General features: G+C 39.1%; 2 protein-coding genes and 2 pseudogenes across 2 annotated transcripts; all 4 read right to left on the bottom strand.

Moving 5' to 3' along the window:
* Window positions 1-11,979: 11,979 nt before the first annotated feature.
* LOC149266574 (ran-binding protein 1 homolog b-like) lies at window positions 11,980-15,759 on the bottom strand. The gene is made up of 3 exons (XM_089397001.1): window positions 15,332-15,759; window positions 15,048-15,173; window positions 11,980-12,125 (listed from the first exon to the last, which is right to left on the bottom strand). The coding sequence occupies exons 1-3, from the start codon at window positions 15,372-15,374 to the stop codon at window positions 12,067-12,069; spliced, it is 228 nt and encodes a 75-aa protein (XP_089253127.1). The 5' UTR covers window positions 15,375-15,759; the 3' UTR covers window positions 11,980-12,066.
* A 957-nt stretch (window positions 15,760-16,716) lies between these two features.
* On the bottom strand, window positions 16,717-42,608 carry LOC149266573 (leucine-rich repeat receptor-like protein kinase TDR pseudogene; annotated as a pseudogene).
* Window positions 42,609-48,484: 5,876 nt separating this feature from the next.
* On the bottom strand, window positions 48,485-50,987 carry LOC149266572 (heat shock 70 kDa protein 18-like). The gene is made up of 2 exons (XM_089408679.1): window positions 50,766-50,987; window positions 48,485-50,658 (listed from the first exon to the last, which is right to left on the bottom strand). Exon 2 carries the CDS (start codon window positions 50,558-50,560, stop codon window positions 48,485-48,487), a length of 2,076 nt encoding a protein of 691 aa, XP_089264805.1. The 5' UTR covers window positions 50,561-50,658; window positions 50,766-50,987.
* A 20,841-nt stretch (window positions 50,988-71,828) lies between these two features.
* Window positions 71,829-72,089, bottom strand: part of LOC149266571 (heat shock 70 kDa protein 1-like) — a 1,434-nt pseudogene continuing 1,173 nt past the window's right edge.

Here is a 72,089-nt window from a genome sequence, read left to right as displayed (position 1 = left end):
ATCCAATTATACCAAATTAGTTATTCAACTTCTAAAACACATACGCAAAATATATTCAAATCAAGATTGTTTTCTTTTCAGTGCGCTGTGTAGAAAACCCATAAACTATAACCGCTATTGTGGGTTCATTAATAATCCTCATCATATTAACATCCAAAATGACAACAACATCTTTAGTGGCCTTCCTCTGAGAAACGCTAAAATAAGCAGGCACTATGACCACAACATTTTTGACAACAGATTTGAGATATGCTTCAGCTATCATCTTCATCTTCGCTAACACCATAGAAGATATCTCCTTTGTTGCGAACTCCTTCCTCTGGACATTGTAGTCAACTTGGATGAGTGGCTTACCATTGTCCCTAGAGACTAGAACGAAGGGCCATAGTTTCATGTCACTTTGTACATTGAGATCATTGAATCTCTTTCTAATGAGTCTTTTGACATCGAACACCATGTTGTGGGGAGTGGTTGTGACCTAATATTTTGCACCATCGCCAACAAGCCTCTCAGAAGGAGTGAAAACAACAATGGAAGGAGTGACTTTGTTCTCCTGATCATTACCAATAATTTCAATTCTATCATGTTGGCACACTGCGACGCAGATGTAAGTTATTCCCAAATCAATGTCAATAACCCTCTCTTTACCGATGACATCCTCCCAACAGGACCTATGAAATTGCCAATTATTATGAAATAATATAACTCCAAGCATTGTAAGATGCAGTTTAAAGACAAAAGCGCCAGATGCAAGAAAATTAAAAGCTCACTTCCTAGATAAAATAATCTGACATTGACCCTGACCCCGACCCCGAACCTTAAGTTAGGTGAGATAGCGAGGTGGGTTTCACCGCGATGACAATGGACGGTGCGTTCATCGTTGGAAAGTGAACTGATATAGAATCTCTATTAATGGGATGTCTTTCCTTTTTTTTTTTAATTTCAGTGCATTGAACCAAAATTTTTAAGGTTTATTTCAGTCTCTCGAAAAGGAATATTTTTTCCCTAGTTGCACCATTATAATGTATTATTTTTTAAACAAGAGCCACATGGTGGGATGATTTTTTATTTTTTATTTTTTATTTTATTCCATTGAACCAAACTTTTGGACAGTTTATTTCGGTTTTTGGGAAAGGAATATTTTTTCCCAAGTTGCACCATTATAATGTATTATTTTTAAAAAAAAAGCCACATGGTGGAATAATTTTCTTTTTTTTCTACTTTTAATCACTTGAACCAAACTTTTGTACGGTTTATTTTGGTCTTTGGAAAAGGAATATTTTTTCCCAAGTTGCACCATTATAATGTATTATTTTTGAAACAAGAGTTACATGGTGGGATGCCTTTCCTTTTTTTAATTTTAATCCATTGAACCAAACTTTTGTACGGTTTATTTCAGTCTTTGGGAAAGCAATATTTTTTCCCAAATTGCACCATTATAATGTATTATTTTTGAAACAAGAGTTACATGGTGAGATGCCTTTCCTTTTTTAATTTTAATTAATTGAACCAAATTTTTACTGTTTGGGAAAGCAATATTTTTTCCCAAATTGCACCATTATAATATATTATTTTTGAAACAAGAGTCACATGGTGGGATGCCTTTCCTTTTTTTAATTTTAATTCATTGAACCAAACTTTTGTACGGTTTATTTCAGTGTTTGGGAAAGGAATATTTTTTCCCAAAGTTGCACCGTTATAATGTATTATTTTTGAAACAAGAGGTACATGGTGGCAATGCCACTGCTCTTGTTGTATTTTTGCACATGACCACTACGTGGCTTTTGTTTATTATATAATAATGATATGGACTTAGGTGTGAAAATGATATTTTTAAGAAAATAAAAAAAATAGTATTTTTTAAAAGAATGAATAATATCTTTAGCTTTTTAATATAAAATTGATATATGATATGTATATATTAAAGATAAATATAAATTTATATTAATAAATTTTGTATTTATTATAAATATTTAAAGATTAATTTTTTTTAAAAAAATTTGTATTTAAAAAATAGGTTTTTTATAAGTTAAAATAAATATACATTATTGTTAATAATAATAATAATCTCAATTTAAGAAAAACAATTGATATATCCTCACATACGGAAGTAACTAAAAATGTTGAACAAACATTTTCCAGGAAACGATTATTGTAAATAACAAGAGTTTGTGAATGCAAATCCCTTGAACTTTCATTTGTGCCATTTATTGTGAAGTTATCACACGCTGTGAAAAAAAGGGAGAAATGATGTGTTGGATAAAAAAAATTGTAAACAGTTGTGAGTGTCATATTTCAAAATACATCCACTCAGAAAATTGCCTCTAGAAGTACTATCAGAGAATCCACCGATCTGCTTTCTAGCGTATGAAACGCATGCCCAACAAGCAGTGGCATTGAGGTCTCCCCTACAATAAGAAACATCGTATATTTTATCTCCATTCTCTCGAGGCCATGAAATATTAGAATGGAGTTGTCTATAATGTGATTTTTTGGAGATTCCGGTGACGGAATCCGGCGGAAGAAATTGAGGTTAAATCTTGATTTGTTGCAGTTAAAATGGTTTTTTAACTGCATATTTGGATTCAGCACCCTCGAAAACCTATGGGACGCTTTCATTGTGCAAAAACTAGCTATCAAACTTGCGATTCCAATAAATTCCTGCCGAATTTCGACAAAAACCCGCCAGAAAGACTTTCAAAAAGTCGCGTTATAGACAACTGCTATTAGAATTTGTGAAGCCAACTCAGAACCAATGAATTTGAACTACCAGATGCATTAAATAATCAGATTTTATTGTTGGTGATGGTACAAAGGACGATTGGCAGGACTTAGAATTAGATTTGGGAATACTAAAAATCTTTGATTGTGTACCAATATGATTTTTCATCTGTATTCTTCATATTTCAACCACTCAATAACTCCATGTTCCAGGTCCCATGGCCGAAGAAACATCCAAGAAAAAAGTCATAAAGCAGGCGCGATTGTTGTGCAGTGGAAATAATGATAGTTAGGTATCATATTGAATCTTAAAATAAATAAAACTTTTTAGATGGCAGTGTTGAAACGACAAAAACACAAAGAATATGTCGCTTTGGCATATCACAATGACACATCAATATTGAACTAGATTTTTTTTTCTGTGGAAAATTACAGCAGAAACGTACAATTGCTTGACGCGTAATCTAAATGTACATGTTTAGCAGGAATGTACATGTACCAGAATATTAAAATGTATAGTAGAAATGTACATACACTCGAATATTAAAATGACAGTGGTTTTTTCTTCTAAATTTAAATAAGGATGCCTTAGGTGCCTCATAAAAATATGATATCAACATTTCAAATAGGAAAATTGACAATGATAACTTCGTGGTGTTGAGTTGTTTCAGTGGACATGATCATTGATATTTATTATAGAGAATTGATTGTTTATGGTTGTCTAAAGTGTTTATCACTGAAAAAATAATGAAAGTTCCCTGCGAACTTATCGCGCTCATGTGCGACAGGGTACGGTGGGAGACATCTTCGGTTATGCACAACGAGTCAATTTTGCGACGACGCACGAGTTCGGTTAAAGATGACACGACGAACGGGAGTGTTCAGTTAAGCGTGCCCCCGACGAGTTGTGCGATGGTGCAACGAGCTACTTGGAGAGTTGAAAAGCTGAGATTGGGAGAATCGGCTAAGTATGGGTGCATGCATGACGAGTTTATATGAAAAGTCAAAAAACCGACGAGTTGGGTTGACATGTGGAGTTGGACACCTTGGGCGGGCTGATGTATGGAAGCGGATCCAAGTTGGTTGGTCGTCGAGTTATTGGATATTTCCATGTGCGATTTGTATGGTTGACCTGGGTAGGCCGATCCACCTTAACACCTGGAAGACACATAAATATATGGATGGCAACTTGGTGGAAGAAGGCATGCAACTCAAGCGTACAAGCATTGGCAAGACACTTGAGCGAACAAGGGTGAAGGCAAATAGGAGCAAAGGCAAGGTGCAAGTGGACCAAGGGTCGTACTATTTAAACGAGGAAGAAGAGACGAGCTGCGGTGAACCGACAAATCGGTGGACAACCGAACCAGCGGACAGTTCTGCGGTTGGGCGGGTCTGCACGAAGGACAAACTAACAAGCTGAACGATGGGCGTGGGTAGTCCTGAATGCGGCGAGTTGAACGGTGGGCGTGAGCGGCTCTGAACGTGACAAGCTGCGGTGTGTACGCAGGAGGGCGTCGAGCTGCGGACAAGCTGCGTATAAGCTACGACAAGTCTGCACAGTGTGACGAGCTGCAAAGGGTGACCCAACCCAACGGGGTGGGTGCCTCTACCTGGTGCGACGAGTTGTGACGGTGCAGCGGGCAAGTCTGCACGCGAAGGGCGACCTGTCACGCCCCTACCCTAGCGGTACTCTTCCAACCGCACGATGGGGGGTGCGGCACCACCACTCACTTTCTTTTTAACAATACTTGTAAGTGTGGACTACGCCTACTTTCTATACTTAGTTTATTTTTCAACTTTCCTAAGTATAACATTCACATACATAGCAGAAACATTCAATTGATCATCTTCATCGTTATTACCATTTACACATATGCACAATGGATATTTTAATGGGAGGGGCAACTCCCTGAAATGTGAGTTTGCCCGATAATAACAATATTTCACAAAATATACAATTTTACAGTCTTTGCAGGAAACCCCAAGTTTCCTTGGTACAATTTCTGTCACAACCATGCAACCCGACCTGCACCGTTCAGACTACCCGAACCACCATTCGGAGTGCCCACCGGTTCTACCATCTGTCGCAACTCATTCACCATTGCACTGTTCAGCATGTCGTTCACCCTCAGCTCGTTCAGCCGAACGCCCTCAACTCGTTCAGGCGGACGCCCTCGCCCGTTCACTCGTTCAGGTCGATGCCCTAGCCTGTTTCGTCGTTTAGACCGACCTTGCCCATTCAGCCGTTCAGGCCAACACCCTCGCACGCCCTCACCCATTCAGTCATTTAGACTGACCTTGCCTGTTCAGTCATTCAGACTGACATCACCCGTTCAGGCTAGCGCCCTCGAACACCCTCGCCCGAACGCCTTCACAAGACTTCGCCCAAACGCCTTCGCCCGACTTCACCCAAATGCCTTCAAACGACCTCACCCGTTCATTCGTTCAGACAAACACCCTCGGACGCCCTCGCCTGTTTGGTCATCAGGCCAATGCCCTTGCACGCCCTCGCCCGAATGCCTTTGCACGACCTGTGGTTCCGTTTTCTACATTTGCTGCTGCTCTGTGCTTCGGCCCAAGAGTTTGCCTGCACTTCGCCAAATTTCAGTCTTCCCAAGTAGCTCGCCCTCCTAGCTTGCATGAACACTTGGAAACTTCGCTTGATGTTTTTTTCCACCATTCTAATGCTCTACTTATATGGCGGTTGGCCCATCAGTTGGGGCGTCGACTCACCAAGCCGACCCACCGTTTTGTCCAACTCGCCCCTCCGTCGCGTCCGCCCATGGTGTGGGCGCCCATGTGCGGGACCGCCCCCACATATAAACTCGCCAATACTCCCAACACTTAGTCATTTTTCAAGATGACTTTTGCGTCGCACGTTGGCTCATCTCCTCTATTCGGCCAGCTCGTCGCACCGTGTGGGTGCGCCCCAACTCTAAATGGTTGTCGCCCTCACTACAACAAAACCAGCGATTTGCGCCAGATTTAGCGCCAGATTTTAGTGCATTTTTTTTGTAATTGTGATGAGCAACCTGGCGCTAAATCTGGCTCTATTGTACAATTTTTAAAGCGTCCTTTTTTGCACCTGATTTTGCATCTTTTTTCACGCTAGATTTTGCATCATTTTTACACCAAACTATGCATCATTTTTTGCGTCAAATTTTGAACCAAGATTTGCATCTTATTTTATGACAGGTTTTGCTTCTAGTTTTGTGTCATTTTTTGCATCTATTTTTCATTCTCTTTTGCTTCCTATTTTGTGTCATTCTTTGCTTCCATTTTTGCACCATCATTTGCATCAAGTTTACACTGTATTTTGAATCCAATTTAACGTCTTTTTATGCATCCATTTTGTGTCAGTTTTTGCATCTAGTCTTACGCCAGGTTTTGTATCTAGTCTTACACTAGTTTTTGCTTCTATTTTTGCACCAGCTTTGGTGCCTATCTTTGCACCATGTGTTGAATTTGATTTAGCACCAAATTTTGCATCCATTTTTGTGTCCATTTTTGCATCTTTTTTTGGACCATTTTTTACATCCACATTTATGTTTGATTTGTCTCCATTTTTCCCATCTCATTTTGCACCATATTTTTCGTCATTTGTTTCATCCAATTTTGCATCATTTTTAACACTATTTCTTGCATCTAATGTTACATCATTTTGAGCATCCAAATTTGCATTTATATTTGCATCTTATGTTGAGTCATGTGTTGTGTCCACCTTTGCATCTTATTTTGTGTCTAATGGTACATTCAATTTAGAGCCATTTTTTACGTCTACTTTTGTATTTATTTTTGCACCAAGTTTTGCATCCAATTTTAAGCTATTTTATGCCCCTTTTTGCACCATTTTTTTGTGTCTACTTGTGTCCAATGTTGCACCATTATTTACACCGACTTTTTCATCCAATTTTACATTTTTTTGGTGTCTAGTTTTACATTGTTTTCACCATCCAAATTTGCATCTTTTTTTGCCTCATTTTGTGTTCACATTTGCATATAATTTTGTGTCTGAGTTCGAGCCTAAATTTGCATGTGATTAGGAATCATTTTTTACATCCAATATGGCATCCTTGGTTTCACCTTTTTTCAGCCCCATTTTGCATCTTGTTTTATGTCTTTTCTTACATCTTTTTTTTTCCTTTTTTACACCCAAGTTTGCATCCCAAATTTACACCATTATTTGCATCATCATTAGGCATATTAATTTGTAACGTTTTTTGCTTCTTTTTAACGCTCAACTTTGCAACTTATTTTACATCTAGTTGTTGTTTTTTTTTGCATCTAATTTGGTGCCCATTTATGTGTCCTTGTTTTTGCCCAATTTGATATCCTTTTGTATGCCATGTTTTGTTCCCTTCTTTGTATCAACTATTGCACAATTTTTCACTTCTAATTTAAAACACTTTGTATGTCAATTGTTTGCATTTTGTATTAATTCCTAGTTTAACATCCAATTTTACTTTCAATTTTGCATCCATGGTTACATCCGCATTTGACTTCTTATATAGAGTATATTTTTCTTTACATATATGACCCCCTTTATAGATTCATAGTGAAATATATGATAGTTTCTAAATATCATTAAAGCAGATATCACAATTCAAAATCATTTGTAAAGAAATTTAAGAGAAACTGACAACATCCATCCAAAAAAATAACAATGTGTCATTAACAATTTTCAAAACATGTATAAAATAGCAACATAATACTAATAAAATCAGTATTATTTTTAATCAAAACAAGTAAAATTCAAATATGATTAACAAATCAAAATATTTCATGAATATCGTTATTCTACGATAAATTAACAACATACATAAATCAAACTCATCGTATGATTACAAAATCAAAATGTCTCATTGATATAGGGTAAATTCACAACACCCATCTAAACATAACAATGTCATTCTACACAATAATTTCTTCATAAAAAACAATGCATGTGCATGCCTAGCTACCACCACCAAGATCATCCTCATGATCATCTTGACCATCCTCATTACTCTGATCCACGTCATCACCAACACCGCAACTATCATCATCATCTCCTCCTTCACCACCATCATCCTCATCCTCATCCTCATCATCTCCTGATATATGTTGAACATAATTTGGATCATCGTCTTGGCAATCATTACCTATAGCATTCTGACAAAAAAAATCAATATTACATTTTAGTATTAATTACATAACACAACGCATGTTTTTGTTATACAATGTTAACCATAAAATGAAAAAACCTTGTTACATAATCATCATCTCCTGAAATATGTGTGCACTAATGAAAAAACATTGAGTTTCATTTTTCATAATCACAAACAATGAAAAAAGAATCACACGTAACTAGCATCATTTTGGAAATTTTATATTTATTAAAAATCTTTAACATGTTTTCCTCCCATATCTCATAAAAAGGTGTGAAACTTTTTATATACTCTCCAATAAGCACTACAACAAAACCAGCGATCTGGAGGTTTTACACTAAGTTTTTCAACATCGAGCTTACTAGGGCTTGCACCACCGGGGTTATTAGTAAGAGTCTCATGAGGTTTGCATAGCCATGATTATTAGAATCAAAATAGTAGGATTTGCACTAAAAAACAGTTCATAGAGCTTTCCTGCTGGGGAGAAAATCACAAGTTCAACTTCTGCAATGCAGAGCACTGAGAGCTCGTAAGCTTTCTTCAGCAATCCACCTACGTTTGGAAAATGTAGCCTGCCTGCTGGCGATGTTCTCAATCCTCTTCCTCTGCATCTTTCCCCTCACTATTCTTGTATGTCCTCTTTCGTTTTTCCCTCCAAACAAACCCTCTCAAATTGAGAAAGCAGAACAACTCACTCGATGAGAATCCGAATCCAATTATCGCTTCTAATAATAACCCAATACAATACCAGAAGTGATTACACAAAACCTCATTGACTCTTCATTTGTTTGGAAAAGAGCCAAGCATATACTTCTGACGAGGGTTTCCGTCTCAAGTCTGGCTCGCAGGACGTCGCTTAGTCAATTGCGAGAAAAGTTTTCCACCTGCCTGTCACATACGGTTTGTCACACTATATATTAAAATAAGGTTGATCATACTAACAATAAGGTTGTATAGTTTAAAAGGAGGGCTCTCCTGACTGCATTTGGTTGGTTTATAGAAAAGATTGCTGGAATGTGTAATGTGAATACTCTGCTAACTGTTTTTTAAGCATTTGGAAGTATTAAAACCCCCTAGGATAATTAATGTAAGACCTGTTAATTAATGTGTAAAGATGGCTATTGTCCTTGGGCTACCTTAGCTGTTCGTGTTTAGTGATCTGTGGTATTATGACTCCTCAAGTCACTATTAAACCATGAGAAGCATGCCCAGGCAGACTAGTGTGACATTGTGGATGAGAACCAAAACTAGACTCCTATAACCTCCTTTTTCATCCTTTAAATTGCAGAATTAACTGACTGTTCTAGTAATCGTTCTTGAGCACCTGAAGATGTGCACCCTAAATAATAAGAATAATACCCTGTAACATATGAATAGTCCATCCTGTGCATGTAGGATATGCACATGAGGTCCAATAAAATCACTAACCAGAATACCAGGTGTTATTAAAGCCTCTACAGGTTGATATATATGAATGTTACAGTGTGCAGGAGTATGATTCAATTCCATACGAAAATACAAAACATCTGATAGGATTTCCTTATACCTCATAGGCAAACAACCATTGTCCCTTCTATAGATGAGCAGAATAAGTGCTTGGTTCTCTACACTAAATAAAGACAAAGTATAGTACTTATTGCTGACAAAATAGGATTTAAATCGCGGTTCAATTGCTTGACATTCAGCTGGTCACAGAATTGTAGAGTGCATAATCATAAGTGATGTTGCGAGCCTCATTGCTCAAAGTCTAAGGGTCTTGCGAGCCATAATCACAGCCATGTATGGCATATCTTGTGATTATGGCATTTTATGAGGTCAATTCTTGTGAAGACATTTCAGTTTATAATAAATTTTGAACCTCAACAGAGTTTTGGCAAGACCTGGCTGAGCTAGGACATCAACAACACAGCTGATATGAATGACATAATCTAGCCTCAAGAGGGAGCCTCTTTTGTTTCATCACTCTAATAATCTATGAAGTGGTGGAAAGCATAACAACTTCCCCTTGAATATGACACCTAAACTGAGTACAAATCCTAAATGATGCAGCCCTTGGTGCATGTCTCTCAAAGTATCGATATTTCAAATGTTGAAAGCTCTTGTGCCCATTTGATATGCATTCGACTGCAGTTCCCCTGAAGAAAGAATCTTATAAAGGTGAGGCCATGGCCAATATGTTAGCCATATCCATTGGAGTTGCCATTGCTTGACAACTTTAGTGTGATCAGTCCCACCATGATTCACATGGGCTTCTACTCAACACTGGCTGTTGCTATTGTAAGAGTCTTCAAGCTCGTTGAACCCATAGTATTGATAAGTGTATTCTTTGGGTCTCTGGTTTTCAAATTCTACCTATGTTTTCCTCTCAGTATCATTATTTCAAATGCTGAAAGCTCTAATTCCCATTGCTGTGTATTTGATTGTGGTTTCCCTAAAGAAAGAAGCTTATAAAGGTGAGCCCGAGGCCAATATGTTGGCCATATCCATTGGAGTTACTATTTCAGCTTATGGGGAGGCCAAGATGAATGCATGGGAGGTGATTCTCCAGTTAAGTGCAGTTGCATGTGAGACTACCCAATTGGTTCTCATACAAATTCCACGAACATCAAAAGGGATTAAGTTGAATCCCATCACATCTTTGTTGCTCCTTGTTGCCTTGTTTTTCTTAGCACCCCCTGGGCCTTAGTAGAATACCCATTTCTGATAATCAGGGTCTCTTCCTTTGATTTGGATTACATGACATTTCTGCTTGTGCCTTGGCTCTTAATCTTGCAGTGTTTCTTCTGATAGGAAAGACTTCAGCCTTGACTATGAATGTTGTTGGTCTTGTCAAGGACTAGCTGCTCATAACATAATCTTTGTCTGTAATAAATGAAAAGGTTACAGTCATAAACTTGAGTGGGTGTGGACTGGCTTTTCTGGCTGTCTGTTACTATAATCATTTGAAACTTCAAGCTCTCAAGTCCAATGACAACCAACCAAAGTACCTCAGCAGTGCAGCTGATGCCAATGATGAAGGAGAAGGTTTGATAATGACGAGTGGGAGATTCTCAATCAGAGATTCAGAACCAGTAGAGAAAAATCAAACTCAAGCTTCAGGATTAGGTATTTAGATCATTAATATTGTCTTGTGCTAGAGATTACTGTTCTTGGATTGGCTCCTCTATGCCCAGATCTATTTGCAGGGAACAGGCCAGTCATTCACAGTGAAGAAGATAATGACAAGATTAGTGTATAATGATGGACAGGATGGTGCCATGGTGCCAACCTAAATCTCAAGTAAGGAGGCATCTGTTCATCAATTTGTCAAGAAGCATGGCCTACAATTCAATTGCTCTAAGCCTATCACTTCTTCCACCTGTCAAATAAATTGTTTCCTGTTTGTCTAGTTGACTATGGTTCTAATAAATATACTATTGTTTGATGTAAAAAGACAAAACAAAACAAAAAATATGGAAAGTTGTGACCCCATTTTCTAACTACAAATTGAAATCGGATTACCATAGTGACCACCTCTGCTTATTGGAATCAAAAAGGGGGTGGGTTATGCACAATCCTCCGTATCATTTGCTATTACCAGAGATAATTAAAGCCACCCTAAACTCAAGTCTTAACTATGCTGATAGGGTGTTTGGGGAGGGGGATCCCTTACCAACCCACTATAATCTGCACAAAATCATCCTAAGAACATATGCAAAATCAACCCTTCAATGAAATGATCCAAGAATATAGGTACTCAAACATTGATTTTATCAAAGAAAAATACAAGACAGAAAGAAAAGATCATAACAAGGATTAGAAGAGTCTAAGAACAGTGCTCACTGTCTACAGAGCCAAGACGAATGCAGAAGAGTTCTTCCTTCAGTTCCCCATCTGAGAAATCAGTTGCATGCCAGACCCAAGTTTTATCACTACCTGCATGCTCCTGAAGTGACATTCGGGAATGAACTGCAAGGCAAGAAAAAAAAAACAATATAATCCAGATAATAAGGATCAACACAAATTCTCGGCACAGAAAGCCTCTTAAAACTTGGACGTAAGATAAGCTATTACAATCTCAGGGGGGAAATTACAAAAAAAAAAACAAACAAACAAATTTGCATACTTAAATGGTTTGCACATATTTTCAATGTCTTGGATTGCCTCATGACCAGCCGAACCTTTGTAGTATCCTTGTGCTTAAGAAACTTTACTGTTCCTACACCACGCTCCTTCCATTGATTCCCATCCTTGTCAAACCTGTACAGCTTCGCCTTCCTGCAGGGTCAAGCATATAAAAAAGAATGGGAATATTAATAAACAATGAAACTGCATTAGGATCATTTTAAGAGCCCATGGCATCTAAGAACAGGATCCTCTACTGCCCGTGTAAGAACAGGATCCTCCTGAGTTCCAGCCATCCCAATACCAGATAGTGCACATATAATATCTTTTTTGTAAAGACCCACTTTATTTTTAATTAATGTGTAAAGATGGCTATTGTCCTTGGGCTACCTTAGCTGTTCGTGTTTAGTGATCTGTGGTATTATGACTCCTCAAGTCACTATTAAACCATGAGAAGCATGCCCAGGCAGACTAGTGTGACATTGTGGATGAGAACCAAAACTAGACTCCTATAACCTCCTTTTTCATCCTTTAAATTGCAGAATTAACTGACTGTTCTAGTAATCGTTCTTGAGCACCTGAAGATGTGCACCCTAAATAATAAGAATAATACCCTGTAACATATGAATAGTCCATCCTGTGCATGTAGGATATGCACATGAGGTCCAATAAAATCACTAACCAGAATACCAGGTGTTATTAAAGCCTCTACAGGTTGATATATATGAATGTTACAGTGTGCAGGAGTATGATTCAATTCCATACGAAAATACAAAACATCTGATAGGATTTCCTTATACCTCATAGGCAAACAACCATTGTACCTTCTATAGATGAGCAGAATAAGTGCTTGGTTCTCTACACTAAATAAAGACAAAGTATAGTACTTATTGCTGACAAAATAGGATTTAAATCGCGGTTCAATTGCTTGACATTCAGCTGGTCACAGAATTGTAGAGTGCATAATCATAAGTGATGTTGCGAGCCTCATTGCTCAAATTCTAAGGGTCTTGAGAGCCATAATCACAGCCATGTATGGCATATCTTGTGATTATGGCATTTTATGAGGTCAATTCTTGTGAAGACATTTCAGTTTATAATAAATTTTGATCCTCAACAGAGTTTTGGCAAGACCTGGCTGAGCTAGGACATCAACAACACAGCTGATATGAATGACATAATCTAGCCTCAAGAGGGAGCCTCTTTTGTTTCATCACTCTAACAATCTATGAAGTGGTGGAAAGCATAACAACTTCCCCTTGAATATGACACCTAAACTGAGTACAAATCCTAAATGATGCAGCCCTTGGTGCATGTCTCTCAAAGTATCGATATTTCAAATGTTGAAAGCTCTTGTGCCCATTTGATATGCATTCAATTGCAGTTCCCCTGAAGAAAGAATCTTATAAAGGTGAGGCCATGGCCAATATGTTAGCCATATCCATTGGAGTTGCCATTGCTTGACAACTTTAGTGTGATCAGTCCCACCATGATTCACATGGGCTTCTACTCAACACTGGCTGTTGCTATTGTAAGAGTCTTCAAGCTCGTTGAACCCATAGTATTGATAAGTGTATTCTTTGGGTCTCTGGTTTTCAAATTCTGCCTATGTTTTCCTCTCAGTATCATTATTTCAAATGCTGAAAGCTCTAATTCCCATTGCTGTGTATTTGATTGTGGTTTCCCTAAAGAAAGAAGCTTATAAAGGTGAGCCCGAGGCCAATATGTTGGCCATATCCATTGGAGTTACTATTTCAGCTTATGGGGAGGCCAAGATGAATGCATGGGAGGTGATTCTCCAGTTAAGTGCAGTTGCATGTGAGACTACCCAATTGGTTCTCATACAAATTCCACGAACATCAAAAGGGATTAAGTTGAATCCCATCACATCTTTGTTGCTCCTTGTTGCCTTGTTTTTCTCAGCACCCCCTGGGCCTTAGTAGAATACCCATTTCTGATAATCAGGGTCTCTTCCTTTGATTTGGATTACATGACATTTCTGCTTGTGCCTTGGCTCTTAATCTTGCAGTGTTTCTTCTGATAGGAAAGACTTCAGCCTTGACTATGAATGTTGTTGGTCTTGTCAAGGACTGGCTGCTCATAACATAATCTTTGTCTGTAATAAATGAAAAGGTTACAGTCATAAACTTGAGTGGGTGTGGACTGGCTTTTCTGGCTGTCTGTTACTATAATCATTTGAAACTTCAAGCTCTCAAGTCCAATGACAACCAACCAAAGTACCTCAGCAGTGCAGCTGATGCCAATGATGAAGGAGAAGGTTTGATAATGATGAGTGGGAGATTCTCAATCAGAGATTCAGAACCAGTAGAGAAAAATCAAACTCAAGCTTCAGGATTAGGTATTTAGATCATTAATATTGTCTTGTGCTAGAGATTACTGTTCTTGGATTGGCTCCTCTATGCCCAGATCTATTTGCAAGGAACAAGCCAGTCATTCACAGTGAAGAAGATAATGACAAGATTAGTGTATAATGATGGACAGGATGGTGCCATGGTGCCAACCTAAATCTCAAGTAAGGAGACATCTGTTCATCAATTTGTCAAGAAGCATGGCCTACAATTCAATTGCTCTAAGCCTATCACTTCTTCCACTGTCAAATAAATTGTTTCTTGTTTGTTTAGTTGACTATGGTTCTAATAAATATACTATTGTTTGACGTAAAAAGACAAAACAAAACAAAAAATATGGAAAGTTGTGACCCCATTTTCTAACTACAAATTGAAATCGGATTACCATAGTGACCACCTCTGCTTATTGGAATCAAAAAGGGGGTGGGTTATGCACAATCCTCCGTATCATTTGCTATTACCAGAGATAATTAAAGCCACCCTAAACTCAAGTCTTAACTATGCTGATAGGGTGTTTGGGGAGGGGGGTCCCTTACCAACCCACTATAATCTACACAAAAGCATCCTAAGAACATATGCAAAATCAACCCTTCAATGAAATGATCCAAGAATATAGGTACTCAAACATTGATTTTATCAAAGAAAAATACAAGACAGAAAGAAAAGATCATAACAAGGATTAGAAGAGTCTAAGAACAGTGCTCACTGTCTACAGAGCCAAGACGAATGCAGAAGAGTTCTTCCTTCAGTTCCCCATCTGAGAAATCAGTTGCATGCCAGACCCAAGTTTTATCACTACCTGCGTGCTCCTGAAGTGACATTGGGGAATGAACTGCAAGGCAAAAAAAAAAAAAAACAATATAATCCAGTTAATAAGGATCAACACAAATTCTCGGCACAGAAAGCCTCTTAAAACTTGGATGTAAGATAAGCTATTACAATCTCAGGGGGGAAATTACAAAAAAAAAACAAACAAACAAATTTACATACTTAAATGGTTTGCACATATTTTCAATGTCTTGGATTGCCTCATGACCAGCCCAACTTTTGTAGTATCCTTGTGCTTAAGAAACTTTACTGTTCCTACACCACGCTCCTTCCATTGATTCCCATCCTTGTCAAACCTGTACAGCTTCGCCTTCCTGCAGGGTCAAGCATATAAAAAAGAATGGGAATATTAATAAACAATGAAACTGCATTAGGATCATTTTAAGAGCCCATGGCATCTAAGAACAGGATCCTCTACTGCCCGTGTAAGAACAGGATCCTCCTGAGTTCCAGCCATCCCAATACCAGATAGTGCACATATAATATCTTTTTTGTAAAGACCCACTTTATTTTTAATTAATGTGTAAAGATGGCTATTGTCCTTGGGCTACCTTAGCTGTTCGTGTTTAGTGATCTGTGGTATTATGACTCCTCAAGTCACTATTAAACCATGAGAAGCATGCCCAGGCAGACTAGTGTGACATTGTGGATGAGAACCAAAACTAGACTCCTATAACCTCCTTTTTCATCCTTTAAATTGCAGAATTAACTGACTATTCTAGTAATCGTTCTTGAGCACCTGAAGATGTGCACCCTAAATAATAAGAATAATACCCTGTAACATATGAATAGTCCATCCTGTGCATGTAGGATATGCACATGAGGTCCAATAAAATCACTAACCAGAATACCAGGTGTTATTAAAGCCTCTACAGGTTGATATATATGAATGTTACAGTGTGCAGGAGTATGATTCAATTCCATACGAAAATACAAAACATCTGATAGGATTTCCTTATACCTCATAGGCAAACAACCATTGTCCCTTCTATAGATGAGTAGAATAAGTGCTTGGTTCTCTACACTAAATAAAGACAAAGTATAGTACTTATTGCTGAAAAAATAGGATTTAAATCGCGGTTCAATTGCTTGACATTCAGCTGGTCACAGAATTGTAGAGTGCATAATCATAAGTAATAAGAAATAAAAAATTACAAGTTTCCATATATGCAAATTGCAAATAGGTTTTATAAAATAAGAAATAAAAAATTACTGATGGTTTCAATATATGCAAATTGCAAATAGGTTTTGTAAAATAAGAAATTAAGTAGGAATACTGTTCTTTGCATAGCATAGTCTTATAAAATAAATAGGAAATATAATCAATAACAAAAATTATTGATGTCTCAAGATCTGCAAATGGCAAATAACAAATTGCAGGTACTGCAAAATGTTTCAAGATCTCCAAATTGGAAATAGCAAATTACTGATACTGCAAAAGGTCTTAAAATAAGCAGGAATACTGCTAATTGCATGGTAGCTGGTATTGCAAAAAGTCTGATAAAATAAACATATGTCGATCATCACCAAAAATATCATAACACGAACATACCCAACAACGATTACTTCAATGGAAACATATTTAATGTTGGCTTCCTTCCTTAGAACAGCGTGGTGGACTGTCTGGCTGAGATGAAGAATGGGACCTGTGTTGTTGCAAGGATTGGGAGTCAAGGGCTGCTTTGCTTTTGGGGTGGGCTTCTAATAACATTGAAACAACATCTCTCATCGATGGTCGGTTGATTGGAGACCTACTAGTGCAGAGGAGAGCCACTCTGAGGACCAGCATCATCTCTTCCTTGACTGAGAAACTTGGAACTCTAACACTTTGATCTAAGATCTTTTCCATCCCTTCCTTGGTCTGAACTCTTTCCTTGACCCAGTCCACAATGTTGACACCTTCTCCAAATTCTGGATCCATTGGCTGTCTTCCAGTCAAGAGCTCTAAGAGGACCACCCCAAAGCTGTATATGTCACTTTTCTCAAAGACTTGAAGTGTGTAGGCATATTCTGCACAAATCCAAAAGATGCATAGACTCATGGACTTAATAGATTGCTACCATCCTCAATTAATGAAACAGTACAAGTCTGTGCTAGGTTTAACATATAACTTTCAGATATATATTACAAGAGAAAATCTGTGTAAGAATTTGATTGGCTATGTAGAAAACAATGAATGCTACCTTATAGCAAATTTAGGATTTTGAACTAAGCTGGGCTAAAACATAACTCCATACCCATCAATCACTGAGAATCTGATACACAAACTAACTTACAAATACATAAAAATAATAAGACCTTTTCCATAAGGTTGTCTGATCTGAGAATACTCATATTTCTGAATTCCTTCTTCAAATCCAAACAATAGCTAAAACCGATTCCCTTTTACTTTTGTGTTCAGCTAATCTTAATGCTTTAGGGATGTAAAACCAATACAAGATTCTCCTTTTGTATTCTTAGATTTTCCAGGGTAAACAATCATGAAACTGAAAGAAAAATGCACTTAGACCATCCTAACTCACTTTCTAAGTAAATTATTCACATCAGAGACAATCATGTTAACATAAAATGGATTGATGGAGTATCATTCAAGAACAAAGTATAACCTACGATGTTAGACACTTTGCAAGTATATTGTTCACACCAGAGACAACCATGTTGACATAGAATGGATTGATGGAGTAACCTAAGATGTTAGACACTTTGTAAGTAAATTGCTCACATCAGAGACAATCATGTAACATAAAATGGATGGACAGAGTATCATTCAAGAACAAGCTATATCCTAAGATGTTAGAATGTATATGGTTTCTGAAAAGAAAATTAATGTTACCATAAAAAGAATGACCACTTATAGTTCTGAAGTTTGAAACTACTTTACCTGGAGCAATGTAGCCATAGGAGCCAATAACAGAAGACATGGCCTCCGAACCAGTTCGAATTAGCTTTGCAACTCCAAAATCTGCAACCCTTGCAGTCATGTCAGAATCAAGCAATATATTGCTAGGCTTAACATCTCTGTGTACAATGGCAGGACGACAATCTTGATGAAGATAGCATAAGCCCAGAGCCACTCCAACTGCAATATTGTATCTTGTCATCCACTCAGTGAGCATGTTCTCTTCCTTTCTCTCGTGCAAGAGGTCAGCCAAACTTCCATTAGGCATGTATTCATAAAGAAGAAGAGTCTCCTCATTGCTGGAGCAACAACCCAACAATTTAGCTATGTTTCTGTGCCTAACATTTCCCAGGACTTCTACCTCTGCTAATACCCCTTTCTTTCGTTTCCCTCCCTCTTTCTCTTTCTCCACCCACCGTAGCTTCTTCACAGCTATGACATGACCCCCCGGCCTTTCAACCCTGTAAACTGTACCGGCTGCTCCAATGCCAATCATGTTATCAGGCTTCAAGCTCTCCAAAATATCTTCTGTTGTGAAGCTGAGACGCTGGAATGAGGTCATCTTCCAAGGGTTTTCAGGATGTTCTTCTGTGATATTTAGTCATAAGATCGCTAGCCATGATTGCTAAAAACTCTCTCCTAAAACCCGGCTCCATTTCCACCACGGTTAAATCCAGGCCCAAAAACAAGGTTCAGTTCTTATTATTGTTATCATAAAAGCTGCCCTAAATTGCTCCCTGCACCATGATGCCGCTTCACCCGAACTAAAATATATATATAATCAAGCTGAATATAAATAAAAGACAAGCTCCCAAGCTCGATTTTCCCTATTCTGCCATTATGTTAATTATGTTAATTAGCACATTCAATCAAAATCATCAAATTGGCAGCAACCTGCAAATCCACTTATTCTTCTCTCAATAACCTCCTTTCTGCAGATTTCAAAGCTCGATTATAACTGAAACCCAAAGCTCGATTATGACTGAAACCCAAAGCTCGATTATGGCTGAGACCCAATTCACCTAGTACAGAGCAGATAAGAGAAATTTGATCGAAGCCTCGAAAAAAAGGAGGAGGGAATGCCAATGGCTGAGTGGGTTTCGAATCAATTTGTCTGCGTTCGAATCGGAGGTAATTTTTTTGACAACAAAATGGAAAGGCCCACCGATAGTCGCTGAATGGGTGATCGAAACATGCAATCTCGATGATGCCCAGTGGCAATCTCGATGATACCCAGTGGCAAATCTGCTCAACCCACCTGTACATACTTTCGATTTTTCCCTTCTTCGCCCCCTTATATTTTCTTTTCTACGGTTTTCTTGTTGCTATTACAGGCATATATGTTCATGTTTCCCATGCTCGGCGCACAGATGTCAAGTGGAAAGTGGAACGTTTTTAAATATTTTTAATGTTTTAAAACATTTTTTATTAAATCAGACGGTTGATTTTTGTTCAATCGTCTAACAAAAGATCTAACGGTTAAGATTATGACAGAAAGGCATTTGGGGGAGTTCATTTCAGAGGGAAACGCCTTACGGCGTAATTAGAAATATTGGTTTTAAATTATTATAATAAGTATTGTTGTGGTTGATCCATCATAAGTTGTAGGGTAGTTGGTTTGTATGGGGTTTAGTTGTTACGAGGTTTTAAGTTCAAATGTCATGGGGAGGGGTTGAGAATGGAAGTCATTTTGGGGGCATCAAAACTATTCTAAGGGGCATCTTCCACTGAGATTTACACAATCCTCGATGTTGAGGATGAAAATAATATGAATATGCCTTGAGGATGAAAATAATATGAATATGCCAAGCTCACTCTACAGCCTAGTATGGTTACAGCGATGTTTGTCCATCATCAAAGTTGAAATTTTGCTAGTGTCAGCCAAAATAAATTTAAAAAAAAAAAAATTAAAAAAAAAAAAATACAAAACATTTAAATAATGTTTGCTCATAAAAAATAATTGCCAATGAAGAAATTGGATCCCTCTCCGCTCATATTATATCTATATTTAAGATGGGTCTATGCTAGTGGATAACACAAAAATCACAAAGTGAAGAAGAGTTTAATTTCAAGTCAAAGCAAAACTTTGGGACTAGCGCAATTCATCTAACTTCTATTGAAATGCAGTATTTATACGTGTAATGTGATCTATATATATAGTGTAATTGCTATTATGTTGTTAAATGGTTGTTTAATTAATGTTGGTTATTCGATGGCAAGATGGTTTTGTAACTCTTAATGATGTAATTGTTCATCTTCTTGGTTGTAGTGTGCCATGTTGTTGACATACAAATATTGTAATGGAGCCAAAAAAAAATGACAGTAAAGCATAGTTGGAAGTTATAAGTTTATCCTCCTGGAAAAGCAAAATTGTGGAGTTAAAGAACCACTTCTAGGAAATCAATTTCCATCACATCCATAGGGAGCTAAATACAACTGTAGATTCTCTCTAAAAAAGAATTATTTGTCTGGAGACAGGTTACATATATTATGATGAATTAGTTGGCAACCCAGTTCAAAGTTCTCATTCGATGCCCATATACTAATATGGATTAGCTTTAAGTCAAATTTTCAATTAGTTATCAACTAGCTTACTATAAATTTCAAGTGAGTCTACATTCAGCTTTCAATTAGCCTCAAATACAATGTCTTTCTTTTTCTCTTGACAGGGGCCTCTTCATGGTTGTATAATACACTTTCGGGAATTTTTGGTTACAGGCTAATGTCGTTTCTAGTCACTGTCTTCGTTTTTCTCATAGTAGGGCCCTCTTCGTGGTTGTATAATACACTTTCTACAATTTTTTGTTGCATGCTATTGTCATTTCTAGTCAGTCTTATAATTTGCAGAAGAAAAAAAATTGTAAAACCCTGGTTTTACAACAACTTATTTTTCTCTTCTTCTGGGTCGTGATGCCTTGTCTTCTGGCAACCCATTGTAATGACAGAAGTTACAATCTTTTTGTCAATGTTTGTGCTTTTTTCTTCCTCGTGAATAAAAAAAGGGTCCTTTTTTTCTATAGTAATAAGAAGAAGAAGAATAAGAAGAAAGATATTGTAATGGTTATGTCATGGTTGGCATTCCTAAATATAAGCAGATATAGGATAAGCATGCATGCATATTAGAACTTGGTGCGCATGGATGGAATTCAATGTGCCAAATGATGTAGATGTTTCACAAGCATGGGGTGTGACATTTCAACCCTAGTTATCAATAGTGATGAGAGGCCACCAAGGACAATACCCCTTGGACCCTATGATAAGTGTTGCACATTTTGGTGTTAGGAGTGGAAGGGTAAGCTTGGTTCGAGGAGGTTGGTTATGGGATGTTTTTTGGTGCACATGAGGTTGTGCATCAACTACCATGGCTACACTTGAATTAGTGGGTCTTTACAAAAATAAAGTGGGAGAGTTAAGTTTTGTGAACAAAAGTAGCCTATGGGTGATATTTGCATTGATCACTTGTGTTAGGAACCTTTTTAGGCAAGTTAACTAATACTTGGAAGGTGTGAACCATGTAATTGAAATAATTCAATAGTGTCCTCCTTCCTTCAAATGAAGCAACAAAGCCAAGAACGTGAGTATCAAATAAATATTAGCCCCCTATTGAGCCCTTGTTGCACATTTACAAATTGCTCAGACATTGATGTCATGGTGTTTCACACTAAGTATATCTAAGATTACATGTGATAGTATATGCCTCATTTTAGTACTAACAACTTCATTAGTTTTGTTCTTATATATTACATACTTTTTTTATTTGTGGTTGTTATGTATGTGATGTTTATAATAATTACAAAACTAACTATGTGAAAGCATCCCTAACATAAATTTTCATTTGGCACTAATAATATTTTCCTTACAACCCCCTTCCTTCATTGGCGGTGGGAAGGAAGCTGATCCTTCCTTCCCCCCACACCCCCCTTCCTTCCTTTGGAAAGAGAGGTAAGAGCAAGAGTTGGAAAGATGCCGGAAAGAATGCCTACCTTTGGTAGTTGTGTTGTCGTATCGAGAGAAAGAAAGTCAGTTACCTGTCGTCCTCCCTTCGGTAGATGAATGCCTACCTTTGGTAGGAGAGAAAGAAAGTCGGTTACCTACGCTTCGCTTCGGTTGCCGTATCGAGAGAAAGAAAGTCGGTTACCTACGCTTTGCTTCGGTTCGGTAGGAGAGAAAGTCGGTATGAGTACTTTGGGTGTTGTTGGTTGTTCTTTTTTTTCGAACAACTGTTACTTGTTTGAAGAAAGAAGTCTATCTTACTCTGAAAGAGGTAAGGGGCGGCACCGCAGGAGAACGGAACGCTCTCCAGAGGAGCCATCAAAGGTACGAGTTTAAGAAAAAAGATAAGCGGTAAGCGATCATAGGGCGAGGATAGGGGAAGGCACGCTTGAGGGCCGTCCGGGCGAGGGTGGGGTACGGGTAGGGAGAGGGGGGAAAGGACAGGGGAATAAGAGAAAGGAGAAAATAAAAAAGAATAAGAGAGAGGAAATAAGGGAAAGGAGAAAGAAGTCGACATTAAATTCAACAACTAAAAAGAGGCTCTTTGAGCCATGGCTAGCTCTCAGAGAATTTCATTCTCTTCGAGCTCTATACATATTATACTCGTCTAGACATATGATACTCGCATCTCTACGTTTCACTTCTTTACTCTCTTCTCTACCGAGATAAAGATCTAGATCTAGTATAACTTAGCCATTCCAATAGCCAATAGTCTTTAGTCCTATTTAGTAGCCTTCTAATAGTCCCCTTGGCATAGTAGGTAGATATTGATTCCTTGTCCATGCATGAAGTTCCATAGCAAGAGATTAGACCCACTTCACCATTGACCTTAGCATATGGAAGGAAGGAGGTGTAGATGCCAGTCATAAGGCTAGGAGGTGCCCTTCTAGATAAGCCCATAGCCGATTATAGAGGAATCCCCTGTTTCATCGCAAATTGATGCTTAATATTGAATTTGCTAGAATGTTCCTTGCTCTCGACACGACACTGGTGAATAAGAAGCGGGGGGGGCTTGACAAAGCACCCAACCCCTACTTTAGCCCATTGATCGGTGAGGCATCCAACCCTTCACCTTCTCTCTTTGACCCTGCAGCGCTTAACTACGGTACTCTCTCACTTCGCCTAGCTAGGTTGTTCCTAAACTTGACCTTGCCTAGCCGGGTTGTGAGCCTAACAATTGGTTGGTCGGGGGAATGGTTCAGGGGATAGCTAGTTCGCCCTTACCTCGTTCTACTCTTTATTGGCGAATACAAACCCTGCCGACGAGCTGGGACAAGAGCTCCTAAACATGCATATATAAGGACAGGTTGAGACTAGGGAATGTTTGGGCATAAGACTCCATGTGATAGTACTCCTATGGTAGTATATCCATGATAAATATTTCCAACATCTCATGATTGTTTTATTTGGTACTTCGAGGTAGTCGTACAGCATTTGGAGGCAGTTGTTGAACATGTAAGGCAATTGAAATACTATTTATGACCACACATAAGTGGATTGAATCCACCTCATTTCTATAACACTTGCTAGATGATATATTTACTTGATAATTAAGGTGGCTTAGAGACACTTAAGTGGAGAAAAGTTGATTTCAAGTCAAAGCAAAGTTTGGGACTAACAAAGTTCATCTAGCTTCTATTAAATGCAATATTTATACAGTAATATGATAAGAATTTTTTATTGATATTTTCGATAAAGTGTAATTACAAATGTAATCACTATAGTGTTGTCAAATGTTGTTTGATTAAATGTTGGTTTCAGATGGCAATATGGTTTTGTAACTCTTAATAATGTAATTGTCCATCTTATTGGTTGGAGTGTGTCATGTTGTTGGCATATAGATATGGTAATGTCATGTTATGGTTGTCATTCTTAAATGCAAGTGCATAGAGGATAAGTATGCATGTAGATTGGAACTTGCCACACATGGATGGAATTCGGTGTGCTAAATTATGTAGATGCTTCATAAGCATAGCGTGTGACACCTCAACTCCAATTATCAATGGTGATGGGAGGCCACTGAGGGCACGACACCTTGGACACTATGACAAGTGTTTTACATTATGGTGTTAAGAGTGCAAGGGTAAGCATGCTTGGAGGAAGTTAGTGATTGAACATTTTTTTGTGCATATGAGGTTGAACATCGACTACTATGGCTACACTTGAATTAGCAGACATTTACAAAAAATAAAGTGAGTTTTTATCAATAAAAGTAGTCCATGGGCGATATTTGCATTGATTACTTGTGTTAGGAACATCTTTAGGCAAGTTAACCTATACTTGGAGGGCATGAACCATGTGATTGAAACAATTCACTAGTTCCCCCCTTCCTTCAAATGAAGCAATAAAGCTAAGAAAGAGGGACTTTCTTTTTGGGGCAAAACTAAACTTTTTTCAAAAGATAGTTTCTATAATTGAATCCATCTTCAATATCCATTTCTTCAACCCCACTCTGCCGGATTTGAATATTGAATCCCCCCTACTTATTTTGGGATGAGATGATCTTTCAAAAGCCAACATAAATATATTGGGGACTTACAACAATATACAAACTAAGCAAGGAAGGGTATACACACATGTGTTAGAATTTGAATTGAAGTTGACTTGAGCAAAGGTATAACAATGCATATTTAATTAAATATTGGTGATTTTAACAACCACGTCCATTAGATTAAAATAATGATACTTTATGTGTATCTATATGCAAAGACAAAATACTTGAAAGGCACCTTCCCAACAACAAAGGTCATTATAAGAAAAATGGAAAAATAACAAGTTGATGGGTGGTATGATTGAATGAAGAATCAAAGGGCAAGAAAGAAGAGACATCCAAGTTTAGTCCTAATAAAAGATTTTATGGCCCCTTCCAAGGAGTGCGTTATTAAGAGGGACACAAACATGATCATGGAGTCTGTGCTAAAGTCTTATGGGAGAAATAGGAAGCATGTGAATGAGATATTATGGATTTCAAAAGAGAAATCATGTTATTCAATCCAATAGAAGCAAGGGGATTGGTGCTACTTGAGACTCCATAAGCTCTAAATCAATTGGTGAAAGCAAGAAGTCTAAAAGATAAATGCAAAGAAAGGAATATCCATCTATGTACAAATCTACAATAAATAAATTCAAAATTATACAGTGTTTCCATATAGACAATGTTAGGTCCCTATAACACTAGTGATTCCCCCATTACTAGTGTCATTGTGGCCCTTACTGTTATTGTTGTGCCCTTATTGTCCCCATATTGTTATTATTGTGCCCCATAGAAGCCCACTATTGTTATTTTTGTGCCCTTATATTATTATTGTTATGTTGACTTTGATTATATTGTGACCCCTTAGACTCCTATATATAGAAATGAGGCTTTGTCATTTGTATCATCCAATAATTGTTCTTTTGTGTAATGTAAAGGAGGTTGCCCCCTCGAAGAGGCTGATTTCTAAGTTGTTGATCTATCTTTTCTATCTTTTTGTGAGTTGGTTTCATAACAGACAACCTAGGTTCGAACCCTAAAAAGTGTAGGGTCTTTGTGAGTGTTTGTGAGGGAATGTGTTTGACATCACATAATTGGATTCCCTTCATCATCAAAGAGACATGTGTCCCAAAAGTCAATTTGGTTTAAGTGGATGTTAATATGATACATTGTATATTTTCTGAGGGTAGTAGCACAATTGGAAAAAAGCATGTTGGCAAGCCCTTGTGTATCCAAGTGATCGAAAGTTCAATCCCCCAGACATATCTCACCAATTGAACTTAAAAAAAATATGATACATTTTATATTGCAAAGCCATTAAGTTAAGTAATGACCTTGGCTAACCCAAATATTTAATTAGAATTTAAGCTCAAACACAACATTAGAAATGAAACCTTCACTCTAGATCTAAGGATATAGGGGTCAACATTGGATATTGGATACAAGACAAGGTGATCAAATGTATCTCTTGGACTAGCATTTTTTACAAAGGAATACAAATTTTAATGCTTATATTAACATGTATGTATAATATAATAATGAAATAGTCACTCTTTAGTTCATGGATAAAAGTGTTGGTGTGGAAGGAAATCTCGAGGGATGTGTCACTATAGTCATAAAAATTGCATTTATTGTGGCACATGGAGAACTTATTAATTGGGTGTAGCTTTAAAAATGGATAGGAGTGTTATCCTCCCCACCTAACTGCAATTCCTACAAATGACATATTTAGTGATTAATGAGTATATTGTTGTAATAATTTTGAACCCTGTGTTAAGAAATCCCTATGCAATCCAATTTAACTTAGGTACCATCCTCAAAATGAGGAGAAGTCATTTGTGGGTTTCCTTAGAATGTGTATTTCAAGGAAGAATGTGTACTTTGTCGATATGTTGAAAGGTTTTACAGTCTTTGTGTTTTAGTGTACCATGTCATGTTTGGCATTGAGCGTTAGGTGTGTTGGAAGCCAACTCTTGGTAAACTCAAATACACTTGTCCTAAGGAGGGAGTTGGGGTTTTAAGGTTCTCTGGTTGTAAAAGCTTTCAAAGTCAATGTTTTTCATCCTCTTCTTGCATATTGCAGCCTCAAGGCCATTCGATGAGTTGGTGGTCATGCTTAAGGTTTTCATCCTATTCTTGCATTGTGCTTAAGGTTGATTGGTACCTTGTTCCATGAATTATGATCAACTTTGGGTCCTCTTTCAGTAGACACCTCCTAGCCACAGTATTAAAGGCAACATATTGGTTTCCTTTACTAATTTTAGCTTGTAATAAATTTAGATGTAATGGTTGTCACACGCGTTCATATACAACTACCTCATAACAAAGCTAACACAAGCACTTCTACCCATGCCTACATCACATCACAGAGGAGGAATCAATCAATATTATTCAATATCCCGCATTCGAGTATCCCTCCTTTGAGGATTCAATCCAACATTTATGGAGATCAGGTCATCCATTTACAATAACTAGCTTTGCCATATAGCATGTTCATATTCCTATTGTCATGGCCGAAAGTACCACCGACATATATCTTATGCAATACAAATAAATAATTAGAACGCCTCAATGGATGCAATTCATCCTATAATGCATAATGCATATATTAGATAACCCGAACCATAGGCTCTACCGTTTCAAAACAAAATCATTTATCATACATAATCAATAATCCGTCTGCCACAGTTGCATGACACGTTAACATGTGTATCTTAGGGATTATGCACAATTAATCAGAAGCGCAGCATTGGATGCATAGCACAAATAACTTGTACCATAGTTTATAGAGTCGAGCCTTAACCACAGTTAACAAATTTGCATAGCAGCTCAAGCACGACTATTCACTATCTTAACAAAAGACAGGTTAACACCAATTCTACATAAGATCCACATACTGTGACTATAATTAGAATTTCATTTATGTGCATCCATAAAATCATCTCATTAACGCCACATGCAGTGCATTTAAAACTCAAGCAAATTCTCTCATATGCTAAGGAATTTATAACATAGAGGGTAAGAAACCAACATACAGAACAATCCACGCAAGTCAGTCAAACTAGATCAAAAGAGAGAACGACACTTGGAAAACAGAGCACCGCTACCCAACCTAGAAATGACTCTTCAGTTCACCACCGAGTCGAGGTTCTTGCCATGGATCAACCGCCTCCAATTGATCTATGCAATGGGTATTTAATACCTTCTTTCATGATATGGTTTCCATTAGCGGTGTCTCGCTTTTATGGATCTTTTTATCCATTTGCGTAGGCTTATCTCATAAAAGCTCACTTTTCTCTCCCATGAGGATTTTCCTCATAGAAGATTGCCTTTCTCTCCCGCACAACTTTTATGTTTTTCTCAATGGATATTTATCTCCAATCCATCCAACTTATCTAGAATTAAATCGAGAAGCTTTACCATGAAAGAATTATCCTTTCCCATTCACCAATGTGATTTGGCAAGAATCTCATCTCTTGGTGTCTCGCTTTTCCAAGTGATTAATTTATTAATAATGTATTTACTTTTTATATTACACATCATACCTAGCTTTTCTCAGCTTAGGTTTGCAAAGTTTGACACACAAGGGAGGGGTGTTACATTTTGGATCCCTCTCTTTCCTTAAGATCCCTCCAACTGCAGCTAGAGTTCTTAGATGACTGTAAGGAGGAAGCCCCTATTGGAAAGGGACAGACAATTTGAAGGTGTCTATCTTGTTGGTAATTCCTATATCGAAAAGTTGTATTTTCATAGTCCAGGAATTGGGAATACACAATTCCCATCCACTTGAGCTCAATTTTATCTCGAAAAACTTCATTGGGATCTACCTAAACACATATTCAAACATAGGTGAAAATGCCTTTCAAAAGTCTTTCCCTGTCTACTTTGACGAATCTTCCAATAAAATTGCCCACTTTTTCTAAGAGATCTAGATGGGTAAAGTGAATGGGAAAACTGGGAATCTTACCCATACTAGAGTAGTCATCGGCAACATAGTGAGAGGATTGAAGTTGGGAAACCATGGCTTCACTAGAAGACCAACTCATCCCCAAAACCATGGACCTTGGTCAAGGATTTTTTTCTTATCCTCAAGACATTTGAAGATCACCACAAAAAAACATGGGTCTACATCCACCCAAACCGGCGTTCATCCAATCCTATCATAATCGAATAGAAAAACGCTACTTTTTCAATAGAAAATGGGGAATAAAAGTATCACCCAAGGATAATGACCATCGCATCAAGCGCTCAATCATAAGGGAGGAGCAATAATTTGACAATCACACGTCCTTGATTTCTGTTGATTTAACTCTGAACACTCACGTAATATTCTCTTGCTTGGCGAATTAAACACCACTGCATGGAATGGACAAGGATTGAGCCGAACCCTGGATGAAGCCCACTTCATTCTCATCTAAACACAAAACTATATATACGTCAAAGCTATTACAATAGATTCTGACTATCAACACCTCGAGGTTCTGTTTATATGTGGCTACCTTTTATGGTTACTATTGAATGTGTGATTGGCAATAGTAATGGCAAATTAGGGCTGCCAAATTTCCTTCGATTCCCTCACTACATCCTAACGCAAATAGTTGTTCAATGCCTTGGTTGTCTTTCAAAACTGGTAGGCAGCGTCTTCTTTGATATTTCTCGATGGTTTTAATTCCACTACAATCACAACTTTCATTTACATAAACTTCGTGTTTTCGCACGAGCGACGATTGTTCCAAGGTGAAATGTCACTTGGATGGTTTCAATGTTGTTGACCCATCATAACTAACTAACGGATATGCCATTACAATTTTATACCACCCCATTATCAATATCAATTATGCATGGGAACCAATTAAAGCAACTTTTCACATTAATTTTATATGAGCATGAGAACATGTGTTAACAAGCAGCCCATAAAGCCTCATTTTGAATGCCATAGTCACTTAGAAGGAATTCCTCTTGTAGTAGCATCCTCCCTACTAAACTTTGCTAGTGCTAACATTAGAACCACCATTACAACAAGATATCTTTCTAGTGTTGACAACACCATTATAGTAAGATACCTCAAGAGAGACAGAAAATTTAAAAAGTATGATAGTAATACGTATCCAGAAGATGGTATTGAACCTAGTAATTGTTCATGAATCCATAAGATTGTAAGGTCATTCTCATTATCATAATCATTGTCATCATCATCACCATCATCCTTGTCATTGTTATTGCCATCATTACATTATCATCATAATCACCATTCATGCCATCATCATCATCATTATGGACATTGTTTGCAATTGTTCATAATTGTAGATGTTGTAAGAAATATCATCAACCCAAAAAATGTGATCAGTGCTAGAAAAGGGTTGTTTAGGACACATTGATATACGTAAGAGAAATAACAACTCTATTTTTGACAGATGATCGATGATCATCATCATCACCACCATTATCATCGTCATTGTCATTTTTATCATCCCCATCATCATCATTAATGTAATTTCTATCGACATTGTTGTAATCATGCATCATCATCATTCATGCCATTATTGTTTTTGATGATGACCTAGATGAAAATGATGATCATGACACCAAAGATAATGCTTATGATTATGACAATGACAACATCTAAAATTGGGAAGATTCGCCAACGTCATTAGCATCGTCATCATCATAATCATTGCCATCATCATCATTGTCATTGTAACCACTATCGTCTTTATCATCATAATCACAATTCATGTCATCGCCATCATCTTCATTTTCATCATTGTCAATATTATTGACATTGTCATCAATTATTCATAATTGTCAATGTCATAAGGAATATCATCAATGCAAAAAATATGATGAGTGTTGGAAAAGGGATGCAAAAGCGAACATAGAAATGGGGGCAACAATAGAAGTAAAATTGGATGAAAAGTGGATACAACATAAGTAGATGCGCAACAACATGAAAAACCTGACACAAAAGTGGATGCAAAAGTAGATGCAGTTGTCAATGCAAACTTGGATGCAAACATGAAGGCAAAAGTGGAAGCAAACATGGGTCCAATGGTAGGTGTAAAACTTGGCACAAATTGTGGTGAAACAAATGTGGATGCAACAACGGAAACAAAAGTACATGCAAAAATGGATGAAACAAAAGTGGATGCAAACGTGGAAGCAAATGTGGTTGCAATGGTAGGCGCAAGATATGGTGCAACAAAAGTGGATGTAACAATAGACAAAAAATATGCAAAATAAGATGCAAAAATGGATGTAAAAGTGGAAGCAAACATTGATGCAACAGGCAAAACAAAATTGGATGCAAAAAATGGATATAATGTAAGTAGATGCAAAAGTAGATAAAAAACGAGATGCAAAACCCAATGCATAAACCTGACATAAAAGTGGATGCAAAAATAGATGCAATATTTGATGCAAAAGAGGATGTGAACATGGATGCAAAATTGGAAGCAAACGTGGATACAATAGTGAGTGCAAAACATGGTGCAAATTGTGGAATAACAAAAGTGGATGTAATGATAGATGCAAAAAAAGAATCAAAGTATGATGCAAATGAAGATGTAAAAAGGGATGCAAAAAGTGAAATTTAAAATGGGTGCAACAGTGGATGCAAAATTGTGTGCAAAAGTGGATGCAATAGAAGTCGATGCAAAAGTAGATGCAAAACGAGACAAAAAACCCGATGCAAATCCCGGTCCAAAATTGGATACAAAAAGGGATGCAAAAATAGATGTAGTAGTTGATGAAAACCTAGACGCAAATGAGGATGCAAAATTATAATCAAAAGTGGGTGCAAAAGGAGGTGCCAAACTAGGCGCTAATTGTGGCACAAAAATATTAGATGCAATAGTGGGTACAATAATAGATGCAAAAGACGATGTAAATATGGATGCCAAACAAGAGGGCAAAGTGGATGCAACAAAAGTAGATGCAAAATTTTATGCAAAACTAGACACAAAACACGATGTAAAACTTGGCGCAAAAGGGATGCACAAATGGATGAAAAAATGGATGCAAAAAAGGATGCGAAAGTCGATGCAAGTGTAGGTGCAAAAATTGGATGCAAATGAGGATGCAAAAGTATTTCAAACAAAATTAGGTGCCAAACTTGATGCAAAACCTGGAACAAAACCTGGTGTAAAGGATGACACAAAACTTGGCATAAAATTTGGTGCAAAACGTGGTGCAAAACCTATTGCAATACCTGGTGCTAAACTTGGTGTAAGATTTGGTGCAAAACTTGATGCAAATTTTGTGTCAAGTTTTGCACCATATTTGATAAATGGATGCAAATAGCACCAAAAATGGGCTCTAGATGCAAAAAAAGAAGTAAAAAGGGACGCTAATCGCTGGTTTTGTTGTAGTGCCTCGACAACACCGTCATATAGCGTTGCAAAGTGTCGCTAGCTCCAACATCAAAATGCTCATGTTGCCTGCCTTTGTGCTGCCATCACATAAACTATAAAGGCTCATGTCTCCAAAAATCGGAAACTCCCCTCAGTCCATGACCATAAACCACATCTGTCGCAATCCCCACATGTTGCCCCACCTTGGAAGGTTGGTCCCTCCAACTCAAGCTACATGCTCAGTGCAACATATCGATTCGACTCCATCATGTATCGTCATCGCGTGAACTGTTGCCATGATACTCCAACACAATGATAACACCTCTCTACACTACTCGAGATCCACGATCTGAACTAGTTGGGTGATCAGTCCAACTATCACGCTCAAACCATGACAATGCACATCCTCATTCCATCATCAGTCGTTTCTCCTAGCCTCATGTCACAACATCAACTCGATCAAGAATCCATCTCCATATCCATCAAAATGTAAGCCATGCCCAGGTCCATGAAGTAACCCCCATCTCATCTACAACATGTTGTCCATGATGTTGGTGTCAATGTGTTGCATGTTAGTCAGTCTCATCTATCCCAACATCATCATCCATATATGTGTAAAATCTGTCTCCTCAAAGTGAAGAGATCCTCTTATTAGACCGACTCTTGATGTGCCACATCTAGGTCCATGAAGCAACCTTCATCGTATCCGTAATGTGCCATCCCTCAATTCTGCCAAAGAAACAAGTATACATCTATCGCATCACCCATGTGTTGCCCATGATCAAAAACCAATCAGCTCCCATGTATCAAAAGTGTTTAAGTCTCGGCTCAACCCATGCCCAAGTGTTGCCACCAAGGCATCATCATCGCTGCAACTCCATCACTCCAAAATGTCTCATATCGATCCTCCACATCAAGTCACTCTTTCAAGCACACCCATAAATGTACTCAAAAGTATGCACCCCATACTGCATCAAAGTCCCTGACCTCAGCTCCTCAATGCCTCAGATCCTCCAAGTCCACCATAATATGAAGTCCCCAAAAGTCACAACCTCATGTCATCATGAGCTCCATGAGTCATCTCCAACCAACACCCTAGCAAGCATACATGTCTCAGCCCAAAGGTCTCTGCAAGATGCCTCAACTCCTCATGTAGTAGGAATGCTCCATAGTCTGCTCATGAATTCAACCAAGTCCATGGTCTTATTGTACTCAAGTGCACAACATCCCATCAGCTCATAAGTAAAACATCTCCATGTCACATCAGCAAATCCATCCACATAACATCCCTGCCTTGGCACTCCTCATTGGATGCCCATAAGTGACACCTCTACAAGTGCTCCTGCATAATGTCCCTACATAAGACTGCCATGCTCCATGTCTCCAACTCAATGTCCATGACTCAAGTTGCCCATGTTGTCCAACTAAGTAGACTCGTCACAACAATCGGTCATCCTCATCCAAGTCTACAATCTGGTCTAGTGCCCATAGTCACCCAAACCATATCATCATCAAGTCACGAGTCTCTTCCATCATAGCTCCCCCACTATTGGTTCCACCAAAACTTCCTCTTGGTCTTGGCCATGAGAAGTCCACCCAAGTATCATTAAACTCAAGTGTGTGCCCTTCTCCAATCTGTCCATGAGTCATGTCGAGCGCTTAGCCAATTCTCCATATGGCTAATGCATGACCCATTCCTTCGCAATGATCATCACATTCCTCCCTTGTCACGGGCATTTGTACCTTCTACCATAAGGTCACAAACAACCCTAACAAGCTCTGCAACAGTCAATGGTCCTTGCCTCTCCATACAGGGTCTCATCGTAGACATCCATGGTAAGATTGTCCATCGCATTGGCAAACGGATTCTGCCTTTCCCTACGTATGGCCCATCTACCAAAAGTCTCATTGAAACACAATCATAAGTAGTACTTACTTCATCATGAGGCTCCTCCATGTGAGTATCCTCATCTACCAATGTCTGCAAACTGCACGATCCTTGTCCAACTTGAACAATTTCAAGTTCATCCTCCATCATTGTCATATCTGCAACATCCTCAAACATCATGACTTCCTCTTCTTTATCATCGCAATTTGCAGCTACATCCTGCTCCATTGCCCAAACAAGTCGAAGAAGTTTGTCTTCAGCATTTCTTTTCAAGACTCCAAGTTCATATCGAATCTGTGGGTTCTATTCTTTCATTTGCTTCAACCTATATAAGGTAAACAAGAGCCTCCCTTGAAATTCTTCCAAACCTGCCATGTCTTATTGTTCAAATTGGCCCAAGCACGAAGTTTCACCCGTGCTAAACCCATCATGAAGTGTAACACTTCAATCTGCAATTATGAATCACCAAAGCCTGCAAAATTTGCAGCTCTGATACCACCTGTCACGCCCCTACCCTGGAGGTACTCTTCCAACCGCACAATGGGGGGTGCGGCACCACCACCCACTTTTTTTTTTACAATACTTGTAAGTGTGGACTACGTCTACTTTCTATACTTAGTTTATTTTTCAACTTTCCTAAGTATAACATTCACATAAACAACATAAACATTCAATTAATCTTCATCGTTATTACCATTTACACACATGCACAATGGATATTTTAATGGGAGGGACAACTCCCTGAAATATGAGTCTGCCCGATAATAACAATATTTCACAAAATATACAATTTTACAGTCTTTGCAGGAAACCCCAAGTTTCCTTGGTACAATTTCTGTCACAATCGTGCAACCCGGCCTGCACTGTTCAAACTACCCGAACCACTATTCGGAGTGCCCATCGGTTCTACCGTCCGTCACAACTCGTTCACTGTCGCACTGTTCAGCACGTCGTTCAGCCGAACACCCTCAACTCGTTCAGGTGGACACCCTCGCACACCCTTGCCCATTCACTCATTCAGGTCGGTGCCCTCGCCCGTTCCTTCATTCAGACCGACCTTGCCCGTTCAGTCGCTCAGGCCGACTCCCTTGCACGCTCTCGCCCGTTCAGTTGTTTAGATCGACCTCGCCCATTCAGTCATTCAAGTCGGCCCCCTCCCACGCCCTCACCCGAACGCCTTCACATGACTTCTGCCAAATGCCTTCGCACGACTTTGCCCAAATGCCTTCGAACAACCTTGCCCATTCAGTTGTTCAGACAAATGCCCTCGAACACCCTCGCCCGTTCAGTCGTTCAGGTCGACGCCCTCGCACGCCCTCACCTGAACGCCTTCGCATGACCTACAGTTCCGTTTTATGCATTTGTCGCGGTTCCGTGCTTCGGCCCAAGAGTCTGTGTGCACTTCGCCAAATTTTAGTCTTCCCAAGTAGCTCACCCTCCTAGCTCGCATAAACACTTGGAAACTTCGCTTGATGTTTTTTGCCACCATTCCAACGCTCTACTTATATGGTGGTTGGCCCATCAGTTGGGGTGTTGACTCACCAAGCCGACCCACCGTTTTGTCCAACTTGCCCCTCGGTCATGTCGGCCCATGGTGTGGGACCGCCCCCACATATAAACTCGCCGATACTCTTGACACTTTGTCATTTTTCAAGATGACTTTCGCGTCGCACGTTGGCTCGTCTCCTCCGTTCGATCAGCTCGTTGCATTGAGCGGGCGCACCCCAACTCGCTGGTTACCTCCTAGCTCATCGCTTGCCTGTCATTCACCCTTCGCTCGTTTCCTTCATCGTTCAGCCCAACTTGTTGCACCGTGCAGGGGCGCCCAACTCGTCGGTTGCCCTAGCTCGTCGCCCGCCTGCCCGTCTTGCACCCTTCACCAAACGATCTGCAACTCGTGGGCCTTACAAGGTGGACGCCTCTGCACGGTGCAACGAGCTGCACGACACGACACAAGTGGGCGCTACTGAACGAAAGGCGACCCAACCCGGTGAGGTGGGCGACCTGACACGAGCAGGCCAAACTGCTAAAAAATGGAAAGCTTGCTATGGTGAAATTTGGATTTCCTAGCAAGGTTGTACTTGTAAAATACTAAATTATTGATTATTGGGCAGAATCTAATATGGGAGTTGCCCCTCCCATTTAAGAGAAAGTATTTCCACTTTGCATATTGTAAAATGAACATGATGTAAATGTTATTTCCGCCGTGTAATGTTGAACGCTTAGTAGAATTGAAAAAAAAAAGAACTAAGTGTTGAATGTTAGGCTTAGCCCGTACTCATAAGTATTGGTGAAAAGAAAGTGGGTAGCGGTGCTGCACTTGCCTATGTGCGGTTGAAAGACTACCGTCGGGATAGGGGTGTGAAAACTGATGTGGCAGTGGTGCTCAAATCACTGCATAGAAAAAATCCTAAGGTAAACTATGTAAATTCAATGGACTTTTTTGAAATCCATGGATCATAGATGTCACTACTATGCAGTGACATAGTAAGAGGAATAAAGTACATATAATTTTGTAGGTATCATTAGTTTAACAATCAATATTATTATTATCTTTTTAATAAATAAGTAAATATTAATAATTTTGTAATTATGTTAATAGGTATATTTATTTTGAAATAAAGCTTTCAAAATTTTAATTTAATTAGTAAATGTATTATAGGGATTTATTTATCATAGGATATTCTAGAATATTCTTAATATTATACACAAATTAAATGATAAGATTTATTTTCAAAGTAGTTATGTATTTTTTTCTCTTTTAATTAAATTCATTAATTAAAAAAATTGTCATATGAAATGAGTTATGGTTTTTTGGGTATGTGATATTCATAAGCCATGGTATTGACTTGTTTACAAATTAAGACCCACATTGATTAAAAAAAATGAAGATACATTAAAGAAGTGTGTTTAATGTATCTTCATTTTTTTTATCAATGTGGGTCTTCACAATCCCAGGAATTGAAGAAGACGAAATTATTGTCAGAAAGATGTGGCATAGCTTAGTTTGCAGACATAACAGACCTAGGGGACGCTGAAATTGTAAACCTTTAGTATTCCAATTTTCATATGTAGCTATTACGAAGTCGCGTATATACACAAGTTAGAGGCTGCACAGTCGCGTATATACACAAGTTAGAGGCTGCACAGTCGCGTATATGGTGCTCTGAAGAAAAAGCATCAGGATAGACTTGAGAAAAGAAGTCTGATATGGTTCGGACATGGTATGTGTTGGTTGGCACAGGTTTAAGGTGAGCATACGCTTCGAATAATGCCTTGTTGGCATTATGATTAGAAATCTTTGGTGATGATGCTTATGTGGCTAAATGATACATCTTGCTACTTATTGTTGGTTGGCCAAGAAAATGGTATTGCAGGTTACAGGTCTGGATGCTGGTGATAGATGCTTATGGTGTAGATCATATATGGTACTCGGCATGTGCTTAGGGGGAGCATGAATGGATTGATACATCTTAGCATGTACAAAGGGGGAGCTCAATCATAGATTTCAGCATATACTCAGGGGGAGTATGGACAACAAAATGTATATCAAGGGAGAGAATATCTTGGTCCGCCCTTTGCCCTTGATGTCGAAGGGGGAGAGTGACTTGGTGTGGTTGTTGCCATCAAGTCCAAAGGGGGAGATTGTTGGCATTATGATACAGGTATGAAAAAAGTGTTGTCCTCGATGACAACTCTCTCAGATAAAAGATCACACTATAGCAGGTAAACAACAAGAATGAAGAAAGAAATGTATACGCAGGTTCACTATATACCAAGTCACATATACACGTAGGTTCACTATATACAAAGTCGTGTATACAAAAAGGTATACGCAGGTTCACTATATACCAAGTCGCGTATACATGCAGGTTCAATATATACAAAGACGCGTATAATGTACACACGCACTTTCACAGAAGGAAATGCGCGTACATGTCGGAAAACTAAGTTTTGATCTATGGTATTTGGACCATGGTATTTTGGTATTGGTCCATGGTATTTGGTTCGAGGTATTGACCCTAGGTATTGGGTCCAAAGTATCGGTCCTAAGTGGTTTTGGTCCATGGTATTGAGAGAGACCTAAACCTATATAAGGAGAAGAAGATCTTTAGGCCAAAGGGCAAGTGTGAAAGTGATGAATATCTGATGAAGTGTGAGATCTGGTATGCAGGTTATGGGTATGTGATGCTTTGCTAAGGATGCACCTATGTAGCGGATGAAGTTTGATGGACCGGGATCATGAAGACTAAAATGCATTATCATTATATGGTATGATCATAAATAGTTTAGATCTGAATACTAACACATGTCTTATCCTTTATATCTGATGCTCTGGGTATATTTAAAGTAGAAAATTGCAGTGAAGGTATAAGTAATTATTTTCAGATCTGTACGCTGGTTCCCTTTGGTGAAAGGGCGTATACACGCTGGTTCGACACAACCAAGTAGCATATACATTATGATATTTGATATTTGAGATTGTTGTCAGTTCTAGTGGTTGTTGCAGAGTTCTGGGTTCTGCTCTTTGTTCTAGTGATTGTGTTTTGATGACAGAGTTTCAATGATTCAGTTGTTGGGTGATTCAGAGATTGATGATGCAAATATAGTTGATGGTTGTATTGCAGTGGTGATTGATTTTGTATTGATGGATCCAGTTTGAAAATTTATGAAACGTGGCCCGTGGAAGAAAAGAGAAGGTTGTAGCCTTCTGTAGGTCGGGCCTACGTACTAGTAAATATATTGGCTATTACAAGAACTTGGGGGTTGTAGCTCCCTTCTAGTAGAAGCTGGAGAACGAGAGAAGGTTGTAGCCTTCTGCAGGTGGGTGCTTGCATATTGATATGAGTCTGCGCTAGTACAAAATTTAAACAGGTTTTTCTTATCTTAAAGAAAACAACAGCAGGTGGTTTTTGTCCCGCTTTGGGTTTCCACCTTATATCATGGTGTTCATGTGTGTCTCTTATGTGTGATGATCTGTTCTGTTCTTACTGCACCTGGTTACTGTTTATATGGTTAATGATGTTCTGATGCACTGATTAAAGATTAACATATGCTAAATTAACCGAAGCATAAGTTTGCTGGATATACGCTAGTTGCATTTAACACAGTTGCGTGTACACATGAGTTTCCTTAACTGAAGTAGCTTATATGAATCTGATTATGGAAATCAAAAGATTATTGATTTAATAATATTGATTCACCCCCCACCCCCACCCTCTCAGTATTATTTCCAACACTCTGAAATGATCCTTGAATGTAACCTCTAGTTGCTAAAGATAGACCCCTGAATCAAGGGATGCCTTTGCATTTTGCCTTGGGAGAAGCAACCCATGCATGCAAATCAATTTTTCTCGATCCCTGATGGAACCGGTCAACCCAACTACACATGCAACAATCTGCTCAACTGAAGGGGAAAAATGCGCATTTCTGGGAGGGAGCTGGACTGGTTGCCTAGAGGGATTGCACAATTTCTGGGCTGAGCAGCCCTGCTGGGAGGAATTGTGCAATTTTCTCAGTGAATAATGACAGATAGATTTGCGCAATTCTGGAGCCCAGTAGGCTGCTAGACAGAATTGCGCAATTTTTGGAGGGAAGACTGGTTCCCCTCCAGAATTGCACAATTTCTTGAGGGAGATGCTCAACCTGCAGCTGGACCAAGTCCGGAGAAATAACTTGTGAGGGGGATGCAACAAGATCTCTTCGACAGACTGTCATTCTACAAGAAAATCACTGAAGCTTGTGTACTTGACCAGGCAAGACATGCTGCTGTGAAAGGTTGGTAGGGAGGCTCCAAAACGAAGCTAAGGAAAAATTTTGGAGGGTGATTATAGCCGCTACAACACGATCTTATGTTAAATTTTTCCTATTGACCCCTTTGTTGTACTGCACAATATATCCCCTTGTTATTTATTGATTCCTTCTCAGAACTTGCAATTCAATCTTAGGTTGTTATGTTAAGCTAGAAACAAAGTGTGTGAATTTTTACCTGAGTAGTTATGATGAACAAAGTCACTACAAACCTGCAGACATCTACAATACTACTGGGGGTAGTGGGTTAGAAGGCCCAATTGATAAAAACTTCCAGATTTTCCAATTGTTTAGATTAAAGAAGACCCATCCCAATGCTAAACAATGAAAAATATTAATAGTTGAGATTAGGAATGTCATTCGATTTGTAGGCAGGTAAAACTGATGCAACATATTGCTCAACGTCTACGACTTTCACATCACCTGCTACTTAATTAAATAATGTTAAACACAAGATGGGTATAATATGCTAATGGATTGGATGATTAAAGCAAAGTCAGACATTGTTTCTCTTCACCAGTGTAAAGCAATAATTTTCATCCCCCACTTCCTCCAAATTACGATAGTATGAGAAGCCTGCGGGTTAGGTTCAATGATCCATCTCATATAACAAGAAAAAGTGCATAATAACATGGGTACTGGTCCCAAGAGTTGGGGACCCTGTACCATCGTATCCCTGCTCTTGAAAGCTTTGGAGCCTATCCAAAAATGAATTCTTATGGAGTTTGGGAAAATTTTGTGGGCTTGAAAAGATAAATTTCCGTCTTCTTAAGGAGTTTGGGAATCTTTTGTGAGCTTGATTTGGATGCTCTCTTTTGGGAATTCTCATAGAAGCTCCATGTGTGTTTAAGATTTTTTTTAATCTCTTCAACATGCACAGAAATTTAATAAGCACTTGGTTATGTTAGGCCTAAGAATAAGTATAAAAAATCAATTGAACTATTACTTTTTTCATACCAAAAATTTACAGAGGAAATCAAATTTGTCTAATAATCATGTTAGTATTAAGTATTCTCAAGAGTATCTTAATAAAGAAAGTTCATGACCGCTTAACTAAGTTGCACAAAATTTAGGAACATCTACAAGTTTCCACAGTGGTAAATGTGGTCCTCTCCAAAAATGGGTACATTGAGGGAAATGTGTGTAGGACTCTACATATTGCAAGAATAAAAAAATAACATTAAGTATTAAGTTTCATGAATGATTACATGATGTAAAATTTAAAACTTTTCTTCACAAATAAAGTTGTTCTTTATATATAAGGCTATGTGTACTTAAAAAAAAATAAGTTGAACCCAACTATAATTATATATCTGAATACAACTCATCCATATCCTTATCTGTGTGAACAAAAATAAAACAAAATGCTTGTTCAATATATATCTGAATACAACTCATCCATATCCTTATCTGTGTGAACAAAAATAAAACAAAATGCTTGTTCAATAGAACTAGAACGTGGATCGGAAGAAGAGGCAATTCCACTTATGGTTGCATCATCACCAATATCAATAGTAAAAAAAATCCATTAAAAAAAATATATAAAAATCAATTAATTAAATATCAAGAGTGAATAGGGTTATGCTTATTAGTTATTAGATATGTGTTTTTTTGGGCAACCTAACGGTCCCATGTCCTTCTTGGATGCTTGGATGGGCACATAAAAAAGGAAAAAAAACACTAAAACAGAAAGAATTTCTGAATTTGCATTGAAAAACATGGCCGGCCAGCCATACCATACATCATTTCCAACTTGGGAAATGCTATAGCATAAGGCCAATGACGCATATGTTTTAGCGTTTTTCTCGTCACTATAGGCACTCATAAATAGGTTGGAGAGTGACATAGCCTCTTAGTTATATAGATTTATTCACACTACTTAATATATAAAATACAAATGTTCTAAGCTAAATAAACATTACAAGTCTAAGGGGTTCTTGGTTGTTGCCAATATTATTAGGGATTTTGCTACTGTGGGATTTTGCTACTGTAGGATAAATAGAGTCCCAGTTCAAATCTTCCTGAATAAAAAAAACAGTAATCTACATCAATATAAACCACATCGGAAAATTGAATCTCATTATTTTTCAAATTAGAGATGGTTCATACATCTATAAATGTACAAATCACTTTAACAAACTTATAAATCTCACATATATCTATTTATCGACTTAGATGAGAATTCATCTTTGCTGAGAGGAAGAGTTAAAATAAAATAAAAAATTTCACTCATGAAAACAAATAAAATATAAAATTTCACTCATGGATTCAAACAGCCTGCAAAGTTGATGCACAAACTAAACAAATCGTCAGACATTTCTCTTTAAAATTCCCTGTTACTTTAAGATTCAAGTTCCTAAACCAGAGTCCCTGTCACTTGAAAATTCAAGAAGATGATGTTTGCCAAGTTAATTTAAGGGCATACAAGCATAAAAAATCCCGGTCACTATAAAATTCAAGTTCCTAAACCAGGCTCCGTGTCACTTAAAAATTCAGGAAGATAATGTTTGCGAAGTTAAATTAAGGGCATACAAGCATTCCTCATAGCTTTATGTTTTGGCACTCACAACCATCTTAATTTGGATAAATAACACAGCCTCCTATCATAAAAGGGCTAAAATTTCCTGTATTGTTCGCAGACGAGAAAGACATAGCATTATCTCAGTATGGAATATAATGTTTACTGCATTATGAAAGAGGAACTATATCATAACTAATACATCCTTTGCAAAAGCTTCAGTAACTTTATGTTTAGCGTGTCAAAGACTGCATTTGCTTGTCAAACCTCTCAATTTCTCTTCCAACTCGAAAAGCTGCTCACTCTCGTTCTCATCCAACCATTCCTCCACACTATTCAGCATCTGCACAATATCCGCTGCCACTGTCACATTCATCTCTCCCTTGCTCTCGGCTTCTTTCACTCTGCTTCTCACGTTGTAAACGTAATTCTCTAAATCGACTCTGGCACTGTGCTTCTTCTTTACCTCTTCATCCTCCCTTCTGAATCTCTTGGCATCACCCGTCATTTTCTCGATCTCCTCTTTGCATTGGTCAAGTTCCTTCTTAAGCTTGGCCAGCTCTTCATCCCTTTCTTTTACTTGAACCTTGATGAGGTCAAGCTTCTCATTCTCAGCGTCTATGATGGGTTCTTCTTGACTCATTGTCATGGTCAGTGCTCCCTTTGCATGAAGGTCATGCAGTCTGTCCCATATATCCTTTGCTGATGTGTATTTTCCTAGATTCCTTTTCACAGAATCAGGCAGCCCATCCAAGATTAGTTTTACTGCTTGTGCATCATACTCCATGGATTCTTTATCCATCTTGCTATCATCAATCACTGACTCCCAGACTTCAATCCCCTCAGACATTAGGAAAGCCCTCATCATTATTTCCCATACATCAAAGTTTCCATCAAACTTTGGGGTTTCAAATAGAATGTATTCAAATAGATTTCCTTCTAGTTTAGTAGAGGAGGGAGACACATTTTTAGCAGGCTTGGAGGCTTTCTTCTTTGACCTTGCCATTCTTAACTATACTCCAAAATACTTGACTGTGTTTTTTTTAAAACAACTGACTGTCTCTATAACAGTAACTCAAAAACTTTGAGGAATACCTGAATCCCTTTGGCTGAGGCTTCACACTGCTGGAGAGCCTTCACTGCTGGACAAGTTTGACTGCTGCAACCACACCTTCCTTCAGCTTCTTTGAGTCTTCAAAGAGCCTGGACTAGCTCTGATACCACTGTTGGGTATTTTTGCAATGGGGGAAATACCAAAACCAACACTAAATAAACAGCACAGAGCCAATGCTCTGTTTCCTTTGTCCAGGATCATTTGCAGAGAACCTCTTTAATAAAAAAAATTAACTCAAAACACAGTCCATTACACAGTAAAAAAAACTTCTATTGATTTAAAACAAAAATACTGATACATGCTTCATCCTCTGCGCAGAGAGGGATTCACTGGAGAAACTCTGTCTCTCTCTCACTTCTGGTCTTCCACTGCTGTGGGTATTTACAAAACAGCTTCAAGCTGTTCCTGTGTTTTCTTTATGGTCAACAATACATAACAGTTTGCCTCTGTTATGTTTCCAGCACTGCTGTGCTTTCTTCTGTGCATTCATTTGCCTGGCGTTCAATCTACACTTCCATGAACTACTTCATTTTTGCACGCAGGCACACCAAAAAAAATAACTACAGCACGCCCTGTTCTACATTAAAAAATATCACACGCGGCCACCACCGTGAGTAGGCACATTACATAAAACTGCTGCACGTATATATTTCTTTTACAACCTATATGAAACATATATAAAAAACATATAAAAATGGCCCATACTATATTAAATGGCCCACACCTAAACTACGTACATACATATATAAAAATATATAAAACGTATGTGCCCATAACCACATTAAACGGGCCGCCACCTAATTCCACGTAAAACCATTAAAAACATGACTTTTCACCTACGGCAGTCAACCAAAGAAAACGACAAAGAAAATTGATTTGACGCGGGCGGGGGTCGGCTGACGTCACTTCGGTGCCACGTGTCGCCACCCCATTCGTCACGCCCGCTCATTAAACTTCGCGCAGCTTCTCGGAGATCTGAGCCTGCAGACCCGATCCAACGCAATTCGCACACCACTCTTCCGCAACCAGCACGACCTTTACCGTCCGGGGAAAGTGGTTTTTCGGTGCTCGTACATGGGACGCGTGGCGGCAAGTGAATGTGTTCGGAGCCCCTCCGGCGGATACAGCCTTTTGCCAAAGGTGGTGCGAACAAGAGGGTGGTTTCGTTCTGGCGGTTTCGGGTGCAGCGTGCTGGCTGAGTTGGCTGCCCACGTCCGCCTGCCGCTGTGCAGTTGGAATTAATATTCCAACACTCCCCTTTAATTTCAACTGCTGGGCATTCAATCTTACCCAAACATCATCCTCACATAGAGGGATTCACCAACTGCTTCTGATGCAGTTCTCAAACAAACAAAGTTGTCTTCCTCTTAATAGAGGGATTCACCTGAAACTGTGCTTAAGAGCACCTTCCTCATGACAGAGGGATTCACCATTACAATGTGCTGAAGAGCACCTTCCTCATGATAGAGGGATTCACCTGTTATTAAAACATCTTCCTCTTAACAGAGGGATTCACTAATGACTATGCTGAAAAGCATCATCCTCTTGATAGAGGGATTTACCTTGACAATGTGCTGAAAAGCACCTTCCTCTTTAACAGAGGGTTTCACCAAATGACTGCTTCAAATGCAGTTCCAAAACAAACAATCATTGCACTGCTGTGTGTGCAAGTTCATTACAATGTTCTTTTATGCTGCTGCATATTCTCTGCTACACTGTTGTTCCATTTTCTTTGCCGCATCTACCCCACACTGCTGTGTCTGCTCCACGCTACTGCGTCTACACCTGCACTGCTCTTACATTTCTTTACAAACTATGCATTGTTGTGCGTTAAAAAAAAATCACATGTGCGTTGCTGTGCCTTTCCTTTCTCACATTCACACTGTTGTGTGAGAATTTTTTTTACTTGTGCACTAATGCGTGCTTCCCTTCTTCACCATGGGAAAGCTTTTCTTCGCGCTGCTGCGTGCTCCCCTTCATTAATTACAATCATACTTCTGCTGTGTCTTACTTGCATTTCAGATGCAAACAACACACTCACTGCACTTACATTTACTGCTGTAAAAAAAAATTCTTTTACCTGTGCTGCTGTCCATAACTTCTTGCTGCTGCATTTTTCACATTTGCATTGCTGTGTGCTTCTCCTTCTTCACGATGGGAAAACTTTTCTTCAAGTTGCTGCTGTCCATACACTTGCTGTTGTGTTGCTGCTGCAATTTGCACTACTGTGTGCACATACACTTGGCACTTCATTCTCCACGAGAAAAAATTAACACGGGTTGCTCCCTTTTCTTATGCACCCTTGCTTCACACAATCTTCAGCTTCATTCATTTTTTTTACACAATGCACTGCTGTGTATTATACTCACTCTGCTGTGAGTATGTTCTCTCATATTACATAGAAGGAAGCTACTTTCCATTGCTATGCATTTCAATGCATGTGCACCACAAAAAATTTCCAAACTGCTGTTTTGTGTTTTATCTTCCCACTGCTGTGAGAGTTTCCTTGCCTTGCATACTTCTTATTGCGCTGCTGCACTTCACATTTGAGCGCTGCCTCCTTTTCTTCTTTATGCATTTCTGTGCATATTGCATAAAAACAAAGCAAAAACATTGCTGATTTCATCACTACTACATATTACCTTTCAGAGGGATTAACAAAGATTTCTTTTGCAACTGTTGTGCTGCAATACATCCTCCATCAACAAATGACTGTTAATACAGTTCAGCAAACAAAAAATTACAAGCTCCCCTTTAATGTGTGCTTGTCTTCTTTTAGCAGACTCTTCTCAAAACAAATTTAGATCCACTGGGGAGTTCAAGGGGTTTTCATATTGCCTTTCCTTCCTTCTCCATACTTGTGTAACTTTCTTCTTTTGCATGGGTCTAGCTTGTGTAAGAGCCCATGTTAAGTTACAATCTCGTGCCATATGCCCAATGTTATGACACTTGAAACATTCAACATTGTTCATGAATGACATTTCATGATTTCTTCTAAAATTGTTTCTTGGAGATTTTCGGGGACCACAACATCTATCTTTATTAAATGCTCTACAGTCTCTTGCCATATGACCAAAGTTTGAACATGCATAACAATAACCATAAAATGAACTTTGGTACCTGGGAGACGGAGGTTTCATTGATGTGCTTCTGAAGCCTTGCTGCCTTGAGATCCTTTGATGATCACCATTGCCTCTTGCATTTTTGCCATCAGCTACATTTCTTCTTGGAGCTGGTTTTCTACTTGGAGCAGGATCTCTTCTATTGCAACCTTCATTTTTCTCCTTGCCTTTGCTGGAACTAGGAGCTTCACCATCTCTTTCTGGCTTCTTCACATCTCCCTTGCTTAAAGCATCCTTATGCTTGTTTGAGGGTTCACCTACATACCCAAGTCCTTATTTATCAGATGGAGATCTATGATAGCTAAGCATGTCATCCAAAGCTTGAGAGCTCTTCATGATCTTGTTCATCCCTTCAACCTTCTTCCTGAGGAGGACAATCTCTTCTTCTAACTTTTCACATTCATTATTTTTCTTTGCTAGTTGTCCATCAGTTTCTTCCTTGCTATGAGTAGCTTCAGCTGCTACTACTTTGAAGGAGATAATCTCTGTCTTCATTTTGGAGATTTCTTCATCTTTTGCTTGACTGCTCTCCATTTTCTTTTCAGCTCCTTGTGCCTGCTTCCTGGCTTCTTCTAGTTCGGACTTAAGGGAGGAGACCTCTTCCTTGTACTGTCCAATCTCTTCCACAAGCTTATTCACTCTCTTGTGCCTTTGTTCAAGTTCACTTGTCAAGACATTTGCCTGCTTCTTTGCTCCATTCAACTGATTTGTCATGGATATGACTTCTTCATGATGTTTCCTCTTGCATTGGTCAAGTTCCTTCTTAAGCTTGGCCAGCTCTTCATCCCTTTCTTTTACTTGAACCTTGATGAGGTCAAGCTTCTCATTCTCAGCGTCTATGATGGGTTCTTCTTGACTCATTGTCATGGTCAGTGCTCCCTTTGCATGAAGGTCATGCAGTCTGTCCCATATATCCTTTGCTGATGTGTATTTTCCTAGATTCCTTTTCACAGAATCAGGCAGCCCATCCAAGATTAGTTTTGCTGCTTGTGCATCATACTCCATGGATTCTTTATCCATCTTGCTATCATCAATCACTGACTCCCAGACTTCAATCCCCTCAGACATTAGGAAAGCCCTCATCATTATTTCCCATACATCAAAGTTTCCATCAAACTTTGGGGTTTCAAATAGAATGTATTCAAATAGATTTCCTTCTAGTTTAGTAGAGGAGGGAGACACATTTTTAGCAGGCTTGGAGGCTTTCTTCTTTGACCTTGCCATTCTTAACTATACTCCAAAATACTTGACTGTGTTTTTTTTAAAACAACTGACTGTCTCTATAACAGTAACTCAAAAACTTTGAGGAATACCTGAATCCCTTTGGCTGAGGCTTCACACTGCTGGAGAGCCTTCACTGCTGGACAAGTTTGACTGCTGCAACCACACCTTCCTTCAGCTTCTTTGAGTCTTCAAAGAGCCTGGACTAGCTCTGATACCACTGTTGGGTATTTTTGCAATGGGGGAAATACCAAAACCAACACTAAATAAACAGCACAGAGCCAATGCTCTGTTTCCTTTGTCCAGGATCATTTGCAGAGAACCTCTTTAATAAAAAAAATTAACTCAGAACACAGTCCATTACACAGTAAAAAAAACTTCTATTGATTTAAAACAAAAATACTGATACATGCTTCATCCTCTGCGCAGAGAGGGATTCACTGGAGAAACTCTGTCTCTCTCTCACTTCTGGTCTTCCACTGCTGTGGGTATTTACAAAACAGCTTCAAGCTGTTCCTGTGTTTTCTTTATGGTCAACAATACATAACAGTTTGCCTCTGTTATGTTTCCAGCACTGTTGTGCTTTCTTCTGTGCATTCATTTGCCTGGCGTTCAATCTACACTTCCATGAACTACTTCATTTTTGCACGCAGGCACACCAAAAAAAATAACTACAGCACGCCCTGTTCTACATTAAAAAATATCACACGCGGCCACCACCGTGAGTAGGCACATTACATAAAACTGCTGCACGTATATATTTCTTTTACAATCTATATGAAACATATATAAAAAACATATAAAAATGGCCCATACTATATTAAATGGCCCACACCTAAACTACGTACATACATATATAAAAATATATAAAACGTATGTGCCCATAACCACATTAAACGGGCCGCCACCTAATTCCACGTAAAACCATTAAAAACATGACTTTTCACCTACGGCAGTCAACCAAAGAAAACGACAAAGAAAATTGATTTGACGCGGGCGGGGTCGGCTGACGTCACTTCGGTGCCACGTGTCGCCACCCCATTCGTCACGCCCGCTCATTAAACTTCGCGCAGCTTCTCGGAGATCTGAGCCTGCAGACCCGATCCAACGCAATTCGCACACCACTCTTCCGCAACCAGCACGACCTTTACCGTCCGGGGAAAGTGGTTTTTCGGTGCTCATACATGGGACGCGTGGCGGCAAGTGAATGTGTTCGGAGCCCCTCCGGCGGATACAGCCTTTTGCCAAAGGTGGTGCGAACAAGAGGGTGGTTTCGTTCTGGCGGTTTCGGGTGCAGCGTGCTGGCTGAGTTGGCTGCCCACGTCCGCCTGCCGCTGTGCAGTTGGAATTAATATTCCAACAGTAAACGTAATTCTCTAAATCGACTCTGGCACTGTGCTTCTTCTTTACCTCTTCATCCTCCCTTCTGAATCTCTTGGCATCACCCGTCATTTTCTCGATCTCCTCTTTGCTCAGCCGACCACCATCGTTCGTTATGGTAATAAAATTGCTTACCCTACTTCCCCTATCCCGGGCTGACACCCTCAGAATTCCGTCTGCGTCCAATTCAAAGACAACTGCAAGGCTTGGCACTCCACAACGGGCCGCCGGAATTCCACTCAACTGAAATTCACCCAGCAGATTGTTGTCCGCAACCATTGCTCTCTCGCCTTCATACACTCGAACAGGCACTTCTACCTGATTGTCACGCAATGTAGTGTAAGAAGCCTCTATCTGAGTTGGAATGGGAGTATTTCTGGGAACGACTACAGACATTTCACCCTCTTTAACACTGACTCCAAGGCTCAAAGGCGTGACATCCATGAGGACGAATTGGATGCCTTCATTGTTCAAGGCTGCCGCCTGAAGTGCAGCGCCATATGCAACAGCCTCATCGGGGTTTATGCTTTTGCAGAGTTTTTTTCCATGGAAGAAATCTTGAAGGAGTTCCTGTACCTTTGGAATGCGAGTAGAACCCCCTACTAAAACCACTTCGTTAATTTGCTCTTTGTTCATCCTGGCGTCTTCCAGACATTTTCTGAGGATTTGCATGCACTTATCGAAGAAATCGGTAATGAGCTCTTGGAATTTGGCTCTCGTAATCTTCATATGAAAATCCAGACCTTCGTAGAGACAGTCAATATCAATCATAGTCTCTACCACTGATGACAAATTTCTTTTTGCCCTTTTGCATTCTGAACGGAGCCTCCGAAGGGCTTTGGCGCTTGTGGTAATGTCCTTTCTGTATTTTCTCTTGAAATTTTCAACACAGTATTTAAGCATCCGATTGTCAAAATCTTCGCCACCCAAATGTGTGTCCCCTCCTACAGCCTTCACCTCAAATTCACGTCCCTCCAGAGTAACAATGGAAACATCAAAGGTACCTCCTCCAAGGTCGAAAACCAAGACGGTATTTTTACTATTGGAAGAATAAACCTCACCATGAAACCCATAAGCTATAGCTGCAGCGGTTGGTTCATTAATAATTTTCATGGCGTTAAGACCGCCAATGTTGGCCGCATCTCTAGTAGCCTTCCTCTGAGAATCGCTAAAATAGACCGGCACTGTGATCACGGCATTCTTGACATCAGAGTTTAGGTATGCTTCGGCTGTCGTCTTCATTTTAACTAATACCATCGAAGAGATCTCTTCGGCTGCAAACATCTTCCTCTCGCCCTTATAATGAACTTGGATAACAGGCTTTCCATTGTCTCCGGCGACAACAGTGAAAGGCCATAGTTGAACGTCACTCTGCACAGAGGAATCAGTGAACCGCCTTCCAATAAGTCTCTTGGCATCGAAGACGGTGTTGTGCGGATTATTTGCGATCTGATATTTGGCAGCATCTCCAACAAATCTCTCAGAGGGAGTGAAGGCAACAATGGAACGAGTGGTTCGGTTTCCCTGATCATTAACAATAACCTCCACTCTATCATGCTCCCAAACTGCTACGCAGCTGTAGGTTGTTCCAAGATCTATGCCGATTGCCTTGCCTTTACTCATTGCACGCACCTATGGGATTCAGAGGTTTGCATTATGCCAAGGAACAAGGTGTCACTGCATCATTCCAAGAAAAAAATGCAGTCCTTCAAGCTAAGCTCCTACACATTAGCAAAAAGAAAACCATGAATAACAGATTTAAGATGCAGATGAGGAAACCCTACCGAATAACTTCACTTTGTTTAAAAGTAATGGGGAGAAATCTCACGGAAGATAGAGCAAAAGGCCCGATGGGGCCGCCTAGCTAATGCCTGGAGGATAGCCCGCTTCTACTCCCTCCGATGAGTTCACCTGTTCCCTTTGGTGCCAAATCTAACTGAATCTGGGCAGTGCATGGGCTAAATCGTAGGAGTTTAAAGTTGAACCTATCCTCTGGCAGAGGCCTCGCCGATTCACCTTCTCATTTATTTAAAAAACTTCAATAGTGTCCAGGCAAAAAAAAATAACAATCAAGAATGAAAGAAAAAGAGACTCCGAGCAGAATTCATTAACCAACAATTTACCTCTTATTTCTTTTATTTTCTTTATAAAACTCCGAAGAAACCCCCGCTAACAAACATTTACCCACGTTCGCACGATGGCCAGCAATAAAAACTCCCCCAGAAACCCTGCGTGGACCAATAAGTCCGTACATCCCCCAAGAAATGGAGATATCATCATGATAATTCCCTACAAAATGGAGATATCATCAAGATATAAACAACTACAATAAAAACTCCCAAAAACCCTTGTACCAATAAGTCCGTACATCCCCAAGAAATGGAGATATCATCATCATAATTCCCTACAATCCACGACAGCGAGCAATAAAAACCCGTCATCTCGTATTACAGATTTATACGTCGTTCAATGTCCAGGTGCTCCCGATTCCAGCGGGTATATACAATGTATAGGCCAGAATTAAATATCCATGATCCCAAAAGGCTGGATTCAACGATTCATACGTTGTTCAATGTGCACGTAATCAGTTTTAGATAGATAAAATAGGTAAAAGTGTAGTTTACTTAACCGTGAAATGGGTTTTTAAGAGTATTTTTTCAATTTTAATCAAAATTTACTGTTTTTTTTATATGGTTTTTAATTTTGGTTTTTTTTATTTTTAGTTAGTTTTTAAAATTTTAAACAGATTTGGTGAAATTTGTTAAAGTTTGGAAAAAATTAATATTAAAATTAATATTTTGAAAACTAAAAAATAATTTCTAATTTTCTAAAATGTAAAAAATAATTTCTAATTTTCTAAAATGTAAAGGGTTTTTTGTTTTTTGTTTTTTCTAATGGGTTGATGAATAAATTCTAATTTTCTAAAATGTATAGTTGATAATTTTTGTTTTTTAATATTTTTTGAAATATAAAAATATAAAAATATAAAATTTAATAAAAGTTTCTATTAGCCAAATGTTATAATAATGATTGTTGCACAACACAATGCCATGTAGATAGCTACCCACCATAATTTAAGGAAGTAGTTGCATAAATAAGTGTAATATGAAATTAATTTAATGTTAATTTTTTATATTAGTTTTTAGTATTATATTATTTAAAAATTATATTAAAGTATATTTAATTTAAATGTATGTTTCATATATATAGTTTCATATAAATTTAAAATTATCAATAAAGTTATATTATTATTATTTTTTAAAATTATTAATTACTTTTTTTATAGGAGGCAGGTACTAAGCAACAACGCTCCATATTACAATTTTAAAAACTTGAGTTCAAACCATTTACTTTGTATAATTTGAGTCATTTAAGAATTTTTTAGGGTATTGAATTCATTTATGCATTTTTTAAATTGTATAGTAGGATTTCAAGGAAAAAGACCATTTCATCTATATTCATTATTCATTATTTTATTATTATACTTTATATATATATAGACGCCATATAATTAATAGATGAAATGATGTTAGGAAATACCATTTCTAGCAAAATTACAATTTCTTGTAGTTTAAAATGCACTTTTGAATGCATGAATAGATTTAGCACTTGAAAAGATCATGGAGACACTCTAACTTTGCATATTAAATAACTTAAAATTACAATTCTTAACAATTGACAGCATGGAAAGGGGTGATTTCACCCATTAGTTTGACTACGGTGTATATTTATTTTACTCAAAAATTATCTTTATATATTACATGGGTTTTAGAATTTTAATTTAATTCTCAATAATTATTTGGTGGATGGTAGGATTTAAACTCCATGAAATATTTTAGGATTTAGTGTTTTACATAAATTAAAAGTTGATATTTCTCTCCAAAGTAGTTATGCTTTTTTGTTTTAAAATTACATTACTTAATTTCAAAAAATGTCATATGAGTATGGATTATGTATTTTTGGACATGTGGTATGCATATTGTAAAAAATTATATTTAAAATTAAGAATCCCCATAACAAAGTGAGGATGAAATTTAAACACATAAATGTTTAATATATACTAATTATTTTTACAAATAATAAATTAGATATTAAATCCATCAAAGAGGAAATGAACAAGCTAATTGAGCTAGACCATGAGTGCAATAAAAAATCCTTGAATATTATAATTGCTAATATAAAAGAATAGAAATATGGCCTTAAGTAGTACAAATAATAAATTAGATATTAAATCCATCAAAGAGGAAATGAACAAGCTAATTGAGCTAGATCATGAGTGCAATAAAAAAATCCTTGAATATTATAATTGCTAATGTAAAAGAATAGAAAGATGATGATGCATTAGAAATAGTAAGAAAAGAACTAAAAATAAGTTACAAATTGAAACAACTTATCTCATTGAAGCAAGAAGGTTGGAAAGACCAAAATGAAAATAATAAATAGGAATTTGGTACACTTTGGATCCACTTTTGGAACTATCGTAGCTTTCCATGGTGTAAAGGTATTATGTTAAGTTGGATCCCAAGTGAAGTTTGTAACAACCCCTGGTCGATTTTCCATGTAAAAACATACAAGACCAAGGTCATGGGACACATATTCCAAGCTAAATGGTGGTAAAACATCCTAGTGTGTAGAATTTTATTATAGATTCAAATTGAAGATTGTGATATGCTAAAACAATTGACTTGAATCTACGCTACTCATCAACGGAAACAAAAATTGAACGATGAAATCACGAAGTAAAAAAGGAAGCATTTCAATCACACATAACACAATAATTTTCTAGGGAAAGCCTCAGGTAAAAACCCCTGCTATTGTTGATTTTTGGTAGCATCAGATGTGCTCTAGCATTCAAATTTGGAGGAGAGGCTAAGACACATGAGATCTCCAAGACCCAGAAATCGTTTTGAGAAATTCCACCCAGATGAGGAGTTATGAAAATAATTAATATTTTTAATGGGTTCCTAAGTCTAAACTTAGGAAAATAAAAATATTAATGGGTATTAATAAAGATAAGGGTGAGAATATTCTAAGAAACGAGGATCAAGTCTGTTATAATCTTAGCCGTTGATTAGGGACTTAATCTCGGCCATTGATTCGTCAACAGGAAAAGTATAAGAGAATACTTGAGGATCATTTGGAGATACACCGACAGACACTCAATATCTCAAGGAAAATAGATTCACAAGTAGAGGAGATCGATTTCAGAGGGAGAGTTGCAGGGTGGAGGAAGAGGAGGGCATCAACAGCAGGCAGTGGTAGGGGAGGAGGTGACGTAGGGATAGTGGGAGACAACGCAGAGAGAGACGCAATCCAGAGGAGAGACGCAAAGCCTATGCAGGTTGACGCAGAGGGACACAGAGCCACGCTGGGCCACGCAGAGTGATGCAGGGGTGATGCAAATGTGGGAGCAAGGTCTCCAAAGTGTCAAAAGGCTTCAAATGGAAAGTATCAAGTGCTTTCTTTCAATTTCTTTGTAAAATCATTCATTGTAAAAGAAATTTCTACTGAAGATTAATAAAACCCTCATCTGTTGCACTGGTTTTCCCACATTAGGTTTTTCCGGGGACAATTGTCAAAAAATAACTATGTTGATGTGATTGGTTCTTGTGCATGTATTTTTCTCTGGGTAATTATGTGATAACTGCAATAGAATGTATTTTAATATTTACTGAAGGAATTTCATATATAACTTATTGTGAATAATAAGTAGGTGAAATAAATCAGTTGCTGCAGTAGTAGAATTTCAGTTTAGAAATTTTCACATGGTATCAAAGCAGAGATCTGGCAACTGGAGAGGAAAATCGATTATGGGTCAAGAGCATGATGCAGAGGCATCCACTCAAGGGGACTTGCGCATATTACCAGAATAATGCACTAGGGACATAAATTACAATTATTTTGTTTTAGCTTCCAAATTGGAAGAAGAATTTGCTTCCTTAGCAAGCTCTACCTCCTCGGAGGTTTGGTATATAGACAGTGGAGCTTCCTGGCATATGACAGGAATTTGAGAATGTTTTTCAGATTATCAGGAAGAAAGAATGAATTTTCAGATCACCATGGGAAATAAGGCAAAGTGTACTCTAGTAGGAAGAGGTACTATAGTTTTTCAAACTGAAGCAGGAGAGCGGCTTCAAGAAACCAATGTGTTGCATATGCTAGGATTTGGGGTGAACTTAATTTCTGTATCTCAACTTCAGAACAAGGGATATGATGTTTTCTTCATTAAGGAGAAATTATATGTCAAACACCTGAGTTGGAAAAAGAAGGCTCATATTGGAATCAGAAGTAACAGGTTGTACAGGTTGCAGCTAAAATCACCAATGGCACTGATAGGCAGTAATGGAGACAAAGATTTGAATGAACTATGGCATAGGAAGATGGGACACTTACACCATGGGGCTCTGAGAATTCTCAGGAAAACAATATAATGAATTCCAGAACTAAGTACTGAACGAGATTATGTATGCAAAGGGTGTGCTCTGGGAAAGTATGCTAAAGCAACATTTTCCAGAAGTAACAATAGGGCTAAGAGTGTGCTAGGATTGATACACTCAGACATCTGTGAACTGATGTCCACAAAATCTCTTAGTGGTGTTGAATACTTCATTACCTTCATCGATGACCATTCCAGGAAGACTTGGATCTACTTTCTGAAAACCAAAGATGAGGTTTTCGGTCGATTCAAAGAGTTCAAGGCTCTAATGGAGAATCTGACGGGAAAGAGGATAAAAGTGTTGCACTCAGACAATGGTGGAGAGTATGTTGACAATTGTTAGGATATTCCGACACATAGGATATAGTTAAGTTCAACTTGGTCTAGTATAGAGTTAGGTTAGAGTTAGGTAAAGTGTGTTTCTTTACCGTTGTACATTTTGTAACTTACAATCCGACGGTCACGATATGTAGTGATCCGACGGTTCACTCTCACCTCGGTATTACCGACACTTGATCCGTGGCTTGACACCCGATTGGTCCATGAGTTCTATTTAAAGCGCATGGAGGGTCATTGTTCGGGTAATCCGTGCATGAGAGAAGCTTATGTAAATTTTCATTCTTTGATTAATAAATTGCCTGTAGTACCCACGTTGGGACAGGCCATGGACTGTTTCCCTCCTTGCACTCTGAGGGTTTTAACCACGTCAAAAATACTGGTGTATTGATTTGAGATCTGGTTGTGAGCGGTGTCCTTTTGGTATTCTTTCTGTGGAACTTACCCTGTAAATTCCTACATGGTATCAGAGCTATTTGAGGGCCGCGTCCGTTGGTGATCCAAATCTGAAGCCGGTAGAACTGCATGCGGCTGTCGTTTCCTAGATCTGCTGTTTCTGACTGCTTTCGGGCCGAGAGGACTGCTCTGTTGCGTTCGGAGCATCTGTTCCAGTGAGGAACTCCTTTCGTTTCACGCGAAAAGGTTTCCGGTAGCCCTAGCTGCGTCATTTTTCAGATCGGGAGGTATACAGTGTTTTTTTTTGCAGTTTACTGTTATTTTCTCTCTGCTTATTTCGGTCTCAGTTTATTTAGCCTTTTTTTAACCGGATCTATACCTTTCATTTCTGCATATGCTCTTTGCCCTGCGACTCTGTGCGATCTGGGCAAATCAGAAACAGAAAGGAAGGATTTTTCTCATGCGTATGCTCTTTTCCCTGCACCTTAGTGTGATCTCGGAAAATCAAAAACATTGAGAAAAATATTTAGTTTTTCGGCTAAAGCTAACTTTGAGATTTTTTTTAAATTTCTAGTTTTTTTGGCTAAAGCTAACTTCGAGCCGTAAGGTTCGTTTTTCTTTGCATATTCGTGTTGGGTTTTGTGTTTTGTGTTTTGTAGGGAAAAAGAGCTTTCTCAAGGCAAGCACGCAAACCAAGGCCCCCCCCCCCCTCTCTCTCTCTCTCTCTCTCTCTCTCTCAAATTTTTTGTATAGATCAATTGGTTCAAAGCTATTTTAAGAGAGTAGAGGTCTTGGGTTCAAGTCTCCATTTTGTGGGGGCGGATTTTTTCATTCCCGCACATTCGCGCACTTTGCCGGCAACGTCAACATTTTTTTTTTTTTTTTCAAAAAGCCATAACTTCTTCATCCGGAAGCCTTTTTCAGAGCCGTTTTTTTTAAAACCGCCTATTTTTTCGAGATCTATCCATTGGAACACTTACTTTCAGCATCTTCAGCTTCAGTTTTTTTTAAAAAATGGAAAGTCCATGCCAAGTCATTCTTGACAGCACTAACTACTTCCAATGGGTAGCCTACATGGGAGATTTACTTAGAAGTAAAGGTCTCTACAGAATAGCCACAGACCAAGAGAAGAAACCAAAAGATGAAGACAAGGCGGCAAAATGGGAAAATAGACAAGATCAAGCACGTGGTTTGATAGGGATGTCTGTTTCTCCTGATCTTAGATTCCACATTGCAGAACTTGAGACTCCTCATGAAGCATTAGAAAAACTTGCTAAAGTTTTTGGAATTAAAAATGAAATTAGAGCCCATCAACTTGAAAATGAGCTGCTTACTTTGGATCCTAATAATTTTTCTTGCATTGAAGATTTCTTGTCCAAATTCAAGACCCTTAGATATCTCTTGGAAGGTGTTAAAGTTAAGAAAGAAGATGGTAACCTTATTTATTCCATCCTTACTAAGTTGGGACCAGCCTACTCTGTATTTGTTTCCACTTTCCATTCTACAAGGGAAGCTTTCATTTGTCAAGGACAAGAATACAAGGCCCCTTCCTTTGACTCCTTTTGTGATTCCTTAATAAGAGAACAAGAAAAACTCTTACACCTTGGTCTTCTTAATCTTGGAAACTCTTCCACGAAAGCGTTAGCCGCCCAGCAGCAACCAAATTCAAAGAATCCTAAGAAGTCATATCCTCAAAAGAATGGTCCTAAACCATCTCAGCCTCAAAATGAAAGATCATTTCAGCAAAATGATAAGACCAATAAAAACAAATGGAAGAAGTCTGATAGACATTGTAACTTTTGTAATCGAGATGGCCACTTAGAATCTAAATGCTTTAAGAAGATGGAAGCCTTGGAAGCCGCAATGAAGAAACATAACATCCATGTGGAGCCTACTTCAACTTCAACTTCCGGAATGGCACTTTCTGCATGTCATTATCAATCATCTCAGTCTGGTTATGCATTAAATGTATCTTCTTCTTCTTCTCATTCTCATGAGTGGCTCATTGATTCTGGAGCCTCTTGTCACATGGCCAAAAACCAAGCCATGTTTTCTTCTTTAAATGATTGTAACACCAAAAATATATATATTGGTGATGATAGATCTCTTAATGTTGTAGGGACTGGAACTGTTCATCTAGACAATGGTCAGTTTAATGATGTATTATGTGTTCCAACCTTATCCTGCAACCTTCTATCTGTCTATCAGATAACTCATTCAGGTGAAGGTAAAATTGTTGAATTTTCACCTCATGATGTTGTAATCAAGGATCTAAAAGATCCTAAACAGATTCTAGCTACTGGTCTTGCTGATGATTCCAAAAGGTTGTATAAGTTTCACAACTTTGGGTCATCCAATCTTCCCTCAGTATTTGTTGCTCATAATGATGAAGTGAGCAAACTTTGGCATGAGCGATTTGGTCACTTAAACTATCGCTCCCTTCAGCATCTATGTAAAGAAAATATGGTGACAGGTCTTCCTATGGTATCTTGCAGAGATGGTGTTTGTTCCGGATGTGTACTCGGAAAACATCATCGGGACAGTTTTGACAAACGTGCCTCTTGGCACGCCTCAGCCCCTTTACAGCTTGTGCACAGTGATTTATGTGGTCCTCTTCCTGTTGCTTCATTCTCTGGCTGCAAGTACTTCTTAACTTTCATTGATGATTTCTCCAGACGCACTTGGGTATACTTCTTAAAACTCAAGAGCGAAGTATTTAACACTTTTTTGGCCTTCAAAGCCTTTGTTGAAAAACAATCTGGACATCAAATTCTTAAGCTAAGAACTGATAATGGTGGAGAATATGTTAAAAACACATTCATCAACTTTTGCACCGAAAATGGAATTCAAATGCAACATACTGTTCCATACACTCCACAACAAAATGGTGTAGCTGAAAGGAAAAATCGCACCTTAAAGGAAATGGCTAATTGTATGCTGCAATCTAAAGGACTCAGTCTTAGTTTTTGGGCCGAAGCAATTAATTGTGCAAATTATATAATCAATCGCACTCCTACTAAGGTTCTAGAGAATATCACTCCAGAAGAAGCTTGGAGTTCCATTAAACCAGATGTAAGTCACTTTCGTGTGTTTGGAAGTGAAGCATGGGCCCATATTCCAGATGAAAAGCATAAAGCTTTAGAACCTAAGAGTGAGAAATGTACTTTTGTTGGATATTCTGAAGATGTAAAAGGTTATAGACTTATTCCATTTAAGTCCAAAAATGTTATCATTAGAAGAGATGTAAAATTTGATGAAAATAAATCGGCCTGCGAGCCTAGTCCGGCGGATGTGCCACCTCTTCCTATCTCTTCTACTTTTGAAAACATTTCTTCTTCAGATGATGAAAGCGAGGATGATAATCCTCCCCCACCTTCTCAGGATCCTCAACTTCCAAGATGGGTCTGTGCTACTCGGGATGCAGCAGGTGATCTTGCCGGTGATCCTACAGATCAGCGACGTACACGTTCTCAGTTTGAAAGAGCCTCTTCTTTACTGGCTCAAGCTCCAGTAAATCATGATCCTGACACTTTTGCAGAAGCTTCAGGCCATCCACATTGGGAAGCAGCTATGAATGAAGAATATCATTCATTGATGACAAATGATACATGGGATCTTGTTCCTCTACCAAAGGGACGCAAACTTGTTAGATGTAAATGGGTTTACAGAACCAAGTATGGACCAGATGGGAAAGTTGATAAACATAAAGCTCGTCTCGTTGCTAAGGGCTTTTCACAGGTTGAAGGCATTGACTACACTGAAACCTTCTCCCCTGTTGCCAAAATGAACTCTATCCGCCTTGTTCTTTCCCTTGCTGCCTCTTTAAAATGGGAAGTCCATCAGATGGATGTTAAATCTGCCTTCTTGCATGGGGACTTGCAGGAAGAAATCTATATGGAACAACCCATTGGCTTCATACAAACAGACTCCAGCCTTGTTTGTCGACTTAAGAAATCCCTTTATGGCCTCAAGCAAGCTCCTCGGGCTTGGTATGCCAAAATGGATAGCTTTCTTTTAGAATCTGGCTTTTCTAGGTGTCATTCTGACAATACTGTCTACACCAAGAAAGTGGGCAACTCTCTTATCATCCTTGTTCTTTATGTTGATGATCTTATTCTTACTGGTAGTGATCCCAACCTTATAAACCATGTGAAGTCAAGCCTTAAAAAGAAATTTGAAATGACAGACTTAGGACACTTACACTATTTTCTCGGTCTTCAAGTCTTGCAATCCCAAGAGGGTATTTTCCTTTCCCAGTCCAAGTATGCTTGTGATATTCTTCGTCATTTTCACATGGAAGACTGTAAGCCAGCCCCTTCTCCCTTTCAGTCTGGAGTCAAACTTTCAGTCTCTTGTACTTCTCCTGAAGTTGATGCTACCTTATACCGTCAACTTGTCGGAAAACTCTTGTATTTAACCCATACTCGTCCTGATCTTTCCTTTGTTGTTGGCCTTGTTGCTCGTTTTATGCAAAACCCCCGTGAAAGTCATTGGAAAGCAGCTAAAAGAATACTTCGTTATGTTCGAGGTACAGTACAGTTTGGGATTCATTACAGTGCCAAAGCAGCTCCTCTGTTAGTTGGTTTCACTGATTCTGATTGGGCTGGTGACCCTGATGATCGGAAGTCTACTGCCGGTTATGTCTTCACTCTTGGTTCAGGACCTATTACATGGGCTTGTAAGAAACAGGCTGCCATTTCTCTTTCGTCAGCAGAAGCAGAGTATCGTGGTGCCGTGGAAGCTAGTAAGGAAGCCTTGTGGCTTCGTCAGATCCTATCAGAGTTTGGCTTTGAGCAGCAGCATCCAACCACACTTTGGTGTGATAATCAAAGTGCCATTCAGCTATGCAAAGATCCAGTCCAGCATCAGCGCAGCAAACACATTGAACTACACATGCACTTCATCAGAAAGCTCATTCATGACCATGTTCTTGAAGTGCAATATTGTCCAACAGATGATCAAGTTGCAGACATCTTCACAAAGGCTCTCACAGAGGCGAAGTTCACTAAACTTCGATATATGCTTGGAGTTCAGGAAGTTGTCACTAAGGGGGGATAGGCTCTAGTGCCTCCTTCCTTCTCCTATTGTGTCATATTTGTAAATCCTTCAATCCTATCCCAAGTTGTTCTTAAGGGGGGATGTTAGGATATTCCGACACATAGGATATAGTTAAGTTCAACTTGGTCTAGTATAGAGTTAGGTTAGAGTTAGGTAAAGTGTGTTTCTTTACCGTTGTACATTTTGTAACTTACAATCCGACGGTCACGATATGTAGTGATCCGACGGTTCACTCTCACCTCGGTATTACCGACACTTGATCCGTGGCTTGACACCCGATTGGTCCATGAGTTCTATTTAAAGCGCATGGAGGGTCATTGTTCGGGTAATCCGTGCATGAGAGAAGCTTATGTAAATTTTCATTCTTTGATTAATAAATTGCCTGTAGTACCCACGTTGGGACAGGCCGTGGACTGTTTCCCTCCTTGCACTCTGAGGGTTTTAACCACGTCAAAAATACTGGTGTATTGATTTGAGATCTGGTTGTGAGCGGTGTCCTTTTGGTATTCTTTCTATGGAACTTACCCTGTAAATTCCTACAACAATGACTTCACCGATTTTTCTGCTAAGGAAGGCATCGGAAGAGAGTGGACAGCTCCCTACAATCCAGAGCAGAATGGAGTAGAAGAAAGGAAAAATGAGATTATTGTGGAAGCAGCTAGGGCAATGTTGTATGGGCTGGATATGCCTAAATTCCTGTGGGCAGAAGCATGCAGCACGACAGTTTATGTCCAGAATAGGACTCCTCACAGGGCATTGGGAAAGATCACTGCAGAGAAGGTCTTCACCGGGAAGACACTTGAAGTCAGTCATTTCAGGATATTTGGAAGTTTAGCATATTGTCGTATACTCAAAGAGAAGAGAAAGAAATTAGATCAAACTGATGAAAAAGGATATCTTGTGGCATATAGTGAGAATGCTAAGGCATATAGAGTCTATATTCTAGGGAGTAGGAAGGTAGTAGTTCGGCTGATCCGGATTTAAGTAGGAACGCAATAGATTACAGAGATAACCATAAATATAGAGATGAAATAACCATAAAAACAGAGATGCAGCGGAAATAATACTTCATTTCATTAATGGAGAATACTGAAATATGCTTACAAATAGAAATAACCCAGCTAGGGCGATGGTAGCTTATCTCTGAGAAGAGATGTGTCGGCTACATGCCTCTGAATTGTTTCGAACTGTCTTTACAATGAGGCTCGAAGGCCTATTTATTATTGAGAAACAATGGAAAACCCTTCACATTCCAAAACCTAACCCTAGAAGATGAAACGCCAAATTGTGGGCCCCGTTTTGGGGTGAGTTGGACAACCAACTTCCCGGGGTCGCGAATTGGTCGTCTTATCTCCGTTTGACGCGCATGATAGCCTGTTGGAAAGATCTCTCCGAGGACTACGACGGAAAAGACGATTTTTATCAAAAAAATCGTTGACGATGGATTTCCCAAAAAACGTCGTTTAGGGCCTCAAAATGGCTCCGGAAGTTTAGGACCCGAAAAACTGCTAAAAATAGTAAACTGCACTATAATTAAGGAAAGTGAAAAACTGAAAGTGACAGTTGTGGGGGTCCAAATGGGATAGGTGGGTGGCCACCAACATCCACCTGGATCATTCCTCCCCCCTTAGGAAGCACTGGTCCCCATTGCGTTGAGTTCCGCCCTGAGATGAGGAAGCTTCTGCTGAGCTGGGTCTCTGGTGAGCTGTTCTGCAATCTCTAATGTGTCCAGAAATGGTGGGAAGCATGCTCGACGACGGTCCACATTGAACACTCGGTGCAAGCGAAGGAATGGAGGAATGCTTTGCTTCAAAGCATTGTTGCCCGTAGCCTTGGTACTGGTGTAAGGACCATGTCGGAGTGGCCTGAGCTTCTGATGGGTTCTGGTAAGGCGTTCTTTCTGTCGATGCAACCAAACTTTGTTCCCCACCTGAAACTTGTGTGGTACCCCCGTGGGTGAGAAGAAGTTGTTCCTGTGTTCTGTTCTGACTGTATCCCTCTGTTGCTGCTGCTGCGTGGAGGAACCCTTCGTGGGGGTCATGGATGTAGCAACGATCTTCCCCTTACTTTGGGAGCGAACCAGACAGAAAATAAATTTCCTAGTCTGTGAGATGAGCTTGCTGCCTTTCTTAGCAGTGATCAAAGAGGTGGCAGTAGGTGGGGCTACCTCCGGTATCCTGTATAATGAATTATCCAAAGAAATAATGACAGCGCGAGGCCTTGACTCATACACAGCATGTCGCCTCCATAAGTATCGCTGGCCTAATAGTACATCACAAACATCCAGAGGTGTAACATCACATAATACCTCGTCTGTGAAGGGCTTGATGCTGTAGGGAAGGCGGCACTGCTGGCGAACTTTGAGATCTCGTCCTTCGTGAAGCCACCCGATACTGTACGGCTGCGGGTGTGGTGTAGTCGGTAGGCCCAACCGCTTCACGACCTCTACTGAAATGAGGTTCTTTTGGCTGCCACTGTTGACAATGAATTGCAGTGGCGAACCCTTCACCCACATTTGTGAGTGGAAAAGACGTTCCCCCTCCTCTGGCTCTTCGGGCTCATTCTTTTGGATCTTGGCAGTGGCAACAGTGGCACTAGGATCCGCATCAATGATCTGCTTCCCTTTGCCATTCCCCTTGTCGGGTTCTGGCTCAGAGTCGGAACATGCATCTGATTCGGAAGCCTTCAACTCGGCCACCAGCGACTGCTTGGTCCGACACTCACTTGTGTTATGAGTGGGACTCTTGTGGAACTCACACCACTTTCCTGTGTCCTTCTTCGGCTTCGTGGTGGTGTTCTTTTCTTGCGGCTTCGAGGGGTTGTCTTGGGTCACCCCGCCTTGGCTTTGTCCTTTAGGCTTCGGATTTGTAGATCCAAAGTCTCGCTTCTTCTGTTTGAACTTTTGCTCGATTTTGACAGCGTATCGGTATGTTGTGCCGAGTGAGGAGATGTTCAAGAACTCCATCTCGTCCTGGATGTATCTGTGTAGGCAGCCGCGGTATTTGAGTACCAGATGCAGCTCAGAATCTTTGATACCCAACTGTGTGCGAAGGGTATGAAAAATATTTGTGAACTCTGGCACATCTTGGTCTCGTCCCTGCCGCAGTGTGGTCCATTTGATGTATTTGTCCTCATAGCTTTTGACAGGGTAGTACTGCTCCTTGATGGCATCCCGGAAGTCATTCCAAGTGGGGGCGGCTGAAAACAATGAGCCTGTACTTTCATTCTTCTGCTTGCAGTATGTTTCCCACCAGTCCTTGACGTGGGGGGCTGCTTTGAGAAGAGCGAAAATAATCTTTTCCCGACTTGAAAATTCATGAACAGAAAAATACCCATCTAGCAGATTTAACCATTTATCTACGGCATCTACGTCTATTTGACCCTCGAAGATGGGGATTTCAAAATTAACTTGTACCTTAAACGGTGTAGCGTTTCCAGAGTAGCTGTTGGAAGCCGATGCGTCGCCTCTGGGTAGCCGCTGAAGGATCTGCGCAAAGCTATCCATCATCGCGTTCCTTTGCCGCTCGAGGGCTTCTTCGAGCAAGATTCTGATAGGATCTCCTGCCCCCTCGTCTTTCTTCTCATCCGCCATGGGAGTTCGTCGAGATTTGCGAGGCTTGTCTTGCAAAGGTTCGACCAATTCAAGCCCTAACTCCTTATCTCCCGACCTCGTTGGGGACATGCAAAGAAAAACAAAGAAAAAGCAGCCCGCTCTGATACCACTGATCCGGATTTAAGCAGGAACGCAATAGATTACAGAGATAACCATAAATATAGAGATGCGATAACCATAAAAACAGAGATGCAGCGGAAATAATACTTCATTTCATTAATGGAGAATACTGAAGTATTCTTACAAATAGAAATAACCCAGCTAGGGTGATGGTAGCTTATCTCTGAGAAGAGATGTGTCGGCTACATGCCTCTGAATTGTTTCGAATTGTCTTTACAATGAGGCTCGAAGGCCTATTTATTATTGAGAAACAATGGAAAACCCTTCACATTCCAAAACCTAACCCTAGAAGATGAAACGCCAAATTGTGGGCCCCGTTTTGGGGTGAGTTGGACAGCCAACTTCCCGGGGTCGCGATTGGTCGTCTTATCTCCGTTTGACGCGCATGATAGCCTGTTGGAAAGATCTCTCCGAGGACTACGACGGAAAAGACGATTTTTATCAAAAAAATTGTTGACGATGGATTTCCCAAAAAACGTCGTTTAGGGCCTCAAAACAGCTCCGGAAGTTTAGGACCCGAAAAACTGCTAAAAATAGTAAACTGCACTATAATTAAGGAAAGTGAAAAACTGAAAGAGACAGTTGTGGGGGTCCAAATGGGATAGGTGGGTGGCCACCAACATCCACCTGGATCATCGGCGGGATGTAAAGTTCATGGAGGATAGAGCTTTCAGGAATTCTCAAGAAATGCCTCTCGAGGAGCAGTTGAAAGACGAGTCGTTAGTCAAACCACTTCAACCAACAGAAACTAGTACTAGAAATTCTCCTAAAGACAAAGATTTATAACAGGAAGAATCTCAGGAAGAGGAAGAGCTGATAGATGTGCCTACTACCAGTGGAAGAACAAGCTAGGAACTCCGACAGATTCTACGGGATGCAGAAGACTTCATTGGTGCACCTAGGAATAGTAAAAGGGAGTGAAGACAACCAGACAGATACCAGGCCTTAGTAGCTCAGGTTGGGGAACCTTCTAGTTTTCAGGAGGCCGTTCAACATCAAGTATGGGTGGATGCTATGGTGGAGGAATACAACTCTATAATGGTCAATGATGTTTGGGAAGTGGTACCTAGGCCTCAGGACAAATCAGTGGTAGGTTCAAGATGGATCTACAAGGTCAAATATGTTGCAGACGGTAGTGTGGAGAAATACAAAGCCAGGTTTGTGGCTAAGGGGTATGCTCAGAAGGAAGGGATAGACTACAAAGAAACCTTCACCCTAGTAGCCATGTATACTTCTATTAGAACCATGATATCTCTTGCAACACAGATGGGGTGGGAGATTCATCAGATGGATGTCAAGATGACATTCTTGAACGGGGTAATAGAAGAGGAAGCATACATTGAACATCCAGAAGGTTTTGAGACACATGATAAGAAATATCATGTATGTAGATTAAAGAAAGCCTTGTATGGGCTTAAACATGCACCTAGGGCATAGTACGGTCGAATTGATGGTTACTTGCAGAATATGGGGTTCGTCAAGAGTGATGCAGACCCTATTCTCTACTATCTGGTTGTAGAGAATGAGACTCTAATCCTATTTTTATATGTGGATGATCTCTTCCTAACAGGATCATCCAGGATCATCAAAGACTACAAGAAGAACCTATCCACATAATTCAACATGAAGGATTTGGGACAAATGCATTATTTCCTGGGGTTGGAAGTTTGGCAACAAAAGGGTGAGATATTCCTTGGACAAGGGAGATATCCTACAGAAATATTAAAGAGATTCAGGATGCAAGACTATAGACCTATGTCTACTCCAATTATCACTAACTGGAAGAAGATTGATGCATTAGAAGATAAAGACGTTGATCCCACCTTGTTCAGATAGCTTATAGGGTCCCTGATGTATCTGGTCAATACCAAGCTAGACATTTGTTACACTGTCAACACCCTCAATTAGTTCATGGTGGAACCTAAGAGGGCGCACTCGGCAACAACCAAACATGTTCTCAGGTATATACAAGGAACAATCGAGCATGAACTATTGTAAACCAGAGGCAATGACATCAGGCTGAGTGGGTTCACTGAAGCGGATTGGGCTGAAATTTCAGTAGATCGAAAAAGTACAACTGGGTATTGTTTCAACATTGCATCAGGAATGACCTCCTGGTGCAGTAGGAAACATAAATCCGTGGCTCTGAGCTCAACTAAAGAAGAATGTATGGCAGCTACCATAGCTTCGTGCGAAGCCATATGGCTTAGGAAATTGCTTATGAATCTATTCAGGAGAAGGATGGAAGCGACGAGGATCATGTGTGATAATCAGAGTTGCATCAAGCTCTCTGAATATCCAATATTTCATGATCGGTCGAAGCACACTGATATCAGGTGTCACTTTGTTAGAGACTGTGTCCAACAAGGGGCAGTATAATTGAGATACACTCCTACAGGAGAACAGGTGGCAAACATCCTCAACAAGGCTCTAAGAGGAACACATTTTGTTTATTTCAGGGAGAAGATGGGGATGGTAAAGAATCCATTTCAGTAGCAGAAATGGATAAGTGTCAGGAGTTGCAGTGCAGCAGTTAGCAATGGTAGTTATATGGGAAACATGATGCAGCATGTTGAGAGGGAGCTGCAGTACAGGTGCGGCAGTGGCAGTGGTAGTGTCATGGCAAGAAGTATAGGAAGTAGCAATGCAGGGGATGTGAGGCAGTAGGCCAAGCATCAGCACAGGTACTGATGCGGAAGATGAGTGTGATGTTTCTATAGTGAAACATTGCTAGAGCACATTCCTCGCTAAGAGGGAGTGTTTATTTTTGGTAGCATCGAATGTTCTCTAGCCTTGAAATTTGGAGGAGAGGCTAAGACACATGAGATCTCCAAGACCCATAAATCGTTTTGATAAATTCCACCTGGATGAGGAGTTATTAAAATAATTAATATTTTTAATGGGTTCCTAAGTCTAAACTTAAGAAAATAAAAATATTAATGGGTATTAATAAAGATAAGGGTGAGGAGCTTCTAAGAGATGAGGATCAAGTCTGTTTTAATATTAGCTATTGATTAGGGACTTAATCTATGATCTGAAATTGATTGCTAGTTAATGTCGTACTAGTATCATTTCCAGATATAAAATTTTCTTTGTTTTGATTTTCTTATCCATAAAGAGTTTATCCATGAGCATGTGATTGTCAATTCATCTAACTTGGTGAAATTTAGTGTTTTGCATGAACTTAAAAGCATGAATTTAAATGGATGAACATCAGCATATAAAAACACAGTAAGCACAAATAACAGAGCTCAATACACATTTTTTTTTTAAGGAGTTCACCCCGCCTGGGCTACATCTCCTTGGTCCAGCTTCATAGTGTGGCCCTTTGTATTAGCTTCAATAGTGCTCAAATTTATGTTACATGCATCCAATTCTCTTGGAACCTTCCAATGAGTTTAAAAAATTAAAATATATCAGAAATGACTATTTGTTTACTCAATTTGGCTACCAGCTGCTCTGGGAATGGCCTCCAACACCTGGTGGCCCTCGGCTTAAAAAATCTTCAAGTGACCAAAAACACCTATAGATGACCTCTTTTTCCTCTGAAACATGCTCCAATCAATTCCCAACATGCCAATTAGCCAAAAATGATTATTCATTTTCGAAATTTGGTTGAGAATTGAGTAAGTTATGGTTCAAACAAATTTTCCTACAAAACCTCCGCTAAATCTGGAGCACTGCCTGTTAAGTCCGCCAAATTTGGTGGCAGCTCTGAATTTGGTGGATCCTCCAAAATCTCCTCCAACTTAATCATTGATTAATTAAAGGCTAAATGGAATTAATTAATATTAATCGTGATTAGTGCACTAAGCACATTTACCTGGCCCTTGGTCGCGTGCTTGAGGTCGCATGGAGAGGGGGTTGGCCCCGCAGAGTTGGCTCCCTCTCTCGCCGACGGATTGCGGTTCACATAAATATAATATCACGCCCACATTTTTTAAACCTACATGACTTGATACGTTGGTAGGGTATTGACTTTGGGAGGGTAGGTCTTAGGTTCAAACCAGCCCTCCATCCATCCCATATATTTTTTTGCATACCATTTAATACATTGAACCATAACAAATTTAAATGCGATTTGAATGTAAAACATTTAAAATTGCATAAATAAATAATAATTATATATAATATATAATAATATTTAATTAAAAATAAATTCAAATTTCACCTTGGAGTCAAACTGGCAAATCTGAAGATGAAACTTGTTGTTACTGACTGAAACTAGAGAATATTCTTCGCATGCTGACTGGGCATCCAGTCAACTCTAGTCAAACTTTGACTTTGACTTTTTTTACCAAACTTTCAGAAGCTCTAACTTTTGCATACGATGTCGGTTGTTTGAACCATTCACGGGATTGGAATCCTAACAAGGAGCTCTATCGATTCATTCAGGTCTAAAGTAATTCTGAGCACTTTCATTTTTTTAGATAAAATACCGATCCCTGATCATTTCTCCCCACTAGAAGCCTTTTGGACCCCAAAATCTCTCTTGATCACTGATTATGTTGATGAGGGGACTGTTCCCTCAGTCTTCCAGTCTTTATCCATTGAAATTTTCCTAATTTCATCATTTGGAGCTTTAGATAAAAAGTCAAATTTTTCCTTGATTCCAACGATCATCTATTGATGTCTTTGACACCGTCATGCTGCAATATTTCTGAATTTGCAGAACAACAATCTAATTTTGCAGAAAACATCTTGTTCCTACCCTGATCAACAATCAAAGGAAACTTGGAATATTTCTGACCTTGCACTTTGTCTCTATGGCGATTTTTAGCTGCTTTTGCCTTGTACTTGAGTCGACTCTTGCCCAAGCTTCTTCGCCATTGTAATGTTCCTTTTGGAAACCAGCAATGAACATTTGCTAAACCCATGCCTTCTTTGCCAAGATGCTTTGTCCTCTTCTATTTGACCTTTGCAACTTCTTGCACCGACACCTTGTTTTCAACACCGCTCAACACCAATGTTGGCTGCTACAAATGTTTTTCACCTTCTTTCAAAGGCAACCTGTTATCATTCTGAAACAACTCATTACAAATATAAGCATATTTATGAAAAGTATGATTCAAAACATCTCTTTGTTTGATCATCAACAATGTCAAGTTCTGACTTGCATTCACTAGCCTCTTCATTTGCCCTGCATTAACTAAAGAAATGTTCAGTTTCTTGCGATGAGCTCTCACAATATACTTCACCCCATCTTTAAGAAAATGATATTTGTGCTCATAGCGATGAAACACCGCTTTCCTGTCATACAAATATGGACTTCCCAAGATAATTCCAGAAATGTCAAGTGGAACCACGTCTAACTCGACTTCATCAACAAAGTTTGCAGTAATAGCAAATCTAAAAATGCATTTCCTTGAAACCTGTAAATTGGCATCCTTAACTATCCAACCCAAAGGGTATGGTTTATGATGTGGTACAGTTTCAAGTTTAAGCTCTTTAACTAAGTCTTCTGAAATCAGGTTTTCTTGTGATCCACTATCAAAGAGTGCATCAATCTTGGTATGATTTGAGATTACTATGACAATGAACAACTCTTCCCGTTTGTCTTCATCTGGAGTGTTGTTGTGACTATTTGAGGAACTAGTGCTTTCAACATGTTGACCTTTCAAACCCATAGCTGTAATTTTTGTCTCATCCCCTGAATATGACCCTAAGTCTTTTTCAGCTATAGCAACAGTTTTTCCCTTCTCTTTGGCTTTCAATCTATCTGGTTTTAATTCTGGTTGAAGTTGCCAACAGTGGTCTTCATCATGGCCAGTCTTAGAACAGTTTTTACATGTGAGTTTTTCATTCTCTTTTTTGATACTTACATTCTTCTTTCCCTTCCATTTTCCTCCCTTCTCCTTTCCCTTACCCTCACTTTCACCTTTCTCCTCTATGTTTTGTTTTCCCCTTGCCTCAAGATGCGTGACTTGCACACATACTTCATCTAAGTTGCTTGGGTTAAACATAAGGATAGTATGCTGCAAATAGGAATGTAAACCTCCAATATATTTCAAGAGTGTGTCTTGTGAATTCAAGTTTACTCCCAACAATAAAACCCTCTTCCTAAACTCTTGAGTGTAGTCTTGAACAGTTTGGCCTTTTAGTTGCCTAAAATTATGCCAACTCATAATGGCTTTTTGCATATAGGCTAAAGGATAAAATTGTCTTTTAATTGCAGAAACAAATTCAACCCAAGAAATGGATATCTTACCATGGATTCACATTTCCTCTTGAGTCTTTGCTTCCCACCAAACTAGTGCAGCTCCTTCTAACCTTAGTGAAGCTAACTAGATCTTTATGTCATCTTCTTAAAGGTTCTAAATTCTGTAGTATACCTCCAACTGTCGAATCCAATTGTCCAACTTTTCTGCGTTCACTTCTCCATTGTACATGGGAATTTCGAATTTTATGTCCAATTTCAGTAATGGAGTTTTTCCTTTTGGGGTTTTGGAATGAGTATGGGTAGTGGTGGTAGTAGAAGATGATGTTGTGTTAGATGGTGAAGATGATGAGGATGGTGGAGATGGAGGTGGCTTTCTACCATTCCCTTTGGAATCCTTCTTCTCATCTTTTTTGTCCTCTGATCTTTCTTCTCCATGTGGAGGTTTAGAACTCTCTCCAACCATTCTGGTGTTCCTCTCTTCATAGAGGACTTTAACCATCTCAGTCAAAGTGTAGAAAGCTTTCTTGAATTCTTCCTCTTCTGAAGAGGTACCTTCATGCTCTCTTTCTCCAGACATAATGGCTATGGATTCAAGCTCATAAATTTGTATTGATTGCACCTCTTCAATCACTTCAGCCTCTTGTGCAATCTGTGCCTCTTCTATCTCAACTGATCGAGATGGACTTGAGGTGATTAAGGTGCTGCCTTGAGTGGTCCTTTGGGTGAGGATGGTTCTTTCTTATCCTTCTTCCTTCTTGTCCTAATCTCACGACTAGCTATCTGAAGCTTCCCTTCTCCTCTCTGCAACTTCACCCTTGTAATCATAACAACAATTGCAACTATTGTTGTCCGTAATCATTGCTCTCTCACCTTCATACGCTCGAAAAGACACTTCTACCTGATTGTCACACGTTGTAGTGTAAGAAGCCTCTCTCTGAGTTGGAATGGGAGTATTTCTGGGAACGACTACAGAGATTACACCCTCTTTAATACTGACTCCAAGGTTCAAAGGCGTGACATCCATGAGGACGAA

The sequence above is a fragment of the Pinus tabuliformis genome, chromosome 6 (genome assembly GCF_031772625.1).
Source record: "Pinus tabuliformis cultivar Carrire ecotype Pingquan chromosome 6, CPIR1, whole genome shotgun sequence".
NCBI lineage: Eukaryota > Viridiplantae > Streptophyta > Pinopsida > Pinales > Pinaceae > Pinus > Pinus tabuliformis.
This window is presented reverse-complemented; position numbering and strand designations above follow the sequence as displayed.

Bases quoted from the DNA above. Each gene is read 5' to 3' on its own strand.
- LOC149266574 (XM_089397001.1), bottom strand. From the start codon at position 15,374: ATGAGGCAATCCAAGACATTGAAAATATGTGCAAACCATTTAA. The intron at 15,174-15,331 runs GTATGTAAATTT...TTTGCCTTGCAG, and splicing joins AATATGTGCAAACCATTTAA to TTCATTCCCCAATGTCACTT. The intron at 12,126-15,047 runs GTGAGCACTGTT...TTGACCCTGCAG, and splicing joins TCGTCTTGGCTCTGTAGACA to GAAGGCGAAGCTGTACAGGT.
- LOC149266572 (XM_089408679.1), bottom strand. From the start codon at position 50,560: ATGAGTAAAGGCAAGGCAATCGGCATAGATCTTGGAACAACCTACAGC.